At 47.7% G+C, this 72,089-nt stretch overlaps 1 protein-coding gene and 1 non-coding gene across 2 annotated transcripts; both read right to left on the bottom strand.

Moving 5' to 3' along the window:
- Nucleotides 1-24,544: 24,544 nt before the first annotated feature.
- On the bottom strand, nucleotides 24,545-71,142 carry CACNG1 (calcium voltage-gated channel auxiliary subunit gamma 1). The gene is made up of 4 exons (XM_073607142.1): nucleotides 70,766-71,142; nucleotides 34,321-34,395; nucleotides 27,318-27,455; nucleotides 24,545-25,457 (listed from the first exon to the last, which is right to left on the bottom strand). Exons 1-4 carry the CDS (start codon nucleotides 71,004-71,006, stop codon nucleotides 25,231-25,233), a joined length of 681 nt encoding a protein of 226 aa, XP_073463243.1. The 5' UTR covers nucleotides 71,007-71,142; the 3' UTR covers nucleotides 24,545-25,230.
- On the bottom strand, nucleotides 29,400-29,530 carry LOC141114734 (small nucleolar RNA ACA64). Its single transcript, XR_012237000.1, has one exon. It is a non-coding gene; the product is annotated as a small nucleolar RNA ACA64 (small nucleolar RNA).
- Nucleotides 71,143-72,089: the final 947 nt, after the last annotated feature.

The following is a 72,089-nucleotide window of genomic DNA, read 5'->3' as shown; positions in this document are numbered from 1 at the left end:
TGGTCACATGACAGGGGTAGGTGAGGTAAATCTCTCTCTGGTCACATGACAGGGGTAGGTGAGGTAAATCTCTCTCTCAGGTCACATGACGGGGGTAGGTGAGGTAAATCTCTCTCTCAGGTCACATGACGGGGGTAGGTGAGGTAAATCTCTCTCTCAGGTCACATGACGGGGGTAGGTGAGGTAAATCTCTCTCTCAGGTCACATGACGGGGGTAGGTGAGGTAAATCTCTCTCTAAGGTCACATGACAGGGGTAGGTGAGGTAAATCTCTCTCTCTGGTCACATGACAGGGGTAGGTGAGGTAAATATCTCTCTCAGGTCACATGACAGGGGTAGGTGAGGTAAATCTCTCTCTCAGGTCACATGACAGGGGTAGGAGAGGTAAATCTCTCTCTCTGGTCACATGACAGGGGTAGGTGAGGTAAATATCTCTCTCAGGTCACATGACAGGGGTAGGTGAGGTAAATATCTCTCTCAGGTCACATGACAGGGGTAGGTGAGGTAAATCTCTCTCTCAGGTCACATGACAGGGGTAGGTGAGGTAAATCTAAGGTCACATGACAGGGGTAGGTGAGGTAAATCTCTCTCTGGTCACATGACAGGGGTAGGTCAGGTACATTTCTCTCTGGTCACATGACAGGGGTAGGTCAGGTACATTTCTCTCTGGTCACATGACAGGGGTAGGTCAGGTAAATCTCTCTCTGGTCACATGTCAGGGGTAGGTGAGGTAAATCTCTCTCTGGTCACATGACAGGGGTAGGTGAGGTAAATCTCTCTCTCAGGTCACATGACGGGGGTAGGTGAGGTAAATCTCTCTCTCGGGTCACATGACGGGGGTAGGTGAGGTAAATCTCTCTCTCGGGTCACATGACGGGGGTAGGTGAGGTAAATCTCTCTCTAAGGTCACATGACAGGGGTAGGTGAGGTAAATCTCTCTCTCTGGTCACATGACAGGGGTAGGTGAGGTAAATATCTCTCTCAGGTCACATGACAGGGGTAGGTGAGGTAAATCTCTCTCTCAGGTCACATGACAGGGGTAGGAGAGGTAAATCTCTCTCAGGTCACATGACAGAGGTAGGTGAGGTAAATCTCTCTCTGGTCACATGACAGGGGTAGGTCAGGTAAATCTCTCTCTGGTCACATGACAGGGGTAGGTCAGGTAAATCTCTCTCTGGTCACATGACAGGGGTAGGTCAGGTAAATCTCTCTCTCTGGTCACATGACAGGGGTAGGTCAGGTAAATCTCTCTCTCTGGTCACATGACAGGGGTAGGTCAGGTAAATCTCTCTCTGGTGCCATGACAGGGGTAGGTCAGGTAAATCTCTCTCTGGTCACATGACAGGGGTAGGTCAGGTAAATCTCTCTCTCTGGTCACATGACAGGGGTAGGTCAGGTAAATCTCTCTCTGGTCACATGACAGGGGTAGGTCAGGTAAATCTCTCTCTCTGGTCACATGACAGTGGTAGGTGAGGTAAATCTCTCTCTGGTGACATGACAGGGGTAGGTCAGGTAAATATCTCTCTCTGGTCACATGTCAGGGGTAGGTCAGGTAAATCTCTCTCTCTGGTCACATGTCAGGGGTAGGTCAGGTAAATCTCTCTCTCTGGTCACATGACAGGGGTAGGTGAGGTAAATCTCTCTCTCTCTGCTCACATGACAGGGGTAGGTGAGGTAAATCTCTCTCTGCTCACATGACAGGGGTAGGTGAGGTAAGTCTCTCTCTCTCTGTTCACATGACAGGGGTAGGTGAGGTAAGTCTCTCTCTCTCTGGTCACATGACAGGGGTAGGTGAGGTAAGTCTCTCTCTCTCTGGTCACATGACAGGGGTAGACGAGGTAAATCTCTCTCTGGTCACATGACAGGGGTAGGTGAGGTAAATCTCTCTCTGGTGACATGACAGGGGTAGGTCAGGTAAATATCTCTCTCAGGTCACATGACAGGGGTAGGTCAGGTAAATATCTCTCTCAGGTCACATGACAGTGGTAGGTGAGGTAAATCTCTCTCTGGTGACATGACAGGGGTAGGTCAGGTAAATATCTCTCTCAGGTCACATGACAGGGGTAGGTCAGGTAAATATCTCTCTCAGGTCACATGACAGGGGTAGGTCAGGTAAATATCTCTCTCTGGTCACATGACAGGGGTAGGTGAGGTAAGTCTCTCTCTCTCTCAGGTCACATGACAGGGGTAGGTGAGGTAAATATCTCTCTCAGGTAACATGACAGGGGTAGGTGAGGTAAATCTCTCTCTCTGGGGTCACATGACAGGGGTAGGTGAGGTAAGTCTCTCTCTCTGGTCACCTGACAGGGGTAGGTGAGGTAAGTCTCTCTCTCTGGTCACATGACAGGGGTAGGTGAGGTAAATCTCTCTCTGGTCACATGACAGGGGTAGGTGAGGTAAATCTCTCTCAGGTCACATGACAGGGGTAGGAGAGGTAAATCTCTCTCTCAGGTCACATGACAGGGGTAGGTGAGGTAAATCTCTCAGGTCACATGACAGTGGTAGTTGAGGTAAATCTCTCTCTCTCTGGTGACATGACAGGGGTAGGTGAGGTAAATCTCTCTCTGGTCACATGACAGGGGTAGGTGAGGTAAATCTCTCTCAGGTCACATGACGGGTAGGTGAGGTAAATCTCTCTCTCTCTCTCAGGTCACATGACAGGGATAGGTGAGGTAAGTCTCTCTCTCTGGTCACATGACAGGGGTAGGTGAGGTAAGTCTCTCTCTCTGGTCACATGACAGGGGTAGGTGAGGTAAATATCTCTCTCAGGTCACATGACAGGGGTAGGTGAGGTAAATCTCTCTCTCAGGTCACATGACAGGGGTAGGTGAGGTAAATCTCCCTCTCAGGTCACATGACAGGGGTAGGTGAGGTAAATCTCTCTCGGGTCACATGACAGGGGTAGGTGAGGTAAGTCTCTCTCTCAGGTCACATGACAGGGGTAGGTGAGGTAAATCTCTCTCTCAGGACACATGACAGGGGTAGGTGAGGTAAATCTCTCTCTCTGGGGTCACATGACAGGGGTAGGTGAGGTAAGTCTCTCTCTCTCTGGTCACCTGACAGGGGTAGGTGAGGTAAGTCTCTCTGGTCACATGACAGGGGTAGGTGAGGTAAGTCTCTCTCTCTCTCTCTCTCTCTGGTCACATGACAGGGGTAGATGAGGTAAATCTCTCTCTGGTCACATGACAGGGGTAGGTGAGGTAAATCTCTCTCTCAGGTCACATGACAGGGGTAGGTGAGGTAAATCTCTCAGGTCACATGACAGTGGTAGGTGAGGTAAATCTCTCTCTCTGGTGACATGACAGGGGTAGGTGAGGTAAATCTCTCTCTGGTCACATGACAGGGGTAGGTGAGGTAAATATCTCTCTCAGGTCACATGACAGGGGTAGGTGAGGTAAATATCTCTCTCTGGTCACATGACAGGGGTAGGTCAGGTAAATATCTCTCTCAGGTCACATGACAGGGGTAGGTGAGGTAAATATCTCTCTCTGGTCACATGACAGGGGTAGGTGAGGTAAATCTCTCTCTCAGGTCACATGACAGGGGTAGGTGAGGTAAGTCTCTCTCTCTGGTCACATGACAGGGGTAGGTGAGGTAAGTCTTTCTCTCTCTGGTCACATGACAGGGGTAGGTGAGGTAGGTCTCTCTCTCTCAGGTCACATGACAGGGGTAGGTGAGGTAAATCTCTCTCTCAGGTCACATGACAGGGGTAGGTGAGGTAAATCTCTCTCTCTGGGGTCACATGACAGGGGTAGGTGAGGTAAGTCTCTCTGGTCACATGACAGGGGTAGGTGAGGTAAGTCTCTCTCTCAGGTCACATGACAGGGGTAGGTGAGGTAAATCTCTCTTTCTCTGGTCACATGACAGGTGTAGGTGAGGTAAATCTCTCTCTCTGGTCACATGACAGGGGTAGGTGAGGTAAATCTCTCTCAGGTCACATGACGGGTAGGTGAGGTAAGTCTCTCTCTCTCTGGTCACATGACAGGGGTAGGTGAGGTAAATCTCTCTCTGGTCAAATGACAGGGGTAGGTGAGGTAAATCTCTCTCTGGTCACATGACAGGGGTAGGTAAGGTAAATCTTTCTCTCAGGTCACATGACAGGGGTAGGTGAGGTAAATCTCTCTCTTTCTCTCAAGTCACATGACAGGGGTAGGTCAGGTAAATCTCTCTCTGGTCACATGACAGGGGTAGGTCAGGTAAATCTCTCTCTGGTCACATGACAGGGGTAGGTCAGGTAAATCTCTCTCTCAGGTCACATGACAGGGGTAGGTTAGGTAAATCTCTCTTTCTCAGGTCACATGACAGGGGTAGGTGAGGTAAGTCTCTCTCTCAGGTCACATGACAGGGGTAGGTGAGGTAAGTCTCTCCCTCAGGTCACATGACAGGGGTAAGTGAGGTAAATCTCTCTCTCTCTATGGTCACATGACAGGGGTAGGTGAGGTAAATCTCTCTCTGGTCACATGACAGGGGTAGGTGAGGTAAATCTCTCTCTCAGGTCACATGACAGGGGTAGGTCAGTTAAATCTCTCTCTGGTCACATGACAGGGGTAGGTCAGGTAAATCTCTCTCTCTGGTCACATGACAGGGGTAGGTGAGGTAAATCTCTCTCTGGTCACATGACAGGGGTAGGTGAGGTAAATCTCTCTCAGGTCACATGACAGGGGTAGGTGAGGTAAATCTCTCTCTCTCTCTCTCTCTCAGGTCACATGACAGGGGTAGGTGAGGTAAGTCTCTCTCTCTCTGGTCACATGACAGGGGTAGGTGAGGTAAGTCTCTCTCTCTCTCTCTGGTCACATGACAGGGGTAGGTGAGGTAAATCTCTCTCTGGTCACATGACAGGGGTAGGTGAGGTAAATCTCTCTCTGGTCACATGACAGGGGTAGGTCAGGTAAATCTCTCTCTGGTCACATGACAGGGGTAGGTTAGGTAAATCTCTCTTTCTCAGGTCACATGACAGGGGTAGGTGAGGTAAGTCTCTCTCTCAGGTCACATGACAGGGGTAGGTGAGGTAAGTCTCTCCCTCAGGTCACATGACAGGGGTAAGTGAGGTAAATCTCTCTCTCAGGTCACATGACAGGGGTAGGTGAGGTAAATCTCTTTCTCTGGTCACATGACAGGGGTAGGTGAGGTAAATCTCTCTCTCTATGGTCACATGACAGGGGTAGGTGAGGTAAATCTCTCTCTGGTCACATGACAGGGGTAGGTGAGGTAAATCTCTCTCTCAGGTCACATGACAGGGGTAGGTCAGTTAAATCTCTCTCTCTGGTCACATGACAGGGGTAGGTGAGGTAAATCTCTCTCTGGTCACATGACAGGGGTAGGTGAGGTAAATCTCTCTCTCTGGTCACATGACAGGGGTAGGTGAGGTAAATCTCTCTCTAAGGTCACATGACAGGGGTAGGTGACGTAAATCTCTCTCCGGTCACATGACAGGGGTAGGTGAGGTAAATCTCTCTCTCTCTCTCTCTCTCTCTGGTCACATGACAGGGGTAGGTGAGGTAAATATCTCTCTCTGGTCACATGACAGGGGTAGGTGAGGTAAATATCTCTCAGGTCACATGACAGGGGTAGGTGAGGTAAATCTCTCTCTCTGGTCACATGACAGGGGTAGGTGAGGTAAATCTCTCTCTCTCTCTGGTCACATGACAGGGGTAGGTGAGGTAAATCTCTCTCAGGTCACATGACAGGGGTAGGTGAGGTAAGTCTCTCTCTCTGGTCACCTGACAGGGGTAGGTGAGGTAAGTCTCTCTCTCTGGTCACATGACAGGGGTAGGTAAGGTAAGTCTCTCTCTCTCTGGTCACATGACAGTGGTAGGTGAGGTAAATCTCCTCTCTCTCTGGTGAAATGACAGGGGTAGGTCAGGTAAATATCTCTCTCAGGTCACATGACAGGGGTAGGTGAGGTAAATATCTCTCTGGTCACATGACAGGGGTAGGTGAGGTAACTATCTCTCTCTGGTCACATGACAGGGGTAGGTCAGGTAAATATCTCTCTCAGGTCACATGACAGGGGTAGGTGAGGTAAATATCTCTTTCTGGTCACATGACAGGGGTAGGTGAGGTAAATATCTCTCTCAGGTCACATGACAGGGGTAGGTGAGGTAAATATCTCTCTCTGGTCACATGACAGGGGTAGGTGAGGTAAATCTCTCTGTCAGGTCACATGACAGGGGTAGGTGAGGTAAATCTCTCTCTCTCAGGTCACATGACAGGGGTAGGTGAGGTAATTCTCTCTCTCTCTCTGGTCACATGACAGGGGTAGGTGAGGTAAGTCTTTCTCTCTCTGGTCACATGACAGGGGTAGGTGAGGTAGGTCTCTCTCTCAGGGCACATGACAGGGGTAGGTGAGGTAAATCTCTCTCTCAGGTCACATGACAGGGGTAGGTGAGGTAAATCTCTCTCTCTGGGGTCACATGACAGGGGTAGGTGAGGTAAATCTCTCTCAGGTCACATGACGGGTAGGTGAGGTAAGTCTCTGTCTCTCTCTGGTCACATGACAGGGGTAGGTGAGGTAAATCTCTCTCTGGTCAAATGACAGGGGTAGGTGAGGTAAATCTCTCTCTGGTCACATGACAGGGGTAGGTAAGGTAAATCTTTCTCTCAGGTCACATGACAGGGGTAGGTGAGGTAAATCTCTCTCTGGTCACATGACAGGGGTAGGTGAGGTAAATCTCTCTCTCAGGTCACATGACAGGGGTAGGTTAGGTAAATCTCTCTCTCAGGTCACATGACAGGGGTAGGTTAGGTAAATCTCTCTCTCTCAGGTCACATGACAGGGGTAGGTGAGGTAAGTCTCTCTCTCAGGTCACATGACAGGGGTAGGTGAGGTAAGTCTCTCCCTCAGGTCACATGACAAGGGTAAGTGAGGTAAATCTCTCTCTCAGGTCACATGACAGGGGTAGGTGAGGTAAATCTCTCTCTTAGGGCACATGACAGGGGTAGGTGAGGTAAATCTCTCTTTCTCTGGTCACATGACAGGGGTAGGTGAGGTAAATCTCTCTCTGGTCACATGACAGGGGTAGGTGAGGTAAATCTCTCTCTCAGGTCACATGACAGGGGTAGGTGAGGTAAATCTCTCTCTCAGGTCACATGACAGGGGTAGGTGAGGTAAATCTCTCTCTCGGGTCACATGACAGGGGTAGGTGAGGTAAGTCTCTCTCTCTGGTCACATGACAGGGGTAGGTGAGGTAAGTCTCTCTCTCAGGTCACATGACAGGGGTAGGTGAGGTAAATCTCTCTCTCTCTGGTCACATGACAGGTGTAGGTGAGGTAAGTCTCTCTCAGGTCACATGACAGGGGTAGGTGAGGTAAATCTCTCTCAGGTCACATGGCAGGGGTAGGTGAGGTAAATCTCTCTTAGGTCACATGACAGGGGTAGGTGAGGTAAATCTCTTTCTCTCTTGTCACATGACAGGGGTAGGTGAGGTAAATCTCTTTCTCTCATGTCACATGACAGGGGTAGGTGAGGTAAATCTCTCTCTCTGGTCACATGACAGGGGTAGGTGAGGTAAATCTCTCTCTCTGGTCACATGACAGGGGTAGGTGAGGTAAGTCTCTCTCTGGTCACATGACAGGGGTAGGTGAGGTAAATCTCTCTCTGGTCACATGACAGGGGTAGGTCAGGTAAATCTCTCTCTCTGGTCACATGACAGGGGTAGGTCAGGTAAATATCTCTCTCTGGTCACATGACAGGGGTAGGTGAGGTAAATCTCTCTCTCTCTCTCTCTCAGGTCACATGACAGGGGTAGGTGAGGTAAGTCTCTCTCTCTCTGGTCACATGACAGGGGTAGGTGAGGTAAGTCTCTCTCTCTCTCTCTCTCTGGTCACATGACAGGGGTAGGTGAGGTAAATCTCTCTCTGGTCACATGACAGGGGTAGGTCAGGTAAATCTCTCTCTGGTCACATGACAGGGGTAGGTCAGGTAAATCTCTCTCTCAGGTCACATGACAGGGGTAGGTTAGGTAAATCTCTCTTTCTCAGGTCACATGACAGGGGTAGGTGAGGTAAGTCTCTCTCTCTCAGGTCACATGACAGGGGTAGGTGAGGTAAGTCTCTCCCTCAGGTCACATGACAGGGGTAAGTGAGGTAAATCTCTCTCTCAGATCACATGACAGGGGTAGGTGAGGTAAATCTCTCTCTTAGGGCACATGACAGGGGTAGGTGAGGTAAATCTCTTTCTCTGGTCACATGACAGGGGTAGGTGAGGTAAATCTCTCTCTCTATGGTCACATGACAGGGGTAGGTGAGGTAAATCTCTCTCTGGTCACATGACAGGGGTAGGTGAGGTAAATCTCTCTCTCAGGTCACATGACAGGGGTAGGTCAGTTAAATCTCTCTCTGGTCACATGACAGGGGTAGGTCAGGTAAATCTCTCTCTCTGGTCACATGACAGGGTTAGGTGAGGTAAATCTCTCTCTCTGGTCACATGACAGGGGTAGGTGAGGTAAATCTCTCTCTAAGGTCACATGACAGGGGTAGGTGAGGTAAATCTCTCTCCGGTCACATGACAGGGGTAGGTGAGGTAAATCTCTCTCTCTGGTCACATGACAGGGGTAGGTGAGGTAAATCTCTCTCTCTCTCTGGTCACATGACAGGGGTAGGTGAGGTAAATCTCTCTCTGGTCACATGACAGGGGTAGGTGAGGTAAGTCTCTCTCTCTCTGGTCACCTGACAGGGGTAGGTGAGGTAAGTCTCTCTCTCTGGTCACATGACAGGGGTAGGTGAGGTAAGTCTCTCTCTCTCTGGTCACATGACAGGGGTAGGTGAGGTAAATCTCTCAGGTCACATGACAGTGGTAGGTGAGGTAAATCTCCTCTCTCTCTCTGGTGACATGACAGGGGTAGGTCAGGTAAATATATCTCTCAGGTCACATGACAGGGGTAGGTGAGGTAAATATCTCTCTGGTCACATGACAAGGGTAGGTGAGGTAAATATCTCTCTCTGGTCACATGACAGGGGTAGGTCAGGTAAATATCTCTCTCAGGTCACATGACAGGGGTAGGTGAGGTAAATCTCTCTCTGGTCACATGACAGGGGTAGGTGAGGTAAATATCTCTCTCTGGTCACATGACAGGGGTAGGTCAGGTAAATATCTCTCTCAGGTCACATGACAGGGGTAGGTGAGGTAAATATCTCTCTCTGGTCAAATGACAGGGGTAGGTGAGGTAAATCTCTCTCTCAGGTCACATGACAGGGGTAGGTGAGGTAAATCTCTCTCTCTCTCTCAGTTCACATGACAGGGGTAGGTGAGGTAATTCTCTCTCTGGTCACATGACAGGGGTAGGTGAGGTAAGTCTTTCTCTCTCTGGTCACATGACAGGGGTAGGTGAGGTAGGTCTCTCTCTCTCAGGTCACATGACAGGGGTAGGTGAGGTAAATCTCTCTCTCAGGTCACATGACAGGGGTAGGTGAGGTAAATCTCTCTCTCTGGGGTCACATGACAGGGGTAGGTGAGGTAAATCTCTCTCAGGTCACATGACGGGTAGGTGAGGTAAGTCTCTCTCTCTCTCTGGTCACATGACAGGGGTAGGTGAGGTAAATCTCTCTCTGGTCAAATGACAGGGGTAGGTGAGGTAAATCTCTCTCTGGTCACATGACAGGGGTAGGTAAGGTAAATCTTTCTCTCAGGTCACATGACAGGGGTAGGTGAGGTAAATCTCTCTCTTTCTCTCAAGTCACATGACAAGGGTAGGTGAGGTAAATCTCTCTCTGGTCACATGACAGGGGTAGGTCAGGTAAATCTCTCTCAGGTCACATGACAGGGGTAGGTTAGGTAAATCTCTCTCTCTCAGGTCACATGACAGGGGTAGGTGAGGTAAGTCTCTCTCTCAGGTCACATGACAGGGGTAAGTGAGGTAAATCTCTCTCTCAGGTCACATGACAGGGGTAGGTGAGGTAAATCTCTCTCTAAGGTCACATGACAGGGGTAGGTGAGGTAAATCTCTCGCTTAGGGCACATGACAGGGGTAGGTGAGGTAAATCTCTCTTTCTCTGGTCACATGACAGGGGTAGGTGAGGTAAATCTCTCTCTGGTCACATGACAGGGGTAGGTGAGGTAAATCTCTCTCTCAGGTCACATGACAGGGGTAGGTGAGGTAAATCTCTCTCTCAGGTCACATGACAGGGGTAGGTGAGGTAAATCTCTCTCTCGGGTCACATGACAGGGGTAGGTGAGGTAAGTCTCTCTCTCTGGTCACATGACAGGGGTAGGTGAGGTAAGTCTCTCTCTCTCTGGTCACATGACAGGTGTAGGTGAGGTAAGTCTCTCTCAGGTCACATGACAGGGGTAGGTGAGGTAAATCTCTCTCTGGTCACATGACAGAGGTAGGTGAGGTAAATCTCTCTCTTAGGGCACGTGACAGGGGTAGGTGAGGTAAATCTCTCTCTGGTCACATGACAGGGGTACGTGAGGTAAATCTCTCTCTCTGGTCACATGACAGAGGTAGGTGAGGTAAATCTTTCTCTTAGGGCACGTGACAGGGGTAGGTGAGGTAAATCTCTTTCTCAGGTCACATGACGGGGGTAGGTGAGGTAAATCTCTCTCTCAGGTCACATGACGGGGGTAGGTGAGGTAAATCTCTTTCTCAGGTCACATGACAGGGGTAGGTGAGGTAAATCTCTCTCTGGTCACATGACAGGGGTAGGTCAGGTAAATCTCTCTTTCTCAGGTCACATGACAGGGGTAGGTGAGGTAAATCTCTCTCTGGTCACATGACAGGGGTAGGTCAGGTAAGTCTCTCTCTCTGGTCACATGACAGGGGTAGGTGAGGTAAATCTCTCTGGTCACATGACAGGGGTAGGTGAGGTAAATCTCTCTCTCTCTCTGGTCACATGACAGGGGTAGGTGAGGTAAATCTCTCTCTCAGGTCACATGACAGGGGTAGGAGAGGTAAATCTCACTCAGGTCACATGACAGGGGTAGGAGAGGTAAATCTCTCTCTGAGGTCACATGACAGGGGTAGGTCAGGTAAATCTCTCTCTCAGGTCACATGACGGGGGTAGGTGAGGTAAATCTCTCTCTTTCTCTCTGGTCACATGACAGGGGTAGGTGAGGTAAATCTCTCTCTCTGATCACATGACGGGGGTAGGTCAGGTAAATCTCTCTCTCAGGTCACATGACGGGGGTAGGTCAGGTTAATCTCTCTCTCAGGTCACATGACAGGGGTAGGTGAGGTAAATCTCTCTCTCAGGTCACATGACAGGGGTAGGTCAGGTTAATCTCTCTCTCAGGTCACATGACAGGGGTAGGTGAGGTAAATCTCTCTCTGTCAGGTCACATGACAGGGGTAGGTGAGGTAAATCTCTCTCAGGTCACATGACAGGGGTAGGTGAGGTAAATCTCTCTCTTTTTGGTCACATGACAGGGGTAGGTGAGGTAAATCTCTCTCTCTGGTCACATGACAGGGGTAGGTGAGGTAAATCTCTCTCTCTGGTCACATGACAGGGGTAGGTGAGGTAAATCTCTCTCTCTTTGGTCACATGACAGGGGTAGGTGAGGTAAATCTCTTTCTCAGGTCACATGACAGGGGTAGGTGAGGTAAACCTCTCTCTGGTCACATGACAGGGGTAGGTGAGGTAAACCTCTCTCTGGTCACATGACAGGGGTAGGTGAGGTAAACCTCTCTCTGGTCACATGACAGGGGTAGGTGAGGTAAATCTCTCTCAGGTCACATGACAGGGGTAAGGGGGGTAAATTCCGCTCATAGAACATGTTAACTGAAAGCCACCAATAATCACTTGGCCCCTCCCCTTCTTTTAGTTTATATTTCACAATATGTTCCCTATCCTGTGCAGACCTCCCCATCCCATACAGACGTTCCCTATCCTGTGCAGATCTCCCCATCCCATACAGACGTTCCCTATTCTGTCCACACCTCCCCATCCCATACAGACGTTCCCTATCCTGTCCAGACCCCCCCATCCCATACAGACGTTCCCTATCCTGTCCAGACCTCCTCATCCCATACAGACGTTCCCTATCCTGTCCAGACCTCCCCATCCCATACAGACGTTCCCTATCCTGTCCAGACCTCCCCATCCCATACAGACGTTCCCTATCCTTTCCAGACCTCCCCATCCCATACAGACGTTCCCTGTCCTGTCCAGACCTCCCCATCCCATACAGACGTTCCCTATCCTGTCCAGACCTCCCCATCCCATACAGACGTTCCCTATCCTGTCCAGACCTCCCCATCCCATACAGGCGTTCCCTATCCTGTCCAGACCTCCCCATCCCATACAGACGTTCCCTATCCTGTCCAGACCTCCCCATCCCATACAGACATTCCCTATCCTGTGCAGACCTCCCCATCCCTTACAGACGTTCCCTATCCTGTGCAGATCTCCCCATCCCATACAGACGTTCCCTATCCTGTCCACACCTCCCCATCCCATACAGACGTTCCCTATCCTGTCCAGACCTCCTCATCCCATACAGACGTTCCCTATCCTGTCCAGACCCCCCCCCCCATCCCATACAGACGTTCCCTATCCTGTCCAGACCTTCCCATCCCATACAGACGTTCCCTATCCTGTCCAGACCTCCCCATCCCATACAGACGTTCCCTATCCTGTCCAGACCTCCTCATCCCATACAGGCGTTCCCTATCCTGTCCAGACCTCCCCATCCCATAAAGACGTTCCCTATCCTGTCCAGACCTCCCCATCCCATAAAGACGTTCCCTATCCTGTCCAGACCTCCCCATCCCATACAGACGTTCCCTATCCTTTCCAGACCTCCCCATCCCATACAGACGTTCCCTATCCTTTCCAGACCTCCCCATCCCATACAGACGTTCCCTATCCTTTCCAGACCTCCCCATCCCATACAGACGTTCCCTATCCTGTCCAGACCTCCCCATCCCATACAGACGTTCCCTATCCTGTCCAGACCTCCCCATCCCATACAGACGTTCCCTATCCTGTCCAGACCTCCCCATCCCATACAGACGTTCCCTATCCTGTCCAGACCCCCCCCATCCCATACAGACGTTCCCTATCCTGTCCAGACCCCCCCCATCCCATACAGACGTTCCCTATCCTGTGCAAACCCCCCCATCCCATACAGACGTTCCCTATCCTGTGCAGACCCCCCCATCCCATATAGACGTTCCCTATCCTGTGCAAACCCCCCCATCCCATACAGACGTTCCCTATCCTGTCCAGACCTCCCCATCCCATACAGACGTTCCCTATCCTGTCCAGACCTCCCCATCCCATACAGACGTTCCCTGTCCTGTCCAGACCTCCCCATCCTATACAGACGTTCCCTATCCTGTCCAGACCCCCCCCATCCCATACAGACGTTCCCTATCCTGTCCAGACCTCCCCATCCCATACAGACGTTCCCTATCCTGTCCAGACCTCCCCATCCTATACAGACGTTCCCTATCCTGTCCAGACCTCCCCATCCTATACAGACGTTCCCTGTCCTGTCCAGACCTCCCCATCCTATACAGACGTTCCCTATCCTGTCCAGACCCCCCCCATCCCATACAGACGTTCCCTATCCTGTCCAGACCTCCCCATCCCATACAGACGTTCCCTATCCTGTCCAGACCTCCCCATCCCATACAGACGTTCCCTATCCTGTCCAGACCTCCCCATCCCATACAGACGTTCCCTATCCTGTCCTGTACCTTGTCCTTTTCCTTCAAGAGCAAATTGATATTATTTTGATTCTTTGTTGCGGGGCCCTTCAGCGGCATGGAACCCATAGGCTGGTGCCTACTCTGCCTGTTTGGTAATCCGGCAGCCCGGACAGTACAAAGCTTTCTGTGCAGGAAAACATAATCCTTTCTGTCTCCTAAATTACGTAAAGATTAGTTTTCTATCACCCGAGGGCTTGTTCACACAACTCCGCACATAAAATACATGAATGTTAATGCACATTAGACTGACATGCGATTTTTAACACTTCGCACTTCATTATTTAAATATATATTTTCTGTACTGGAAACACCAAGGGCCATAATATTAATAGGTATTTTATTAGGCGTGTTGCAAACATTCATGATTTTTGTCAGTGCACTGGCATGACGTGAACAGGACAGATCGAGATCAATTGTTCTTTTCAGTTTCCTCGCAATGAGCCTGTTGTAGATCACCCCGCACGTTTTCAACCGCATCCGATTTGCATGACATGTGATATGACAGTAATTTCCATTGAAGCTGTTCACATACAGTATCTGACAAAAGTAAGTACACCCCTCAGTCACATTTGTGTAAATCTTTTCTTCTATCTTTTCATGTGACAACACTGAAGAAATGACACTTGTCTACAATGTAAAGTAGTGAGTGTACAGCTTGTATAACAGTGTAAATTTTGCTGTCCCCTCAAAATAACTCAACACACAGTGCAGCGCAAATGTAAAAAAGTAAAAAGAGTCCTGTGCATTTTCAGAGCACTGCGGTGCGGTTCAGGTGCAGTGGCGCTGGTGCTCAAAATTTTTTGTTGGGGGGGGGGGGGGGGGGGGCAAACAAACTGAAAAATTAAACTCTTAGTAATGTATGGCTTTAAAGGAGGGACAGATGATGTATACCTGCAATCAGTGATGATGGAGGTAGGTCTCTATATACAGGAAAGAAGGTGGGTGTATACAGCTATGTAGAATACAGCTATAGAATGCAGCCTCAAGGCTCGAGTTCACATATATGCGAATTGGGTGCATTTTGAACCGCATACGAATCACATGACATGTGAAATAATGATTTCCATTGAAGCTATTCACGTTGCATTCAAATGAATGGCATCTCTCATGTGCGTTCTGCGATTTGTCATTCACACCTCGCCGTTTTGAAATCACGGGCAGAATCGTGGGAAATCTGCCCACGATTCAAAACGCCAAGGTATGACTGCAGTCTAAAAGGCACCATTAAGCTGACTTGGCCACCAGTGAGCTCTGGGAACCCTGGTGGCTGAGTTCTGTGAACGTGCGGACCTGCAGATTTTAATCCTACCCAATGCGAACTCCATACTGTCTCCTTTTTGTCATCTACAGGAGTAAAGAAAAGCAGAACAGAGCAAAAGGTCCTGTGACCAGAAGCTGCAGTCCAAGCCCAACATCGCCTGTGAGGATCGCTCAGCTGAGCTACAAATCAGGTAATGTTTCTGACTTTAGCGTTGTTGCAGTAGCATCTCATTGATTTTTGAATGGACCTGGTAAATGGTATCTAAACCCAAAAACTGAGTGGGAGATGTCACCAGCACACCATGGATCTCCTGGAGATGTCACCAGCACACCATGGGTCTCCCTGGAGATGTCACCAGCACACCATGGGTCTCCCTGGAGATGTCACCAGCACACCATGGGTCTCCCTGGAGATGTCACCAGCACACCATGGGTCTCCCTGGAGATGTCACCAGCACACCATGGGTCTCCCTGGAGATGTCACCAGCACACCATGGGTCTCCCTGGAGATGTCACCAGCACACCATGGGTCTCCCTGGAGATGTCACCAGCACACCATGGGTCTCCCGGAGATGTCACCAGCACACCATGGGTCTCCCGGAGATGTCACCAGCACACCATGGGTCTCCCGGAGATGTCACCAGCACACCATGGGTCTCCCGGAGATGTCACCAGCACACCATGGGTCTCCCGGAGATGTCACCAGCACACCATGGGTCTCCCGGAGATGTCACCAGCACACCATGGGTCTCCCGGAGATGTCACCAGCACACCATGGGTCTCCCGGAGATGTCACCAGCACACCATGGGTCTCCCGGAGATGTCACCAGCACACCATGGGTCTCCCGGAGATGTCACCAGCACACCATGGGTCTCCCGGAGATGTCACCAGCACACCATGGGTCTCCCGGAGATGTCACCAGCACACCATGGGTCTCCCGGAGATGTCACCAGCACACCATGGGTCTCCCGGAGATGTCACCAGCACACCATGGATCTCCCGGAGATGTCACCAGCACACCATGGGTCTCCTGGAGATGTCACCAGCACACCATGGATCTCCTGGAGATGTCACCAGCACACCATGGATCTCCTGGAGATGTCACCAGCACACCATGGGTCTCCCTGGAGATGTCACCAGCACACCATGGGTCTCCCTGGAGATGTCACCAGCACACCATGGGTCTCCTGGAGATGTCACCAGCACACCATGGGTCTCCTGGAGATGTCACCAGCACACCATGGGTCTCCTGGAGATGTCACCAGCACACCATGGGTCTCCTGGAGATGTCACCAGCACACCATGGATCTCCTGGAGATGTCACCAGCACACCATGGGTCTCCCTGGAGATGTCACCAGCACACCATGGGTCTCCTGGAGATGTCACCAGCACACCATGGGTCTCCTGGAGATGTCACCAGCACACCATGGGTCTCCTGGAGATGTCCCCAGCACACCATGGGTCTCCCTGGAGATGTCCCCAGCACACCATGGGTCTTCCTGGAGATGTCCCCAGCACACCATGGGTCTTCCTGGAGATGTCCCCAGCACACCATGGGTCTCCTGGAGATGTCACCAGCACACCATGGGTCTCCCTGGAGATGTCACCAGCACACCATGGGTCTCCTGGAGATGTCACCAGCACACCATGGGTCTCCTGGAGATGTCACCAGCACACCATAGGTCTCCTGGAGATGTCACCAGCACACCATAGGTCTCCTGGAGATGTCACCAGCACACCATGGGTCTCCTGGAGATGTCACCAGCACACCATGGGTCTCCCTGGAGATGTCACCAGCACACCATGGGTCTCCCTGGAGATGTCGCCAGCACACCATGGGTCTCCCTGGAGATGTCGCCAGCACACCATGGGTCTCCCTGGAGATGTCGCCAGCACACCATGGGTCTCCCTGGAGATGTCGCCAGCACACCATGGGTCTCCCTGGAGATGTCGCCAGCACACCATGGGTCTCCCTGGAGATGTCGCCAGCACACCATGGGTCTCCCTGGAGATGTCGCCAGCACACCATGGGTCTCCCTGGAGATGTCGCCAGCACACCATGGGTCTCCCTGGAGATGTCGCCAGCACACCATGGGTCTCCCTGGAGATGTCGCCAGCACACCATGGGTCTCCCTGGAGATGTCGCCAGCACACCATGGGTCTCCCTGGAGATGTCGCCAGCACACCATGGGTCTCCCTGGAGATGTCGCCAGCACACCATGGGTCTCCCTGGAGATGTCGCCAGCACACCATGGGTCTCCAGAATGGGTCCAAAGCTTTATTTAGCGATCACATAGTTACTGCAAAAAGGAATCTTTCAGAGGCACGCAGGGCGGCAGGCATGGGTCACATGCCTGCTGAAGGGGTCCTGCATGGCTTCTAAACGTTGCTATTTGCAGTAACTATGTGATCGCTAAATAAAGCTTTGGACCCATTCTGGTGATCCATGGTGTGCAGTGACATCTCTGACTACTTGCGGTTCCAGCCTATGGTCACTTCAGCACCCACTTATACATAAACAACCATCTTTTCAGGAATGTGTACGTTAGGAATAGTGCGTTTGAACCCAAGAACTGACGCTCACTGAACGGCATGCGTTGATCTCAGAAGGACTTTCACAATGTTGTTTTCTGCTGTAAGGGTTGTGACAAGTACATGATGCCATCAGAGGGGGTGCATGTGCCCGCCAGTACACTTCCTTCCATAAAATAGGGTGCTATGTCTTTAATGCTGACATGGACGGTGTAAAAAGAAGTGCATAGACGTGTAATAAATGCGGGCGGTGGGAGCCGGGTATTTATAGGAGACCTGCCCACATAGCCGCTCCAACGGCTCCATTTTAAGAGCTCAGGGAGAAACTGTTTGGCCTCTTGCAAGGAGACACCTCGGCAGAATTTGTCGCCGGAGGATCGGGTTGTCTTGTCTATTTAAAGGGAATGAAATAACATTTTTGCAGCCTAGTCCTTGAGTGCAGGCCTGGATTCTGGAGAACGAGGGGGGGGGGGGGCATCAGGCGTGAAGGTTTACCAACAGGAAGTCAGAGAATGCCAGAGAGGAGTCTCAGCCGCCATTTTGCAGCAGTTCACAGGGTCACTTTACTGCTGCACTGTGGCCGCCCTACTCATTCTGAGAGGGGCACAAGCCACCAAACCTCGACACGGGTCATAAAAAATATTGGGTTTACCATTGTAAATGCTGACTTAATAAATGTTCAGTCCTCCCTAATATTTCAGATGTGGGTGGATTGCTGGCGGTCTGAATTATCCATGACTCCCTTATATCTGTCAGGAAGGCCGATGATGAGACCTGTGTGTCTGAGCCCTGGCTGGGGCAACATGTCTGCCTCGCCCAGTGCCGGGACAAGGTAATCCAGTGCCCAGGGCAAACATGCCAAACTGTGCCCCCAGTGTGGGGAGGAGGTGGCTGGGGGGGTGGTGTAAGATAACAGAAGAAACAGTCCCAAGTTGTTAGGGCACCTGCAGGCAGAAGCCACCAGGTGTGTTTTACATGCTACAGGAGCATTGCACTGACAGGAGGGAGGAGCTGGACGGAGAGAGAGCACAGTCCTGCCTCCTCCCGGTGTTCTGCCGAGAAAGTTCCCCTCGGCGGACAATGACCCACCTGTACTGCGCAGGCGCAGCGCTTGCGCAGTACGAACAACAATGGAGCCGCCGAAAACACTCGAAGCTGAACAGCTGTGAGTAAGCTGTACACCGCGCCTGCGCAAAGAGCAAGACATTGTGGCCGACGCTGCCGCGCGCTCCCGATGCTCGTGCTACTCTGCGAGGGGCGGGTGTATTACTGTGATAATGTGTTTATTATCCGCCCCTTGCAGAGTAGCACGAGCATTGGGAGTGTGCGGCATTGTCTGGTAGCATCGGGAGCATGTGGTAGAATGTGGTGTTAAATGTGTGCAGGCGCGGTGTACAGCTGACGCACAGCTGTGTATGTTCGGCTATTTTCGGCTCGGTAGTGCTTCGTACTGCGCAAACGCTGCGCCTGCGCAGTACATGGGGGTCATTATCCGCCGGGGGAACTTTTTCAGCAAGACACCGGCTCTCTTCTCCACTTATGGCTCTCTCCTGGAGACTTTTACGCTCAGCTGTAGACTGTGTTCTCTCTCCCCTGCTGCCTCCTGTCAGCGCAGAGCTCCTGTATGTCTATGATTTCCGCTGCCGGCTTTTGAATGCAGGAGCGCTGCACTGGCAGGAAGGAGAAGGAACACAGCCTGCACCACGTCCTGGCTTTCTCCTTCTCTCCTTGCCACTCCCAGCGCTGGGCTGACGGGAGCAGTGATGTTGCTGTCTCTACTCCTGCCTGCCTTGTGACAGAAGGAAGGATCCCCTATCCCTCCAGTAAACCATTGTGCCCAGGGCAGCCTCCCCTCCCGCCCACCCTTTGCTCCAGCCCTGGCCTCGCCCAACGGGTGGAGGCAGGGCTGTGGATAAGGCATAGCTGCCAACTGTTCCTGACTTGTAGGGACTGTCCCTGATTTGGAGGGACTGCCCCTGATTTGAAACAAAGTCCCTCTGTCCCTCTTTCCTCCTCATTTGTCCCTCATTTTGGTCTGATCCATATAGTTGTATATAATATGCACTTTTTATCTGAACCATTCATCCAATTTCTGTGCTGCCGCAAAAGGAATAGTAGGTTGTACTGATAGTAATTGGGTTTAACCAATCATTTTTAAGGGGCGTGGTTGGGGGAGGTGTCCCATGCCTACATACTTTTGCTAATAGGTGTTGGGAGGTATGGATAGGGGGTTACCACCGGTCCTTCTTTACAGGGCCCAGGCAGCTGGGTGAATCAGATTTGGGCAACAGGGCCAGGACAATGGGTGGGCAGGAGGGTTGGCTGCCCTGGGTACTGTGTGTGTGTGTGTGGGGGGGGGGGAGCACAAGGAGATTGGAGGGGGAGGATTTGTGTTGAGCAGGGGAATTTGGGGGGCGGGGGGGTATTTGTGCTAGTAGGAACAGTTGGGGGGTACTTGTGCTAGGAGCGGAAAATTTGGGGGGGGGGGGGGTGTTGTGCTAGGTTGGGGGATTGGGGAGGGGACTTTGTGCTGGAAGGGGGAATTTTTCCTTGGAGGGGAAATCTGTGGACGGGGGGGGGGCATTGTGATATGTTGGGTGATTGGGGGAGGGGTCATTGTTCTGGAAGGAGGGGAATTTGAGGGATAGAGGAAACACGCTAGGAATGAGGAATTTTTTTTTGGGGGGGTGGGGCGGGGGGATTTGTGCTGGGGGCATATGGGGAGAGAGAGAATTTGAGCTGAGGGAGGGGGCAGAAATTTGTGCTGAGAAGGGGGATTTCAGAAGCAGGGTAGATTTGTATTGGGAGGAGGGGGGATTTATGCTTAGGGGGCTAGCATGTAGATTAGTGCCCCCCTTTCTGACATATGCCCATACATCTTGGGGGTGGGGGGGGCACAATTTGGCATGTTTGCCCTGGGCTCTAGATGACCTTGCCCCCCCACTGGTGGGCAAGGAGGATGATCAGCACAGCAGGGGAGGGGGGGGGGGGGGGCAATTACTGGAACCGATCCCCTGTATGACTCTCTCTGCAGCAGCTGAAAGCTGGCTTCTCCTCCTCTCCCTCCCACCAGATCTCAGCTGCTGCAGAGAGAGCCATACAAGGGATCAGTTCCAGTAATTAATTGCTCTCCCCCCCCGTCACACTGAGCACCCTCCCTTTGCACCATACGATTCCCCCTGCCCAGACCCACCCGGGGTGACCCCTCTACCCCCTGCAGTGCTGCTGCCGGCTTCCCTCCTCTCCACCAGCAGCTACAAGCACACAATAGGATCCTTCAGGATGGAGAGTGGGGGAAGGGTCCAGCAAATATGCAACATTTACCAACCCCTTCCTTTCCTGAATAAACACAATGCATGATCGGTACTGATCCTCCACTGTGTTCAATCATGACCGAAGCATAGTAAACTGTGTTTATTTAGAGAGGAGGCTGTCAGGTTGGCTGTATAGGGCCCCGTGGTTTCTAACAGCAGCCCTGGGTTGAGGACTCGCTCTCAATGGTGGCATGAAGATCGAGTGATTGGTGAATGACTGCGCTCACCTGTCTCCACCCACAACGGAACATTCGCTTATCTGAACTTTTAAAAGTGAAACTCCGGGAAGATTTCAAATACAACTAATGGATACATTTAAAATGATAAAATATATATTTATAAATAACTAACATGCTGCTAAAATAAGTACTTTTTTGTGATCTGCAGTCTTTCCCCACACTGGGAGAGGGAGGGGCCAATCGGGTGTGATGTATGCAGACAGAAGGAGAGCAGAGAGCTGGACTTATCAGTCTTCTGCTGCTCCTTCCCTGTCCTGTCACAGCCTAGGGGTGGGGAGATGACCCAGCTGTGTTCTTTAGGTACAATAGCAGGTCAACAGCCTGGCTGCGATGTCTGGTAGAGGTGTGTAAATCACAGAACTGGATGGGCAGACATAGAAATATTTTGTTGGGTTAAAAAAGGAAAAAAAACCTCATATATAAGAATTTCAGTATTTAGCTGTTCAGCTTTAAAGTGAACAGACCTTTTTTTTAAAAAAAAATTGAGTATGGAATGGTTAATACCCCTGGCAGCTTTTTTTTTTCCTGTCTCCTCTTGGTGAGATTTTCCTTCACTTCCTTCCCCGGGGGATACGACCGGAAGTGAGAGGAAATCTCCCCAAAGCAAGGGGACGATGGTCCCTGGTACAGGTTTATCTACTGGAAGATTCCTCGTCTTGTAACTGTGACTACAATAAAGTAAAAAGCGGGGACTTCTAGGATGGCACCCGGGGATATAAATTCAAAACAAAGGTATATAAAGATACAAAAGATACAAAAGTCTAAAACATTCACATATGATGTTTCTTTTTTCTTACCAACTACAAAGACCATTTATATAGTGAGTGTCCCTTATATAGTGAGTGTGTTTTGTAGATGAGCGCCACTTCATCAGGACCAGCAGTGATTGGGTTACAAGACTGTCTGAGGTCATTCCTACTCCGAGGATCAGTTAGGGAGGTGATCCCCTCCAATATTACCACCTTATGACAGGACAGCATTGAGTCCTGGACACTGAACCCCTATGCCTCTTAGTCCCCCATACCAGCAGTCCCCAATTTTTTTGGCACTTTTGTGGCAACCAATCAATTTTCCCAGGGACGGGGGTGGTGTTACGGAGTAAGTCCTCAGCCACCCTTCACATCACAACCCCCCTTTTACAGCAACCTCCCCTTTATATTAGTGTCCACATTACAGAACCTCCTCTCACCCCCCCCCCGATTACTGTGCCCCTTGCAGTTATTGTACCTGCTTCAATCTCTTACTCTAAGCCCTGGTTCACACAGGGGCGACTTGACAAGTCGCGTCCTGTTCTGTACTACGGAACCGTTCTAATAGGAGCGACACAAGTCGCTCCCACTTAGAAAAAGGTTCCTGTACTATTTTTGAGGCGTTTTCAGGCGACTTGCATTGACTTCTATACAGAAGTCCTTTTGCAAGTCGCTGCTGAAGCTGTGTGCAGGTCGCCTCGGTGAGTCGGCCTGCAAGTCGTGTTGCCCCTGTGTGAACCGGCAGTCACTGTCCCCCTGCCAATCTCCACCTCCATTTATCAGCCTGTGTGTCCACTCATGTCATCCTATCAGCAGGGCCGGGGCAGGAGGAGCTGCAGACCTGGATGAAGGGTGGGAGTGTCAGGGTTGGGCTCCCTCTATTTACTAGCAGACCTTTTCTTTCAGTGCACAGAGGCTGCTCAGCTGTCGGTTAATTACCAACCACTCATTGTTTCCACAGTGATTTACCTGATTACCATTACCTGCCTCATTAGTCCAGCCTACAGTCAGCCCCTTTTGGCTATTTAAACAGCTTTGCTCATTCCCTCCTGGCCCTTGCGTGGTGTATGATCTCCAGTGCATTCCTTCCTGTGTTCCTGTGTATGACTTGGCCTAGCTGACTTCTCTTTTCTGATTCCTGCTCCTGATTTTTGGCACCTGACAACACTGACTTCTGGTTCTCTGATCCCGGCTCGTCTGATTACTCGCTCTGGCATCCAAAACCTGGCTTCTGTTTCTGACTACTTTCTTGAACTTTGTTATTTGCTATTTCATTACAGTTGTGATTTTAACTGCATTTTCTGTCTCCACCTGGCTTATGGTTCCTGACAGGAGGCTGCCCAACTCATCATGTTAATGAGTGGGTGATTACCCGGTTGTCGATACGAAAAGACACCCACTCTCTGTCCAGATCTCCAGCTCCGCCCGCCCCCTGCCCTGCTGTTAGGATGAGATGGGCAAGGAGGTGGGAGTCCCGGGAGAGGACACAGACTGCGGTCACCACTCACCTCTTCCTGTTGCTGGCCCAGTTACTAACGGGCTACGAACTGGTACTGGTCCGTGGCCTGGGGATTGTCGACTTCTGTCCTATAAGAGTACTCGCTAGCTAGATCCCCCTGTGGAGATGAGTGCGATTATATATTGATGTAACCATATTATCAATTGTGACCACTGTATTTTTACCCCTTTACTGCTGGTCCTGATGCAGTAAAGCTACCTACGAAATGCGTTAAACACAACCTGCTGTGAAATGGGACACACTATCTATCTATAAATCTATAAGCGGTCTTTTTAGTTGGTGGCAACAAAAAAAGAAAGTCTGTATTGATATCATACATGACTGTTAAACTTTTGTATAATGTGACTAATATATCCAGCAATGTTTGTCTATACCTTTTTTGTTTTAAATTTATATTCCCGAGTGTCATCCCAGAAGTCCCTGGTTTTTGCTTTTGTAGTCATTTGTTCCTTTGGGATGGTGACACTATAGGTCCTTTGTGTCACTCTACCTCCCTCTTTTCTCTTGTAAGGGTGAATTTGAAAATGTTGGATTTCTCCTCCCTGGAACCAGTGATAATGGTCACCAAGACAAAAAGAGAGGAGGGATCTCACAGACGGAAATAAAAACCTCGGGGTCCATGCATAAGGCCGGCCAAGGTTCGAATCTCGGCTGGTTCAGCAGGAACTGGCTGAGATTCGAAACTGTGTATAGGCAGGCATAATGTACCAAGTTGATCGATCAACTTGGGTACAACCAGCCTGCCAGATTTTACTTGCAATTATCGCTATGGGCTGCTAGCAATAATCACTGTCTTCATCCTGCGGAGGTGGACAGTGTCTCGGTAGGAGGGATTTTCCTCTTGGCGGTGACTGTGTTGATGGGGGAATCATGCGAATTTCGTTCCTGAAACCCGTGGTTGCAGGACAGAAATTTGCACCGTCTGTGCCTCATGTCTTGGTCACTCTACAGCAGAGGGTCTCAAACTGGCGGTCCTCCAGATATTGCGAAACTACAGGTCCCATGAAGCATTGCAAGGCTGACAGTTACAAGCATGACTCCCACAGGCAGAGGCATGATGGGACTTGTAGTTTCGCAAACAGCTGAAGGGACCCCAGTTTGAGACCCCCCTGCTCTATGGGCTGCCTAAGAGGCACCAGATCACCTATTTGTAATATCCAGTGCTGTAAATGACTGTTTATCAAATGTATCGGAGTACCCCCATCAAAAGGTGGTGGGGGGGTCATCGAGAGGAAAGTCCAAATTTGTAAAAATCAGTAAGGGCACCACGCCAGTGGATCATAGATTCCAGAAAAGTTTTTAATTGAATAATTGGTAGAAAAAGAAAGGCAACGCGTTTCGGAGGTTCAGACACACCCCCGCCCTTCATCAGCACTTATATAATATGTAACCTCAGGATTGTCTAGACTCATTAGAATATTGATGATATTTGTATACACAGAATCATGTAACATCCCCAGCAATAAAAACCTGACAGGGGTTCTAACCCTCCCACACTCCATCCAAAAAAAAAAAAAGAAAAAAAAGAAAAAAGTTTTGAGCAGAAGAACAGAATTTTGCATGCAGAAAACAAAAGAGGGATCTTCATTCTATAGTTCGTCGTTTTTTTGAACACCTTGGATGTTTCCGGAGCTCAATCTTCAGGCCCCGGGACAGTCAGACTAGTACCGGGTCAGAACGCTGTCATTGGCTCGTCCAGGCAGACGAGGGGGGCGGTGGGTGAGAGACGCACCGGGGTGAAATGTTACAACCAACCATGAACTCTATGATCCTCCTTGTAGCTATATACAGTAAGGAACCTTCTCCATCCTGCTGACATGGAGACGGAATTGTACAGATCAGCAGATAAGAGATATGAATTTAAGGAGCTGCGGTCTTCATTGGTCTGAAGGCTTTTTGGGGGCCCCCGGAGACCATCAACATTTTAAAATCTGCCATCTGGAGTGCAACGGTGACATGGGGGCCCTTCAGATCTCGGGCTCAGCGTCCATACATGTCTCCCATGGGTTCCTGGGCATCCGGGGTAAGGAGATGAGCACCAGGGCGATGCCACAAATGAAGAGCAGAGCGAAGGAGGCACAGGCGCAACCGAAAGACCAGGAGTAGTAATACTCAATCCAAACGGTCTCCTTGCTGTCAATCATCCGGTGCACAGACTGCCTGATGACCTCCGCTGAGATGATCATACACAAACCTGGAAAACAGAAATGACACAATGTCAGTGGCCTGATCTTCAGAATTCATATCTACAAGTACTCCTGCGTTAAGGCAGCCAGATACCTGACCACCGATGTAAGGGACATTCAGGGGCGGACTGATAACTCATGAGGCCCAATACAATCACACAGTATACACAAACAGATGTAAAAAAAACCACAGATTTATACATACTGTCCCTGGTTTTACTGAGGCTGGCAACCCTGATGGGGCCCCCTAGTGGCTCAGGGCCCTCGGGCAGTGCCCGAGTGGTTCAATGGTCATTTCGCCCCTGGGGACATTCTTTCCACTGACCTCCAATGTAAGGAACATTCTACCCACTGACCTCCAATGTAAGGAACATTCTACCCACTGATCACCAATGTAAGGAACATTCTCCTCACTGATCACCAATGTAAGGAACATTCTTCTCACTGACCACCAATGTAAGGGACATTCTTCTCACTGATCACCAATGTAAGGAACATTCTTCTCACTGATCACCAATGTAAGGAACATTCTTCCCACTGATCACCAATGTAAGGAACATTCTTCTCACTGATCACCAATGTAAGGAACATTCTTCTCACTGATCACCAATGTAAGGGACATTCTTCCCACTGATCACCAATGTAAGGAACATTCTTCTCACTGATCACCAATGTAAGGAACATTCTTCTCACTGATCACCAATGTAAGGAACATTCTTCTCACTGATCACCAATGTAAGGAACATTCTTCCCACTGATCACCAATGTAAGGGACATTCTTCTCACTGATCACCAATGTAAGGAACATTCTTCTCACTGATCACCAATGTAAGGAACATTCTTCTCACTGATCACCAATGTAAGGAACATTCTTCTCACTGATCACCAATGTAAGGAACATTCTTCTCACTGATCACCAATGTAAGGAACATTCTTCTCACTGATCACCAATGTAAGGAACATTCTTCTCACTGATCACCAATGTAAGGAACATTCTTCTCACTGATCACCAATGTAAGGAACATTCTTCTCACTGATCACCAATGTAAGGAGCATTCTTCTCACTGATCACCAATGTAAGGGACATTCTTGAGTGCAAGAAAAGCAAAAGAGGGTGTTTCACCACTCAGGTGGACACAAACTCAGGTGTATAGTTGATGTGAAGCTTTCAGAGTTTGAAGAGTTCCAGGTGCTGGCTAAATGCTGAGTGGAACAAGGCTTTAGACAAGAAGATCTGGATGCCGCACACTGGGTAAAGTGCGGCATCCAGATCTTCTTGTCTAAAGCCTTGTAAGGGACATTCTTCTCACTGATCACCAATGTAAGGAACATTCTTCTCACTGACCACCAATGTAAGGGACATTCTTCTCACTGATCACCAATGTAAGGAACATTCTTCTCACTGATCACCAATGTAAGGATCATTCTTCTCACTGATCACCAATGTAAGGAACATTCTTCTCACTGATCACCAATGTAAGGAACATTCTTCTCACTGATCACCAATGTAAGGAACATTCTTCTCACTGATCACCAATGTAAGGAACATTCTTCTCACTGATCACCAATGTAAGGAGCATTCTTCTCACTGATCACCAATGTAAGGAACATTCTTTTCACTGATCACCAATGTAAGGAACATTCTTCTCACTGATCACCAATGTAAGGAACATTCTTCTCACTGATCACCAATGTAAGGAGCATTCTTCCCACTGATCACCAATGTAAGGAACATTCTTCCCACTGACCACCAAAGAATTTCCTTTATCAGGGCATCCCCGAAGCCTGCAAATGTTTTCAATGGTTCCTCTGGGATGAGAAGGTTGGGAATGGCTGTAATACATACATAAATAGAAATGTGCACTTACCTGCGAAGACGTAGAAGAGGCCAGCCGGTTTGAGCAGGTAGTCCAGCTTCTCCCTGAAGGACAGCAGGGTGCAGATGGTGCCCATGGTCATGAAGCCGACCCCAATGATGGCGATGGCTGCAGCCGAGATGCTGTACTCTGCAGAGACAGGAATGAATGTAAGGAGGAAAATTCCCAACCCTGACTCCTCCACCCACAACCATGTGGTGTGCTTTGGGTGGAGGGTGAGGATCGATTGATAAATAGAAAATGTGAAGATCAGACAAGGATGGAGGTCCCTGCAATTCTTCTGTCCACTTTTTTACAGGTCAGACTCCTTATTTCAGGAATAATTGCAGCACAAATACAATGTATCCATCTTCTATATCTATAATATAACCACTTCAGCTAAGGAAGGTTTCACCCCCCTTTATGACCAGGCCATTTTTATGCTATTTGGCACTAACTGACAATTGCGCGGTCATGCAACACTGTATCAAAACAAAATTTGTATCATTTTGTTTTTTTGTTTTTTTACACAAATAGAGCATTCTTTTGATGGTGTTTGATCACCTCTGTGGTTTTTATTTAAATTTGAATTATTTACTGTTCGGGTAATACAAATCTTTTATAACTGACACTATACAATATGCTCTATACAGCTCAGTCCTTGAATTTTGCAAGCCAAGCCACCCCCAGGCTCACATTTAACTGCTTCCGGAGCACCCCGCGCATACGTACTGCGGCAGGGCGGCCCTTCAGCGCGAAATCACATACCTATATGTGATTTTGATTTCACGGTCTGGCAACCACCAGGCAACCAGCTACCACTGTGATTGGACACAGCAGGAGCCAATCAGCGGGTCCCTGGCTGACCCAATGCCCGCCGGGACCCGCTGAGGTAGACAGAACGGTGGTCTGCCTATGTAATAAACAGAGACAGGGGAAGACAGATATATTGTGTTTCTGCAGGAACACAGATCTCTGTCTTCTTACATTACAAGCACCTCCCCCCACACAGTTAGAAAGCACCCCCTAGGGGCACATTTAACAATTTGATTGCCCCTGATGTTAACCCCTTCCCTGCCAGTGTCAGTACAGTGACGTCGATCTGACAGGGAAGAAGATCAAGATCTTGTGTTCCTGCCAAGCAGAAACACCGATCTCTGTCTTCATCCAGTCAGAGCATTACCCCCACACAGTTAGAAAGCACCCCCTAGGGACACACTTAACCCTTTGGTCGCCCCATGATGTTAACCCCTTCTCTGCCAGTGTCATTAGTACAGTGACAGTGCATATTTTTAGCACAGATCACTGTATTAGTGTCACTGGTCCCCCAAAAAAAGTGTCAAAAGTGACACTTGGTGTCCGATTTGTCCACCACAATATTACAGTCCACTATAAGTCACCGATCCCCACCATTACTAGTAAATAAAATAAAACAAACGTTTCATAAAAACATCCCCTAGTCCAGGGGATAACCTGAGGCCCTCCAGCTGTTGTGGAACTACATTTCCCATGAGGCATTGCAAGGCTGACAGTTACAATTACTCCCAGAAGCATGATGGGACTTGTAGTTCTGCAACAGCTGGAGGGCCCCAGGTTGCCTACCCCTGCCCTATAACACTAAATTGAGGAAGAAATTTGATTTTTTTTTTTTTTTTTTTTTAGTGTTTTATAGCAGAAAGTAAAATGATGTTGTTTTTTTTTTCAAAATTGTTGCTCTTTTTTTGTTAATAGCGCAGAAAATAAAAACCACAGAGGTGATCAAATACCACCAAAAGAAAGCTCTATTTGTGGGGAAAAAAAGGACATCAATTTTATTTTGGTACAGCATCGCACGACCGCGCAATTGTCAGTTAAAGTAACGCAGTGCCGTATCGCAAAAAATGGCCTGGTCATGAAAGAAGGAGGGGGTAAACTTTCCAGGGCTGAAGAGGATAAAGTAGAACTAAAAGTAAAATGAGTTCCATTGGAGAGATTTCCCTTCACTTCCTGTCCCATAGCCAAAACAGGAAGGGTGTAAATCGCTGGTTGTCACCAAACTGGTGTCCCAATTTCAAGATTTCCCCTTTTTATTTGGGAGTATTGTAAGGCGTGACGAAGTGTTGGAGTACGGGTCTCATTACGCACACACAAGGTTATGGGTAATAAGCTTTGATACTCCAATATTTATATAGGCACAATGATCTTACCAATGGCTACAGCACAGACCAATGGCAATTTCCCTCTGTGCCACAAAAAAGAAAATAAAAAAATAATTAAAAAAGATATATATATATATTTATACTTTCTGTTATAAAACATATCCAATAAAAAAGAAAAAAATAACATTTGTTAACCACTTAGAGAAAACCGCCATCATTCTACGTCGGTACTTTTCGGCAGTTAGCTACCATAACCCCGGTATTTTCAACAACGGCAAGCGGCTGGATTTTAGAAAAAAGATTGGATCTCAGATCTCATATTTAAGAGGACCTGTCATGCTTTTTTTCTATTACATGGGATGTTTACATTCCTTGTCATAGGAATAAAAGTGATCCAATTTTTTTTTTTTTTTTAAAGGACAGTGTAAAAATTAAAAAGTAAAATGAATAAGAAGATTTATTTTTTTTTTTCCTAAGCGCCCCCTCCCATCGCGGGCAGAAGCGAACGCATACGTAAGTCGCGCCCGCATATGAAAACGGTGTTCAAACCACACATGTGAGCTATCGCCATGATCGTTAGAGCGAGAGCAATAATTCTAGCCCTAGACCTGCTCTGTAACTCTAAACAGGTACCCTGTAGAAATTTTTAAATGTCGCCTATGGAGATTTTTAAAGGTCAAAGTTTGTCACCATTCCACGAGTGGGCGAAATTTTGAAGCGTGACATGTTGGGAAACCATTTACTCGGCGTGACATTATCTTTCACAATATATTAAAAAAAATTGGGCTCACTTTACTGTTGTCTGATTTTTTTAAGTCAAAAAAGTGTATTTTTTTTCTCCCCAAAAAATTGCGCTTGTAAGACCGCTGCGCAAATACGGTGTGACATAAAGTATTGCAACGACCGCCATTTTATTCTCTAGTGGTGTCTAAAAAATATATAAATATATAATGTTTGGGGGATTCTAAGTAATTTTTCTAGCAAAAAAACCCCAGTTTTTAACTTGTAAACAAGTGCCAAAAAGAGGCTCGGTCCTTAAGTGGTTAATAAATGTTGGCCAAATTGTATTTGGCTACATGTCTTTGGAAAAATAAAATCCCAATAAGTGTATATTGATTGGTTTGTGTGAAAGTTATAACGTCTACAAACTATGGGATATATACTAGAATTTCTTTTTTTTTTTTTTTTGTAATACTAGTAATGGCGGTGATCATCGACTTATAGTGGGACTGCGATAGTGTGGAAGGCAATTTGACACTAAATGATGCTGGGGGGCAAGTGGTTTAGCTGGCTGCCAGTAGATGTCACTGGTATCACTGGTCATAGTATGAGATCTCAGAAACAAAACTAAGTTCTGAATATTTTATAATTTCTTTAGCCAATTAGGTAGGAGGCTTATGCCACTGGTGCATGCTGGGGGCGGATATAAATATTAGGGACAGGCCATGAGCTTGCTCTCTTCCTCTGGGATGATGCCTAGGGAGGTGCTGTAGGATGGAGCTTTGATGTTAGGCCCAATAGCCTGTTTTGGTGCCTAATGTGTCCTGAAGTGGTCCTGAAGCTGTCCTGCCTGGTCTGGAGGAAGCTGTGCCACGGGGGGGTTTGACGCAGGGGAGGCCCCCGGCTAGAGAGAGCTGAGAAGAAGAAAGGGCCTGGTGCTTACAGTGTTGCCGGGTCGACTTAAAGTGGAAGTAAACCCTCCTATCGTTTTCAGCCAAGGAAGCTGCCATCTTGGCCTCTGTTTAATCTTCAACTGCCATGATGCTGCACATGTGATCAGTTATGACACCAGCCATTGGATGGTTTGACAGTTTGGTTGAGAGCACAACCAAAGTGACAGTTATATTCCTGGCATGCCAAAAATGTAACTGTTGTTTTGAAACTGTTAAATTGATGGGTTTACTTCCGCTTTAAAGGTTCTGACACTGTGAAGCTGGACATCTGAAAAACTGCTATGGCATCAGGGACCCGGTGGCAGCTGGTGGTATATTTTCTGTGGGGTGGGCGGCAAACAATCCGGTCGGTCACCAGTCTAGATGTCACGCTTACCCCATCTAGGTCGCAGGCATAGGAATCCATGCGTACGGTATCCTGCATGTAGATTAGGGGGCAGGACACATGGATTAGGTGGGGGGGCCTGCATTACAGGCCACTGCTGCTGGGACCCCTAATTCTCGCCTCCTTCACAGTTCTGCAATAAACCTTTTAAAATGTCAAAAGTGACTGACGCCCAATATAATTTCCCGGTCCCCCTATTTTAGCCACGGACTCGCATAGATGAAATGCTAACCCACTACTGGCCTCTGGGGGTGCTATCCTGCCTTCGGGGGTTTCAGAGGGGTGCTACAAATGTGTTGTAAAGGTCAGGAGAGAGACACGTCTCACCCTATAGCAGGAAGTGCCTGAACAGGGACCTTACTGGCAGGATCAACAGTTATTATTTAGAAGAAAGCTTCATTTTCAAAAAAGTTTAAAAATATTTGTGTTTGTGTGTGTGTGTGTGTGTGTGTGTGTGTGTATGTATGTATATGTGTGTGTATATATATATATATATATATAAAATATACCCTGTTTCCCCGAAAATAAGACCTAGCGTGATTGCCGGTGATGGCTGCACTATAAGCCCTAGTTAAAGTCCTTGTAGGTCTTATTTTCAGGGTAGGGCTTATTTTTGGGGAAACAGGGTAGGGCTTATTTGGGGGGTAGGGCTTATATTGCAGCCATCACCGACAATCACGCTAGGTCTTATTTTTGGGGAAACAAGGTATACACGTTGCAGCTTTGAAGTGATATACCGGGGTTATGGCAGAACCATGAAGGAGGCGAGGATTAGGGGTCCCAGCAGTGTCGGCCTGTAATGCAGGGCGCAAGGGCACCGCCCCCCCCTAATCTATGGTATTTTTCCTTTCAGCTACCGATTTCTGTTTCTCATAAAATCAATCCGAGCAGCTGATTAGCTGCTCGATCGCTTTTAGAAGCAACGGGAGGGGACGTCCCCTTCCGCTGCTTGCCTGGGAAACGATTCGCTGGGCTGGCCGTAGAGGTGAACAGAGACCAGATCGTCTATGATCTAGGAGGACCATCGCGACATTGTGACTTCACTACCGGTCTAGGGCGGAAGTAAGCATTTTTTTTTTTTACAGCTAAAAAACAAACTTCGTTTTCTTTTTTTTTTCTTTTTTTTTAACTTTTGCTTTTTAAGGTAGAGGTGAGACCCCAGATCTCTCCATAAAGAGGACATGATCCTTATTTCTATTACAAGGGATGTTTTACATTCCTTGTAATAGGAATAAAAGTGATCAAACAAAATTTAAAAAAAAGAAATTAAAAAAAAAAAAAAGATTTTTTTTTTTTTTTAAACCACCCCCATCTCTCTCTGTGCTCATGTGCAGAAGCGAACCAATACACAAGTCACGCATGCATATGTAACGGTATTCGCACCACGCATGTGAGGTATTGCTGCGAACGTTTGAGCGAGAGCAATAGTTATAGGGCCAGACCTCCTCTGCAACTCTAAACTGGTAACCTGTAAAAAATGTTTAAAGCGTCGCCTATGGAGATTTTTAAGTATTGTAGTTTGTTGCCATTCCACGAGTGTCTGCAATTTTAAAGCGTGACATGTTTGGTATCTATTTACTCGGCGTAACATCATCTTTCATGATTTGGATGCCCCCCCCCCATCTACTGGACATATCCATCAGCTGACCATCCATAGTGAAATTTACAAGCAAGTCGTTGGGGAATACCACATCCACGCATCTCTAATATACTTCATTGTTGAAAGCACTTTGTCACATGTCATGATTTTGCGATTTTTGGAAAATGATGTACTGTTTTTTTTTATATTACATTTTTAAGCTACTTAATAAAATATGTATTTTTTTTTTAATACAAAATAATGTTTGAATTGCCTTAAAAAAAGCCCAAGTATGAGGACGTGTTTTGTGATGATCTAAAAGAGATGATGGCAATCACATCCACAGGAGTTTGTCTGTTTAACATCATCTTTTTTATCTTACCAAAAATTGGGTTATATATTGTGTTTTTTGGGGTTGTCTTTGCATAAACATTAAATAAAGTGTATTTTTTCCCCCCAAAAAATAGCGTTTTGAAAAACCGCTGTGCAAATACCGTGTGACGAAAATTGCAACGCTCGCCCCCTTTTTTTTCCCACTAAAAACGATATATACGGTACATTGTTTAGGGGTCCTAAGTAATTTTCTAGCAAAAAAAATACAGATTTTTTACTTGTAAACAGAAAATCTGCGATGTGAGCGATCGGCTTCACATCTACTTCTAACCATGTGAGGCACAGAGGGGTAAACGTGGGGCTGCGACCCGCCGTATGAGGAGCAGTGGGAGGATTTTTGGATGACCTATGAGTAAGATTTGGGATAATGGCTTCAGCTATAAAGTTACAAGATATCACCATGATCCTCTTCATCAGAGAATACCCATCATGCAGCCATGAGATTTTATATTTCTGAACCCCAAAGTTATGTGACTCTGAATTATTCTTCTACTAGAAGAGGAAATATGACTCCACCATGTTATTACCGACAGGTGGAGCAATGATTCCCCCTCCATCATCATTACAGAAGGCTAACCACTTTGTTTTGCTTTCTAAGCTCCGCTGAGCTGTTTTTGATTATTTCAAATGTATCTTATTATTAGCTGTGATTACAGAGCCGGCATTGTGTCCTCGGGATGATTAGACACACGGGGTCAAGGAGGAATGATATTTCGGAGGCCTCAAAGACCAGAACTGAGGGGCTCAGGTGTGAGGACCCTAATGTGTCTATAAACGAGCAATGTTCAGTGATGTGTCCACCACCACAAATATATCAGATTTAGAGGCTCAGCATACGTCTACCTACCTCTCTGAGTGGTGACCTGTAATATCTCCGCGTTTTCTCCAGAGGTGAAATGCTTGAAGTAAGAGCAGTTTGTCTCTGAAAGAGATCAGAATGACATAACTCAAATTAATGTTATGACAGTTAATTTATATATCTCTGACGTATACCACAGTGCTGTGCAGAGAACACTGAGTCACGTCAGTTTCTACAGTAGCTCTCCTAATGGATCGGACTACACGGACCAGCCTTCCCTCCCACGTCCATCAATGAGCCTTCTCTTTCCACCTCCATCAATGAGCCTTCTCTCTCCACCCCTGTCAATGAGCCTTCCCTCCCCACCTCTGTCAATAAGCCTTCCCTTTCCACCTTCAACAATGAGCCTTCCCTCCCCACCTCCATGAATGAGCCTTCTCTCCCCACTTCCACCAATAAGCCTTCCCTCCCCACCTCCATCAATGAGCCTTTCCTTTCCATCTCCATCAATGAGCCTTCCCTCCCCACCTCCATCAATGAGCCTTCCCTCTCCATCAATGAGCCTTCCCTCCCCACCTCCATCAATGAGCCTTCCTTCTCCACCTCCATCAATGAGCCTTCCTTCTCCACCTCTGTCAATGAGCCTTCTCTCCCCACCTACATCAATGAGCCTTCCCTCCCCACCTCCATCAATGAGCCTTCCCTCCCTACCTCCATCAATGAGCCTTCCCTCTCCATCAATGATCCTTCCCTCCCCACCTCCATCAATGAGCCTTCCTTCTCCACCTCCATCAATGAGCCTTCCTTCTCCACCTCTGTCAATGAGCCTTCTCTCCCCACCTACATCAATGAGCCTTCCCTCCCCACCTCCATCAATGAGCCTTCCCTCCCTACCTCCATCAATGAGCCTTCCCTCTCCATCAATGAGCCTTCCCTCCCCACCTCCATCAATGAGCCTTCCTTCTCCACCTCCATCAATGAGCCTTCCTTCTCCACCTCTGTCAATGAGCCTTCTCTCCCCACCTACATCAATGAGCCTTCCCTCCCCACCTCCATCAATGAGCCTTCCCTCCCCACCTCCTTCAATGAGTCTTCCCTCCCCACCTCCTTCAATGAGCCTTCCCTCCCCACCTCCATCAATGAGCCTTCCCTCCCCACCTCCATCAATGAGCCTTCCCTCCCCGCCTCCATCAATGAGCCTTCCCTCCCCGCCTCCATCAATGAGCCTTCCCTCTCCACCTCCGTCAATGAGCCTTCCTTCTCCACCTCTGTCAATGAGCCTTCTCTCCCCACCTACATCAATGAGCCTTCCCTCCCCACCTCCATCAATGAGCCTTCCCTCCCTACCTCCATCAATGAGCCTTCCCTCTCCATCAATGAGCCTTCCCTCCCCACCTCCATCAATGAGCCTTCCTTCTCCACCTCCATCAATGAGCCTTCCTTCTTCACCTCTGTCAATGAGCCTTCTCTCCCCACCTACATCAATGAGCCTTCCCTCCCCACCTCCATCAATGAGCCTTCCCTCTCCACCTCCATCAATGAGCCTTCCCTCCCCACCTCCTTCAATGAGTCTTCCCTCCCCACCTCCTTCAATGAGCCTTCCCTCCCCACCTCCATCAATGAGCCTTCCCTCCCCGCCTCCATCAATGAGCCTTCCCTCCCCGCCTCCATCAATGAGCCTTCCCTCCCCACCTCCATCAATGAGCCTTCCCTCTCCACCTCCGTCAATGAGCCTTCCTTCTCCACCTCTGTCAATGAGCCTTCTCTCCCCACCTACATCAATGAGCCTTCCCTCCCCACCTCCATCAATGAGCCTTCCCTCCCCACCTCCATCAATAAGCCTTCCTTCTCCACCTCTGTCAATGAGCTTGCTCTCCCCTCACCTCCATCAATGAGCCTTCCCTTATGAAGCAAGGTCCATAAAGAAATGGGTGAATTTGGGATGGAGGAACTTGACTGGCCTGCACAGAGTCCTGACCTCAACCATATAGAACAGCTTTGGGATGAATTAAAGTGGAGACTGCGAGCCAGGTCTTCTCGTCCAACATAAGTGCCTGACCTCACAAATGTTCTTCTGGAAGAATGGTCAAACATTCCCATAGACACCCTCCTAAACCTTGTAGACGGCCTTCCCAGAAGAATTAAAGCTGTTATAGCTGCAAAGGGTGGGCCATTAAAGTTCATGTGTGTGTAAAGGCAGGCGTCCCAATACTTTTGGCAATATAGTGTATATACAGTATCTCACAAAAGTGAGTACACCCCTCACTCACATTTGTGTAAATCTTTTCTTCTATCTTTTCATGTGACAACACTGAAGAAATGACACTTTGCTACAATGTAAAGTAGTGAGTGTACAGCTTGTATAACAGTGTAAATTTGCTGTCCCCTCAAAATAACTCAACACACAGCCATTAATGTCTAAACCGCTGGCAACAAAAGTGAGTACACCCCTAAGTGAAAATCTCCAAATTGGGTCCAATTAGCCATTTTCCCTCCCCCGATGTCATGTGACTCGTTAGTGTTACAAGGTCTCAGGTGCGAATGGGGAGCAGGTGTGTTAAATTTGGTGTTATCTCTCTCACTCTCTCATACTGGTCACTGGAAGTACAACATGGCACCTCATGGCAAAGAACTCTGAGGATCTGAATAAAAGAATTGTTGTTCTACATAAAGATGGCCTAGGCTATAAGAAGATTGCCAAGACCCTGAAACTGAGCTGCAGCACGGTGGACAAGACCATACAGCGGTATAACAGGACAGGTTCCACTCAAAACAGGCCTCGCCATGGTCCACCAAAGAAGTTGAGGTCACGTGCTCAGCGTCATATCCAGAGGTTGTCTTTGGGAAATAGACGTATGAGTGCTGCCAGCATTGCTGCAGAGGTTGTAGGGGTGGGGGTCAGCCTGTCAGTGCTCAGACCATACGCCGCACACTGCATCAAACTGGTCTGCATGGCTGTCATCCCAGAAGGAAGCCTCTTCTAAAGATGATGCACAAGAAAGTCCGCAAACAGTTTGCTGAAGACAAGCAGACTAAGGACATGGATTACTGGAACCATGTCCTGTGGTCTGATGAGACCAAGATAAACGTATTTGGTTCAGATGGTGACAAGCGTGTGTGGGGGCAACCAGGTGAGGAGGACAAAGACAAGTGTGTCTTGTCTACAGTCAAGCATGGTGGTGGGAGTGTCATGGTCTGGGGCTGCATGAGTGCTGCCAGCACTGGGGAGCTACAGATCATTGAGGGAACCATGAATGCCAACATGTACTGTGATATACTGAAGCAGAGCATGATCCCCTCCCTTCAGAGACTGGGCCGCAGGGCAGTATTCCAACATTCCAAACACACCTCCAAGACCACCACCGCCTTGCTAAAGAAGCTGAGGGTAAAGGTGATGGACTGGCCAAGCATGTCTCCAGACCTAAACCCTATTGATCATCTGTGGGACATCCTCAAACGAAAGGTGGAGGAGCGCAAGGTCTCTAACATCCACCAGCTCCGTGATGTCATCATGGAGGAGGGGAAGAGGACTCCAGTGATAACCTGTGAAGCTCTGGTGACCTCCATGCCCAAGAGGGTTAAGGCAGTGCTGGGAAAATAATGGTGGCCACACAAAATATTGACACCACGGACACCAGAACAGGAAGTGAGGAAAAAATGCCTCTGGAGTAGACACAGCCAGAGGTTCCAGCCCTACCAACGTTTATCCACAGCGACACAGAAAGTTTTCGATGAGACGAATCACTTCTGACTTTTTGCATTCATGATGTCATTACCAAGTAATCAGCAGCTTTGTCTTTGTTCCCCGAGCCGTAGAAGCTCCTTGGAATCCCATCATCGTCATCAGACCCCACACCGAGCCTGGACGCCACTGAAAATGATTCAATGTGAGCGTTCCCACAGCCAAATTATTGTCACGTTAATCCCCACATTCTTAGACAGGCGGAAACATCTGATCTGACCTAATTAGTGAACTATTGTGCGTGCCGCATTTTGTTTTACATGACAGGTTCTCTTTAGGAACGTTAGAATCTATTGACCAACAAATCACTGATCATGACATCAAACAAAATTTGTGACACAGCAGGTTGGGCCCCCCCCCCAAGTTGCCTTACCCCCCCCCATCCTCCTGTGACTACCACTAACACAATAAAAATAGTCTCTTTATAAGACTCCGGAGGTTTTGAGCCGGACCGGAGCGTAGCCTCCAACGCTCGCCGTATCCTCCGCTCCCAGCAGCTGTCTGATCCCAACGCGTTTCCTGCAGCTTTTCTGCTTCATTATTGCGATTGGAGCTCCATGGGCAGCAGAAAACATACCCTGTCTCATCACATCATGTCACCCTCCACCGCCCGCTTTCCGCTCTCTTCTCTGTCTTCTCCTCACAATATTTTTAGATTTTCCAGGATGGACGGAAGGGAATCGTACAGAAAGATCACATTGAGATGAATGTAGGTTATGGTGTTTGGAAGGTGCAAGTGGCAGTTCATGGAGAGGGGAGAAGTGTCAGTTCAGGGAGAGGGGAGAAGTGTCAGTTCAGGGAGAGGGGAGAAGTGTCAGTGCAGGGAGAGGGGAGAAGTGTCAGTGCAGGGAGAGGGGAGAAGTGACAGTTCAGGGAGAGGGGAGAAGTGACAGTTCAGGGAGAGGGGAGAAGTGACAGTTCAGGGAGAGGGGAGAAGTGACAGTTCAGGGAGAGGGGAGAAGTGACAGCAGGGAGAGGGGAGAAGTGACAGTTTAGGGAGAGGGGAGAAGTGACAGTTCAGGGAGAGGGGAGAAGTGACAGTTCAAGGAGAGGGGAGAAGTGTCAGTTCAGGGAGAGGAGAGAAGTGACAGTTTAGGGAGAGGGGACAAGTGACAGTTTAGGGAGAGGGGACAAGTGTCAGTTTAGGGAGCGGGGAGAAGTATCAGTTTAGGGAGAGGAGAGAAGTGTCAGTTCAGGGAGAGGGGACAAATGACCTGAAGATCTGCTTTGGAAGTATAAAGTCCCCTATAAAAATGCCCCCCATCTGTGATCACCAGGAGGTGATATCTATATCTAGGTTTCTGAGAAGCTGAATAAAACCACTCACAGTTTCTTTGGGGTCTCAGGACCATACTTGGCAAATATCTTTTATATTTCATTGCATGTTCATTTCCTGGCAGGCCAAAATTTAAGGGTTCTGAACACTGACACTTGGAGGTCCAGAACAATGACACACTGACACCCGGGGATCCAGAACAATGACACACTGACACTTGGGGGTCCAGAACAATGACACGCTGACACTCGGGGGTCCAGAACAATGACACTCTGACACTTGGGGATCCAGAACAATGACACACTGACACTTGGGGATCCAGAACAATGACACACTGACACTTGGGGGTCCAGAACAATGACACACTGACACTTGGGGGATCCAGAACAATGACACACTGACACTTGGGGATCCAGAACAATGACACACTGACACTTGGGGGTCCAGAACAATGACACACTGACACTTGGGGGTCCAGAACAATGACACCCTGACACTTGGGGGTCCCAGAACAATGACACCCTGACACTTGGGGGTCCAGAACAATGACACCCTGACACTTGGGGTTCCAGAACAATGACACACTGACACTTGGGGGTCCAGAACAATGACACACTGACACTTGGGGATCCAGAACAATGACACACTGACACTTGGGGGTCCAGAACAATGACACACTAACACTTGGGGGTCCAGAACAATGACACACTGACACTTGGGGGTCCAGAACAATGACACACTGACACTCGGGGGTCCCAGAACAATGACACGCTAACACTTGGGGGTCCAGAACAATGACACACTGACACTTGGGGATCCAGAACAATGACACACTGACACTTGGGGGGCCAGAACAATGACACGCTGACACTTGGGGGTCCAGAACAATGACACACTGACACTTGGGGGTCCAGAACAATGACACACTGACACTCGGGGGTCCAGAACAATGACACACTGACACTTGCGGATCCAGAACAATGACACACTGACACTTGGGGGTCCAGAACAATGATACACTGACACTTGGGGGTCCAGAACAATGACACACTGACACTCGGGGGTCCCAGAACAATGACACGCTAACACTTGGGGGTCCAGAACAATGACACACTGACACTCGGGGGTCCCAGAACAATGACACGCTAACACTTGGGGTCCAGAACAATGACACACTGACACTTCGGGATCCAGAACAATGACACACTGATACTTGGGGGGCCAGAACAATGACACACTGACACTTGGGGGTCCAGAACAATGACACACTGACACTCGGGGGTCCAGAACAATGACACACTGACACTTGCGGATCCAGAACAATGACACACTGACACTTGGGGGTCCAGAACAATGACACACTGACACTTGGGGGTCCAGAACAATGACACACTGACACTCGGGGGTCCAGAACAATTACACACTGACACTTGGGGGTCCAGAACAATGACACACTGACACTTGGGGATCCAGAACAATGACACGCTAACACTTGGGGGTCCAGAACAATGACACGCTGACACTCGGGGGTCCAGAACAATGACACACTGACACTCGGGGATCCAGAACAATGACACACTGACACTTGGGGGTCCAGAACAATGACACACTGACACTTGGGGGTCCAGAACAATGACACGCTGACACTTGGGGGTCCAGAACAATGACACCCTGACACTTGGGGGTCCAGAACAATGACACACTGACACTTGGGGGTCCAGAACAATGACACACTGACACTTGGGGATCCAGAACAATGACACGCTAACACTTGGGGGTCCAGAACAATGACACGCTGACACTCGGGGGTCCAGAACAATGACACACTGACACTCGGGGATCCAGAACAATGACACACTGACACTTGGGGGTCCAGAACAATGACACACTGACACTTGGGGGTCCAGAACAATGACACGCTGACACTTGGGGGTCCAGAACAATGACACCCTGACACTTGGGGGTCCAGAACAATGACACACTGACACTTGGGGGTCCAGAACAATGACACACTGACACTTGAGGGTCAAAGAACAATGACACACTGACACTTGGGGGTCCAGAACAGTGACACACTGACACTTGGAGGTCTTACTCTGTATACAATTTTGCTAAACACCTTTTAAAAGTTCACTCTCTGCATTATATTTTATGTGACTGCGGATCAGTATGAAGTGGAGAAGGTAGTATTGGCTGAGCTGGTTCTGGATGGACAACGAGGTCTTCTCCGGTCTCCACAGAGTGCCATCGTATTATCAGCAAATAGCTCATGTTCATTAGCAGACTATCACCTTACACTCGGCAGCCACCCCCACCAGGCCCCCACCCCCCCCCTTTTTAGGAACACCAGCTGCTGAACCTGGGGAATGCTGCTATCCATAGGATGCCCAGACTCACCCAGATTAACCCTTGTGAAGCCAGGATAACTAAATACACAACATGGAGTGTTGGTCAGCTAAGGTTACCTCTCTGATCACAAAGCTGGTCACCCAAATATACCAACACATTAATTTCCCACATTTTTTCATGTTACAACCAAAAACGTAAATGTATTTTATTGGGATTTTATTTGTCTTGGCACAGATTCTCAATGGGTTTTAGGTCTGGACTGTGACTGGGCCATTCTAACACATGAATATGCTTTGTTGTAAACCATTCCATTGTAGCTCCGGCTGTATGTTTCGGGTCGTTGTCCTGCTGGAAGGTGAACCTCCCCCCCAGTCTCAAGTCTTTTGTAGACTCTAACAGGTTTTCTTCTAAGATTGTCCTGTATTTGTCTCCATCCATCTTCCCATCAACTCTGACCAGCTTCCCTGTCCCTGCTGAAGAAAATCATCCCCACCACATGATGCTGCCACCACCATGTTTCACGGTGGGGATGGTGTGTTCAGGGTGATGTGCAGTGCTAGTTTTTCCCCACACAGATCACCTTCTTCCACATGTTTGCTGTGTCCTCCACATGGCTTCTCACAAACTACAAACAGGACTTCTTATGACTTTCTTTCACCAATGTCTTTCTTCTTGTCACTCTTCCATAAAGGTCAGATTTGTGGAGAACACGACTAATAGTTGTCCTGTGGACAGATTCTCCCACCTGAGCTGTGGATCTCTGCAGCTCCTCCAGAGTTACCATGGACCTCTTGGCTCTTCTCTGATGAATGCTCTCCTTGCCCGGCCGGTCAGTTTAGGTGGACGGCCATGTCTTGGTAGGTTTGCAGTTGTGCCATACTCTTTCCATTTTCCGATGATGGATTGAACAGAGCTCCGTGAGATGTTCAAAGCTTGGGAGATTTTTTTATAACCTAACCCTGCTTTATACTTCTCCACAACTTTATCCCTGACCTGTCTGGTGTGTTCCTTGGCCTTCATGATGCTGTTTGTTCACTAAGGTTCTCTAACAAACCTCTGAGGGCTCCACAGAACAGCTGTATTTATACTGAGATTAAATGACACACAGGTGGACTCTATTTACTAATTAGGTGACTGCTGAAAGCAATTGGTTCTACTAGATTTTAGTTAGGAGTATCAGAGTAAAGGGGGCTGAATACAAATGCCCCTCCCCCCCACACTTTTCACATATTTATTTGTATCATTTATCATTTTCCTTCCACTTCACAATTATGTGTTATTTTTGTGTTGGTCTATCACATAAAATCCCAATAAAATACATTTACGTTTTTGGTTGTAACATGAAATGTGGGAAATTTCAAGGGGTGTGAATACTTTTTCAAGGCACTGTAAATACCTGACATGTCGCAACAAGATCAATTTTCAGAAAAGATCCATCATATTTTATAATTTTACCCCCCTTCATGACCAGGCCATTTTTTGCTATTCGGCACTGCGCTACTTTAACTGGTAATTTTGCAGTCCTGCAACACTGTACCCAAACGTTTATATACATTTTTTCCCACAAATAAAGCTTTCTTTATTTGTGGTAATTGATCACCTCTATGTTTTTTTATATATTGCGATATATAAATGAAAAAGAATTTTGATTATCATTACTGCCACATGCGTTTTATTGTCCTGCCACATGCGTTTATGTTTGTACGTGCGTATATGTGGGTGTAAAGGGCCTCAATTTTATTTGCGCGCAGGGGGGGGGGTATTTTATGTGCTTGGGTGTAACTTTAATTTTTTTTTTAAATGTTAAAAAAAAATTCTCCATCACATAGGGGACAAAACGTGATTTTTTTTTTTTTTTTTTGGGGTGACAGGTTCTTTTTAATGAGACATCCGGGGTCTTCCCTGAATGTAATTTAAATCACAGCCAATGAGTAGAGAGCCGGGGGGGGGGGTCAAGCCGCAGCTCTGTGTCTAATGACTTTTTTGGCTTAACCAAGTGGACCTACATTTTTGCCTTAACCCCTTCCCGCTGACCACACACACATACACTATCATAACTTTAATGACATCTCAGTCTTAGTCCGGAGGGTTCAATATTGAGTTGGCTCCGCCCTTTACAGCTATAACAGCTTCAACTCTTCTGGGAAGGCCATCCACAAGGTTTAGGAGTGTGGTCTGCACAGAGTCCTGACGTCAACCCCACAGAACACCTTTGGGATGAATTACAGTGGAGACTGCGAGCCAGGGCTTCTCATCCAACATCAGTGCCTGACCTCACAAATGCTCTTCTGGAAGAATGGTCAAACATTCCCATAGACACCCTCCTAAACCTTGTGGACGGCCTTCCCAGAAGAGTTGAAGCTGTTATAGCTGTAAAGGGCGGAGCCAACTCAATATTGAACCCTCCGGACTAAGACTGGGATGCCATTAAAGTTCATGTGCGTGTAAAGGCAGGCGTCCCAATACTTTTTATATATAGTGAATATCATATTTACCTGTTTTAAGCTTTTTAAAAAAAATTTCTTCAAATCACTTACTGATTTCCATGCCGAGGCAAATTATGTAATACATTACATTGGTGTTATCGCTCTCACTCTCTCATACTGGTCACTGGAAGTTCAACATGGCACCTCATGGCAAAGAACTCTCTGAGAATCTGAAAAAAAGAATTGTTGCTCTACATAAAGATGGCCTAGGCTATAAGAAGATTGCCAAGACCCTGAGACTGATCTGCAGCACGGTGGCCAAGACCATACAGCGGTATAACAGGACAGGTTCCACTCAGAACAGGCCTCACCATGGTCCACCAAAGAAGTTGAGGTCACGTGCTCAGCGTCATATCCAGAGGTTGTCTTTGGGAAATAGACGTATGAGTGCTGCCAACATTGCTGCAGAGGTTGTAGAGGTGGGGGGGTCAGCCTGTCAGTGCTCAGACCATACGCCGCACACTGCATCAAATTGGTCTGCATGGCTGTCATCCCAGAAGGAAGCCTCTTCTAAAGATGATGCACAAGAAAGACCGCAAACAGTTTGCTGAAGACAAGCAGACTAAGGACATGGATTACTGGAACCATGTCCTGTGGTCTGATGAGACCAAGATAAACGTATTTGGTTCAGATGGTGACAAGCGTGTGTGGGGGCAACCAGGTGAGGAGAACAAAGACAAGTGTGTCTTGTCTACAGTCAAGCATGGTGGTGGGAGTGTCATGGTCTGGGGCTGCATGAGTGCTGCTGGCACTGGGGGGCTACAGATCATTGAGGGAACCATGAATGCCAACATGTACTGTGACATACTGAAGCAGAGCATGATCCCCTCCCTTCAGAGACTGGGCCGCAGGGCAGTATTCCAACATGATAACCACCCCAAACACACCTCCAAGACCACCTGCCTTGCTAAAGAAGCTGAGGGTAAAGGTGATGGACTGGCCAAGCATGTCTCCAGACCTAAACCCTATTGATCATCTGTGGGACATCCTCAAATGGAAGATGGAGGAGCGCAAGGTCTCTAACATCCACCAGCTCCGTGATGTCATCATGGAGGAGGGGAAGAGGACTCCAGTGACAACCTGTGAAGCTCTGGTGACCTCCATGCCCAAGAGGGTTAAGGCAGTGCTGGAAAATAATGGTGGCCACACAAAATATTGACACGTTGGGCCCAGTTTGGAGATTTTCACTTAGGGGTGTACTGACTTTTGTTGCCAGCGGTTTAGACAAATTTACACTGTTATACAAGCTGTACACTCACTACTTTACATTGTAGACAAGTGTCATTTCTTCAGTGTTGTCACATGAAAAGATAGAAGAAAAGATTTACATAAATGTGAGGGGTGTACTTACTTTTGTCAGATACTGTAAATAGATTTATTGTGATTCTTCCTTCCCATTTTGTCAAAACTGACAGTAAACGCAGTGAAGCTGAGCAGGTTCATCATTATTCCTCAACTAATATGCTGCCCAGTGATCGGAGAACAAGCAGCTTCTATCAGGGGCTTTTCACACATCTTATTCCTTTACAAGCTTCCAATGACTACCGGTGGTGATAAGTCATGGTGAGGGGCGGGGCCCTCGGCTGGGCGCAGTGTCAGGTGATTGATTGCAATGAATGGGAAGCATGTTCGGAGCTCTATATAAAAATGTATTTATACACAAGGACATTGCAGGGCCCATTCTATATTTGTCTTCCACCATATAATCACCTGTGGCTCCTTCTGTGCGCCCCCCCGGGGTGGGGCTGCCTTCGCTCTGTGTAGCCTGCAGTTCGCACGCTGGGCGCTGCCCTCCTGTCTCTGTCAATCACATGACACGGGCAAGTGACCCCCGGGCCCAGCAATGCGGAGACAGCTGGACATTTACGACCCAGCGCACCAAAAACGTGCTGCAAACCTGAACTCTTTTATTTCATCTGTTGAATTGAGACATTTGCTGCAGGGCAGCTATAAATACCCCAGACACCATTTGCTCTGGTGGGGGTGAGGGGGGTGGGCATCTTGCAGGAGGTACTAGAAGGGTGTGCAGGAGAGACACACTGAGACCTTCTATGTATAAGAGTCATGTGTGTTCCTCCTAAAATCTTTGCACTCTGACATTAGCATATAAGCACTTAACATCACATTTTATCCATTAATAACATAGATAACAATTATTTTCCTTTATCGGTGATCTTTGTGTATTTTTTCCAGATCTGTGCAGTAATCCAGTGTGAGACTTCCTGTAATAATGACCGCCCACTGCTGCTCTCTCTCCTTGTGCAGGGGGACTGGTCTTGTCTCCGCCCCCTCCTCTAGTTTTCTGAAGTGGGTGGAGCCTGCTTGGCCTCTCCCACAGCTCTGCTCTCTCTCCTTGTGCAGGGTGACTGGTCTTGTCTCCGCCCCCCTTTGTAGTTTTCTGTAGTGGGTGGAGCCTGTCTGGCCCCTCCCACAGCTCTCTCTCCTTGTGCAGGGGGACTGGTCTTGTCTCTGCCCCCTCCTCTAGTTTTCTGTAGTGGGTGGAGCCTGCTGGGACCTTCCCACAGCTCTGCTCTCTGCTTGGACTGAGTACAGCACAGTGATGATGTCACTGCTACGTTTACAAAGTAATATTCGGGTTTATAAAGGCATTTGGTGCACATAAAAGTGGACTTATATACTTTGTGGCTGTGGAGGAATATATTTAAATCGTAACTCCACTTTTCGTAGAGAACCCCCCCCCCCCGGTGATCTCTGTACATTGCAGGGATTGTAACAAACTTTGTAGCATATTGCTACCTTTTCATTATTCTGAAGAAATATTTGTTTGTTTCTCTGTGTCCATGTGCCAAGTGAATGGGAATGATTGTATCGTTATCAAACAGATGCTGCACTTGCAGGGATCTAATGAGGAAAGTGGCAGGGTCTGCATTCCTTGTAGATGTGATTTTCCTTAACTACTTGCCGACCTGCCGCCGTTGTTATACGGTGTCAGGTTGGCTCCCCTGCGCGAATCGCCGCAGCTGTACGGCAGCCGGTTTAAGGGCTACAGGGGGCGCGTGGCCGGCAGGCATCATGTCCACCAGGGACCTGCGATCGCTCCTCAGAAAGCCAGAGCGGAGATCTGTCAATGTACACAGGCAGATCCCCGTTCTGAGGGGGGAGGAGAGATAGAGATCTGCTGTTCCTAGTGATCAGGAACAGCGATCTCTCTCTCCACTCCCAGTCAGTCCCCCCCAGTTAGAAACACCTCCCAGGGAACACATTCAACCCCTTGATCGCCCCCCTAGTGTTAACCCCTTCCCTGCCAGTGACATTTATACAGTAATCGGTGGCTATTTATAGCTCTGATTGCTGTATAACTGTCACTGGTTCTAAAAAAGGGTCAAAAGTGTCGAAAATGTCCGCCTCAATGTCGCAGTCCCGCTAAAAATCACTGAACACTGCCATTACTAGTAAAAAATAAATAATAAAAACGCCATAAATCTATCCCCTATTTTGTAGACTCTATAACTTTTGAGCAAACCAATCAATATACGCTTATTGCGTTTTTTTTTTTTTTTTTTTTTTTTTACCAAAAATATGTAGAAAAATACATATCGGCCTAAGCTGAGGAAGAAATTTTGTTTTTTTAATTTTTTTTTATTGGATATTTATTATAGCAAAAAGTAAAAATATATATATTTTTTTCAAAATTGTAGCTCTTTTTTTGTTTTTAGCGCAAAAAATAAAAACCGCAGAGGTGATCAAATACCACCAAAAGAAAGCTCTATTTGTGGGGAAAAAAAGGACATCAATTTTGGTACAGCGTCGCACGACCGCGCAATTTTCAGTTAAAGCGACGCAGTACCGTATCGCAAAAAATGGCCTGGTCATTAAGGGAGCAAATACCTCTGGTCCTTAAAGCGGAGTTCCAATTAAAAAAAAAATAAAAAATTAAAAGTCAGCACCTAAAGATACTGCTGCTACTGACTTTTAATAATCGGACTCTTACCTGTTCCAGGGATCCAGCGATGCGGGGGGAACGAAGCCCCGCTCATCTCCCCCTCCTCTCTGCAGCGCCGGCATTGTCACTGTGGCTTCACAACCGGGCACGCACTGCGCGAATGCGTGAGCCGCGCTGTGCGCTGTGACTGACCGGGCAATCATCTGGGACCTGTGATGTGTCCCAGATGATTGCCGAGAGGGAGGGGGAGAGAGGTGATCTTCTTTCCGGCGCCGCGGGTGCGCCAGGAGAAAGTGAGAGCTGGAACCCCCTAAAAAGAGGGTTTTCGCTCCCCCATGTCAGGGGGTCACCTTCCCTTAAAGCGGAAGTTCCATTTTTGGGTGGAACTCCGCTTTAAGTGGTTAAAATGACATTTGTGTTGCAGGGGATGCCCAAAATCAGACTTTTATCTTAGTGCAGACTTCTGGGAAAATCAGTGAGCCAATCACACAAGCAGGAAATTACATATCTGGGGGGGGGCGTTCCTTATACCATACGTGTACAGAGTACCTCCAGGCGGCCATATTGCATTTTACAGAAAATGACAGCGGCTGCAGATTGGGAAGGAAATGTCGTTTTTAATAACCTTCAAATACAATATGACTTGTGTAGCAATTGTAGAGTATTTTTTTTTCCTCCCTCACGAAAGTAGAGTTACCCTTTAAATGAAATTTGTGTTTGGAGTTGAAGCTATGACTAAGCACCATATCTGGTGTGAAACGCGTCAGCAGCCGCGCAGTTATTCTGTATTGCCCTGTGGAGCTTTGATATCCATTTTTTAATAAAGGTGAACTCTTTTGGAGTGCGGCTATCCAGCGTTCCATTTCTTCCATTATCTCTGTTGCAAACGGAGTCAGCACCCTGCCTGATTGCATTGACAGCTGTTCTTAGGAGAGGTGATTACTTTGGAGCGGTGCTCTCCCTTGTGTTCGGAGCTGAGTTTTCATTTCTGGTGAGAAGTAGGCAGCCATGCCCACTGGCAGCGCAGATCGCAAGGCGTGGGAGGAAAGCCTGGAATTTCCATGTAATCGATCCGTGTTGCGCTCCTTGGGAAGACGACACTGATATGGATCCGGCCGCACAGGATCCAGCCAGGAGCCCGGGCAGATATCCCTCCCGGAGCCACATGAAGTGGGCGCAGCTGCCGGACCACCTGTATCAGAAGGCATGTGGGAATGTGATCTGAAGTTTTAGGGATCAGGTTATTGATCAGGTTTATCGGGAACGGTCACATGACACGTAGCGTGAGCGGAAAGATGGAAAGTGAACAGCTGTTGGTCTGAGGTTTGCTTATACTGCATTACAACAGAAATGACCAACTAATAAAAACCAAAATACTTTTTATAGATTACCCAGCTGGCATTGATGAAGACGATCAATCATGGAAGATTCATGAAGGAAGGGGAAGTGAGGACATGACTGATACCTTTCAGGCTGAGTTCACACAGACGGCACAGTTGATCTACATTGTAGAGCGCTGCGTAAACTGTTGGCGCTATATAAATCGTGAATAATAATAATAATAATACTGTAGTAAGCATACGTACCTTGAAATACTGGATGTATTGAGATGTGCAGCTTTTCAACCATGAACTCCTTCAGCATATGAAATAAATGCTGGGAGTGCTGGTATGTCAGGGCATCAAACCAATCACAATGTTAATTATGATGGCCGTCAGCTGGCCACAGTGGATGGGCGGAGAAGCACAGCCGAGATTGCCGCCAGACTCCGCCCATAAGTCTCCCGGCGTGATGACGCCCCTACTATTGGGTATAAGGGCACTACTATTAGGTATAAGGGCAGACACTACTATTGGGTGTAAGGACACTACCATTGGGTATAACGGCACTACTATTGGGTATAAGGGCATTACTTTTAGGTATAAGGGCATTACTATTGGGTATAAGGGCACTGCTATTAGGTATAAGGGCACTACTATTGGGTATAAGGGCATTACTATTAGGTATAAGGGCATTACTATTAGGTATAAGGGCACTACTATTAGGTATAAGGGCACTACTATTAGGTATAAGGGCATTACTATTGGGTATAAGGGCACTGCTATTAGGTATAAGGACACTGCTATTGAGTATAAGGGCATTGCTATTAGGTATAAGGGCATTACTATTGGTTATAAGGGCACTACTATTGGGTATAAGGGCATTACTATTGGGTATAAGGGCACTGCTATTGGGTATAAGGGCAGACACTACTATTGGGTGTAAGGACACTACCATTGGGTATAACGGCACTACTATTGGGTATAAGGGCATTACTTTTAGGTATAAGGGCATTACTATTGGGTATAAGGGCACTGCTATTAGGTATAAGGACACTACTATTGGGTATAAGGGCATTACTATTAGGTATAAGGGCATTACTATTGGTTATAAGGGCATTACTATTGGTTATAAGGGCATTACTATTGGGTATAAGGGCATTACTATTGGGTATAAGGGCACTGCTATTAGGTATAAGGACACTGCTATTGAGTATAAGGGCATTGCTATTAGGTATAAGGGCATTACTATTGGTTATAAGGGCACTACTATTGGGTATAAGGGCATTACTATTGGGTATAAGGGCACTGCTATTGGGTATAAGGGCACTGCTACTGGGTATAAGGGCACTACTATTGGGTAAAATAGCACTACTATTGCGTATAAGGGCACTGCTATTGGATATAAGGGCAGACACTACCATTGGGTATAAGAGCACTACTATTGAGTATAAGGGCAGACACTACCATTGGGTATAAGGGCACTACCATTAGGTAAAAGGGCATTACTATTGGGTATAAGGGCACTACTATTGGGTATAAGGGCAGTACTTTGGGGTATAAGGGCACTACTATTAGGCATAAGGGCATTGCTATTGGGTATAAGGGCACTACTATTACACTACTATTAGGTATAAGGGCATTGCTATTGGGTATAAGGGCACTGCTACTGGGTATAAGGGCACTACTATTGGGTAAAATAGCACTACTATTGCGTATAAGGGCACTACTATTGAGTATAAGGGCAGACACTACCATTGGGTATAAGGGCACTACCATTAGGTAAAAGGGCATTACTATTGGGTATAAGGGCACTACTATTGGGTATAAGGGCAGTACTTTGGGGTATAAGGGCACTACTATTAGGTATAAGGGCATTGCTATTGGGTATAAGGGCACTACTATTAGGTATAAGGACATTGCTATTGGGTATAAGGGCACTACTATTGGGTATAAGGAATTACTATCAGTGTTTCATTGTGTTCGCTTGCTGTTCTACACTCAACCCGATGTGTCAGAGGGGACAGAAGCCCCATCTTATACACTGGCTCTTGCTGGAGTAGTGATGATACCTAACCTTAACCTATAACCTAACCGAACGTTTTGCACCACATCACTGAAAGAGTGAATGATGCCTGGAACAGACGTCCAGCAGAGGTGGTGATTCAGCAGCGAGCAGGTTGAAAGGTGCCTGGGACAAATGTAAATCTACGCTGAGAGAAATAGGTGAAAGCTGAACTCCAACCATAAACAATTTTTGGCCGCAATTTGTGCTGTAAAAAGAAAAGATCAATAATGAAGTGTGTGCAGCCGCGGATCTCATCATTCTCCTGTACAGTACAGTCAGCACCGGTAACTGACTTTTCCATCACAGATCACAACACGTGCTCTGCAGATCGCCCGTTCCAAAAAATGCTGCAAGCTTTTTCAGTGAATACAAGGCTCTCTGTGATTGGAGGAAGGGAGGTTGTAATGTTCATTCACACCTCCTCCAATCAGAGTATTTTGTATTCTTTGAAAAAAAAAAATTCAAAAATTTTTTTTTGGAATGGAAAAGCTACAAAATTCAAATGGCTAAAATTGGTTTATTAAAATAAAACAAAACAACAACAAAAAAAAAAGAGTCAGTCTCGATAGACCGCGTGGCTTTCCCTGAATCCCCTCTTCTGTATTTCTGTGTCTTCTAGGAATCTTAGCCTGGCAGGTGCCATCTTGGCTCCTGGAGGAGTGGAATGCATGGGGGGGATAGTAAGTGGTGGCGGACCCTTGTCCTGCGACCGTCCTTCTTTGGTTACACACGGGGTTAATGAGCGGGGAATACGGAGGGAACAGATGTCACTGGAGGTATTTTCATGCTGATTATATGATGAGTATTTCCTCATACCTCCCTCAGCCCCATCTGCCCTCCAGATCAGCTGATTACTTATTGCTCATGTTCTAGAGATCCCTAAGAATAACACCCCGGATCACTTTCCTCACCTGTCTGCAGCCCCCCCCGTCCCCGGGAATCTCCCTGATTTCCATTCGCTCACTAATTGTATCACAAAGTATTGCTTAACCCCAATCACAATGTATTAGCAAACCAAATCTCATCCATTTAGGGCTTACACCTACTTTGGTGATCACAGGGTAGTAAACTGCAACCCCCCCCCCCCAAAAAAATAGATAATGTGATAATGTGCTAGTATGCACTGCATGCTAGCACATTCAGGACTGTTCACCAAGGTGATCTGAGGGCATGTAGTTACATGTGGGAAATAGAAGCCATGGCAAAGTAATATATTCAAGTCTACCGGTTGATGGATTTTGTGTTCTTTTTCAGCAGGGCTCCGCCCCCTATAGAATGTTACCCCCCCATATGTATATCTTAATTCCAGCTTTATAAATCTCACATTTCAATATTTGATGATTGGGGATTTATCCCCGCCATCATGTGAACTGTTGCCTGGGTTACGCTCTATGCAGTGATAATTTGTTGCAAAGAATTATTTTATAAAACATGTGAAGGATGAGCCGCCCAGAACTGTATGGTGGAGTGCTGAACCCTCTGACAGTTTCTGCTTTCAATGCTGAGTTCAACAATACAAACACTATTATCTATACAGGAAATGGCAGTTTTCTGTGAGCGGGAGAGTGTCAGTAGTTTTCTATGGGCGGGGGAGTGTCAGTAGTTTTCTATGGGCGGGGGGAGTGTCAGTAGTTTTCTATGGGCGGGGGAGTGTCAGTAGTTTTCTATGGGTGGGGGAGTGTCAGTGGTTTTCTATGGGCGGGGGAGTGTCAGTAGTTTTCTATGGGCGGGGGAGTGTCAGTAGTTTTCTATGGGCGGGGTAGTGTCAGTAGTTTTCTATGGGCGGGGGAGTGTCAGTAGTTTTCTATAAGTGGGGGAGTGTCAGTAGTTTTCTATGAGCGGGGAAGTGTCAGTAGTTTTCTATGAGCGGGGTAGTGTCGGCAGTTTTCTATGTGCGGGGGAGTGTCAGTAGTTTTCTATGGGCGGGGGAGTGTCAGTAGTTTTCTATGGGCGGGGGAGTGTCAGTAGTTTTCTATGAGCGGGGGAGTGTCAGTAGTTTTCTATGAGTGGGGGAGTGTCAGTAGTTTTCTATGAGCGGGGGAGTGTCAGTAGTTTTCTATGGGCGGGGGAGTGTCAGTGGTTTTCTATGGGCGGGGGAGTGTCAGTAGTTTTCTATGGGCGGGGTAGTGTCAGTAGTTTTCTATGAGTGGGGGAGTGTCAGTAGTTTTCTATGAGCGGGGGAGTGTCAGTAGTTTTCTATGAGCGGGGTAGTGTCGGCAGTTTTCTATATGCGGGGGAGTGTCAGTAGTTTTCTATGGGCGGGGGAGTGTCAGTAGTTTTCTATGAGCGGGGGAGTGTCAGTAGTTTTCTATGAGCGGGGGAGTGTCAGTAGTTTTCTATGAGCGGGGGAGTGTCAGTAGTTTTCTATGAGCGGGGTAGTGTCGGCAGTTTTCTATGTGCGGGGGAGTGTCAGTAGTTTTCTATGGGCGGGGGAGTGTCAGTAGTTTTCTATGTGCGGGGGAGTGTCAGTAGTTTTCTATGAGCGGGGGAGTGTCAGTAGTTTTCTATGAGCGGGAGAGTGTCAGTAGTTTTCTATGAGCGGGGGAGTGTCAGTAGTTTTCTATGAGCGGGGGAGTGTCAGTAGTTTTCTATGAGCGGGGGAGTGTCAGTAGTTTTCTATGAGCGGGGGAGTGTCAGTAGTTTTCTATGAGCGGGGGGAGTGTCGACAGTTTTCTATGTGCGGGGGAGTGTCGACAGTTTTCTATGAGCGGGGAGTGTCAGTAGTTTTCTATGAGCGGGGGAGTGTCAGTAGTTTTCTATGAGCGGGGGAGTGTCGACAGTTTTCTATGTGCGGGGGAGTGTCAACAGTTTTCTTTGTGCGGGGGAGTGTCAACAGTTTTCTTTGTGCGGGGGAGTGTCAACAGTTTTCTATGTGCGGGGGAGTGTCAGCAGTTTTCTATGGTGGTCAGAAATTAAGGGGGGATACATTGTTGGTGGTCAGAGAGTGAGGACAGGATACATTGTTGGTGGTCAGAGAGTGAGGACAGGATACATTGCTGGTGGTCAGAGAGTGAGGACAGGCTACATTGTTGGTGATCAGAGAGTGAGGACAGGATACATTGTTGGTGGTCAGAGAGTGAGCACAGGATACATTGTTGGCGGTCAGAGAGTGAGGACAGGATACATTGTTGGTGGTCAGAGAGTGAGGATAGGATACATTGTTGGTGGTCAGAGAGTGAGGACAGGATACATTGTTGGTGGTCAGAGAGTGAGCACAGGATACATTGTTGGTGGTCAGAGAGTGAAGACCGGATACATTGTTGGTGGTCAGAGAGTGAGCACAGGATACATTGTTGGTGATCAGAGAGTGAGGATAGGATACATTGTTGGTGGTCAGAGAGTGAGCACAGGATACATTGTTGGTGATCAGAGAGTGAGGATAGGATACATTGTTGGTGGTCAGAGAGTGAGGACAGGATACATTGTTGGCGGTCAGAGAGTGAGGACAGGCTACATTGTTGGTGATCAGAGAGTGAGGACAGGATACATTGTTGGTGGTCAGAGAGTGAGCACAGGATACATTGTTGGCGGTCAGAGAGTGAGGACAGGATACATTGTTGGTGGTCAGAGAGTGAGGATAGGATACATTGTTGGTGGTCAGAGAGTGAGGACAGGATACATTGTTGGTGGTCAGAGAGTGAGGACAGGATACATTGTTGGCGGTCAGAGAGTGAGGACAGGCTACATTGTTGGTGATCAGAGAGTGAGGACAGGATACATTGTTGGTGGTCAGAGAGTGAGCACAGGATACATTGTTGGCGGTCAGAGAGTGAGGACAGGATACATTGTTGGTGGTCAGAGAGTGAGGATAGGATACATTGTTGGTGGTCAGAGAGTGAGGACAGGATACATTGTTGGTGGTCAGAGAGTGAGCACAGGATACATTGTTGGTGGTCAGAGAGTGAAGACCGGATACATTGTTGGTGGTCAGAGAGTGAGCACAGGATACATTGTTGGTGATCAGAGAGTGAGGATAGGATACATTGTTGGTGGTCAGAGAGTGAGCACAGGATACATTGTTGGTGATCAGAGAGTGAGGATAGGATACATTGTTGGTGGTCAGAGAGTGAGGACAGGATACATTGTTGGTGGTCAGAGAGTGAGCACAGGATACATTGTTGGTGGTCAGAGAGTGAAGTCCGGATACATTGTTGGTGGTCAGAGAGTGAGCACAGGATACATTGTTGGTGATCAGAGAGTGAGGATAGGATACATTGTTGGTGGTCAGAGAGTGAGGACAGGATACATTGTTGGTGGTCAGAGAGTGAGCACAGGATACATTGTTGGTGGTCAGAGAGTGAGGACAGGATACATTGTTGGTGGTCAGAGAGTGAGCACAGGATACATTGTTGGTGGTCCGAGAGTGAGGACATCAGTGCTCATCAATGCCGCCTATTAGTGCCCATCAATGCTGCCTATCAGTGCTGCATTTCAGTGCCCCCTATTAGTGCCCATTAATTCTACCTATCAGTGCCCATCAATTCCACCATTAGTGCTCATCAAAGCTGCCTACCAGTGCCACCTATCAGTGCTCAATGCCCATCAGTGCCACTTATCAGTGCTCATCAATGCCACCTATCAGTGCTCATCAATGCCACCTATCAGTGCCACCTATCAGTGCTCATCAATGCTGCCTATCAGTGCCACCTATCAGTGCTCATCAATGCTGCCTATCAGTGCCACCTATTAGTGCTCATCAATGCCACCTATCAGTGCCACCTATCAGTGCTCATCAATGCCACCTATCAGTGCCACCTATCAGTGCTCATCAATGCCACCTATCAGTGCCACCTATCAGTGCTGCCTATCAGTGCTCCTCAATGCCACCTATCAGTGCCACCTATCAGTGCTGCCTATCAGTGCTCCTCAATGCCACCTATCAGTGCCACCTATCAGTGCTCATCAATGCCCCCTATCAGTGCTCATCAATGCTGCCTATCAGTGACACCTATCAGTGCTCATGAATGCTGCCTATCAGTGCCACTTATCAGTGCTCATCAATGCCACCTATCAGTGCTCATCAATGCCACCTATCAGTGCCACCTATCAGTGCTCAACGCCTATCAGTGCGCATCAATGCCACCTATCAGTGCTCATCAATGCTGCCTATCAGTGACACCTATCAGTGCTCATGAATGCTGCCTATCAGTGCCACCTATCAGTGCTCATCAATGCCACCTATCAGTGCTCATCAATGCCATCTATCAGTGCCACCTATCAGTGCTGCCTATCAGTGCTCAACGCCTATCAGTGCTCATCAGTGCCACCTATCAGTGCTGCCTATCAGTGCTCAATGCCTATCAGTGCTCATCAATGCCACCTATCAGTGCCACCTATCAGTGCTCATCAATGCCCCCTATCAGTGCCACTGCTCATCAATGCCACCTATCAGTGCTCAACGCCTATCAGTGCTCATCAATGCCACCTATCAGTGCTCATCAATGCTGCCTATCAGTGACACCTATCAGTGCTCATGAATGCTGCCTATCAGTGCCACCTATCAGTGCTCATCAATGCCACCTATCAGTGCTCATCAATGCCACCTATCAGTGCCACCTATCAGTGCTGCCTATCAGTGCTCAACGCCTATCAGTGCCACCTATCAGTGCTGCCTATCAGTGCTCAATGCCTATCAGTGCTCCTCAATGCCACCTATCAGTGCCACCTATCAGTGCTCATCAATGCCCCCTATCAGTGCCACTGCTCATCAATGCCACCTATCAGTGCTCATCAATGCTGCCTATCAGTGCCACCTATCAGTGCTCATGAATGCTGCCTATCAGTGCCACTTATCAGTGCTCATCAATGCCGCCTATCAGTGCAGCCTAACCTTGCTTATCAATCCACCTATCAGTGCTCATCGATCAGTGCCACCTGCCCCCTCAGCAGGTCTCTGAGTGGAGGGCGTGTCTCTCATAGAGCTCAGAGCCGTCATTGACAGTTCTCCCTCTCCCCTCTCTCACATGGGATGAGAGAGGAAACAGACAATCTGCTTCATCTCTCCCCCCTCCCCCTCTCCTGTGTGTGTGTTCTGCGGGAGGTATGATCTCGTTAGCCTCATACTTGACTTCCCGCAGTGCACACACGGGGGGGGGGGGAGAGAGATGGAACGAGACAGGGGAGAGGGAGAACTGTCAATGACGGCTCTGAACTGTATGAGGGACACGCTCTCCACTCAGAGACCTGTGAGTAGCAATCCCGCTGGGGCCCCCTGACAGTGGCGGAATGCCAGGGCCCAGTCGCAAGCTTGACTGCTGCGACCCTAATAGTTCCACCACTGATATGAGCACCTACTGTAGCCAGTCTGTGGGGGGCAGAATTATTGTTGGTTGCTTGGGGATCAAATACTTATTTTACTCACTGAACTGCAACTCCATTTATAACATTTGTATCATTATTTTCCCCACTGTAGAAGGAAAGCCAATGCGTTTTGAGGGTCCAGATATTCCCCTTTCATCAGCTTGTGTATTAGTGTATATGACTGCAGATAAGGGCTACACTCACCGATAGAGCTACACTCACCGGAGCTGCAGTGATAGTCGTCTACACGAGGAAAGTCATTGTGCAAACGTTGGATGAAGGACTATTGCCTCTTTGTATGTACTTAGGCTTTGTTTGCTGTCTGTGTCCTCTGTTGGGTAGATAAACCCCACTATTTGTCCTGGTGACCACTGTCAGTGAGAAAGAAAATCCAACATTTTACAGTTGTCACCAGAACAGGAAATGAGGAGAAAGCTTCTAATGGGGGACACCTGTTCTGGCGACATCTGTCTAGGAAGGGAACCCCCCCTCCCCCGTTTTGTAAGAAATTTCCTTTCACTTCCTGTTGTGTCTCCAGGACAGGAAATTAAGGGACAATCTTCTCCAATGGAACACAGAGATCTCAGAAACAAGCTTTCCTGCTATATCCAAATCAAACATTTTGACTTTTGATCGACTTAAGTCAGAAGTTAAGAATTCACCACTCTAGACGTCTCACTTCACCATCCAGAACGCAGGGAGCAGAAAAAGTTTGTCTTTTTATTAATTTTGTATGCGTGGCCGTGATTGGTTCGTTTCATGACAGGACCGCGATCTGCTTCCAGCTGTTTTGCTCGGAGGCGAGTTTGGTGACAGACGAATTAATAATGGAATTAGCGAGAGCTTTGTCCCGGCCGATACAAAGTCTGGGGTCAACGACTGCATGAGGAGAGGGAGCGGACACTACTGAGATCTGAAATATATGTACAGATACTGAGAATTACACCTGACATACCAGAGAAGTGGTACTGTGCAGAGCCCATACATACAGAATAAGAACAGATACCGAGAATTACACCCGACATACAGGACAAGAGAAGTGGTACTGCGCAGAGTCCATACATACAGAATAAGAACAGATACCGAGAATTACACCCGACATACAGGACAAGAGAAGTAGTACTGTGCAGAGGGTGTGGCTGCTTGTGGATCAGCTGAAGTCTGTGTGGTGCTGAGCTGCTCTGATGTCTGGTACAAGCCCAGGGTTGGGCTCCCCTGGGCGGGGATCTCTCTCAGGAGAGTCCCAGGCTTTCCGGCCTACACAAGGACTGTCTGGTGAAGCTGTGGTTGGTGGTGAATAGGGATGAGCTCCGGCGTGTTCGCATGCTGCACGTGCCGATCCCGCCAGGAAGTCGGCACGGCGCAGCGCTAATCACAGGCAGTGAGACATTTCCCGAGCTCTGCAGCCACACATCGGGAAATGTCTCACTGCCTGTGATTAGCGCTGCGCCGTGCCGACTTCCTGGCGGGATCGGCACGTGCAGCATGCGAACACGCCGGAGCTCATCCTTAGTGGTGAAGCTGGAGGACAGAGTTCTGGGAATGGGAAGCAATCTGCAGAGACTGTAAGTAGACATGGAAATGTTTGTATGAAAAGTACCGATAATACTGATAAGAGGAAGTCTGGTGATGTTATTCAGCAAAAGAGTTCTCAGTCTAGCCAGTCATTGCAGGCCCAGCAAGCCCAGCACAGTGCAGCTCAGTCTGTTCAGAGACATGTTATTATCGCTCAGCACAATCCAAACACTGGAAGTGCAACTCAATCCAGCCAGACATTACAGTCAATGCAAACCCCTCAGAGTGGGGCTCATTCAGTCCAGCAACTTACTAATACCACCCAGTGCAGTCCAAGTTCTGGAAGCGTGATCCAATCCAGTCAGCCATTACAACCACAGCAAGCTCAGCAGAGTGCAGCTCATAGAGCTCAGAGTGGAGCAGAGACATCGGTTTCTCCCAGTACTCCTCGTAAATACACCAGAACTTCCTTAGAACAGAAAACCATTAAAGAGAACTTACAACAGTGTGTAATGGTGGGCAGCAGCCAGGGACGTTCATCGCGCTCTAAGCTGCAGCAGAATAAAGAAGAGGGTGGTAATAATTTTCCACAATCTGGCCCAGTGAAACCAGCTACACCCAGCAGAGACCCTCAGACCAGCACTGGTAATAGGAAGGTGGATCAGGATTTCAAGCGTCCTGCAGCCGCGAAGCAGAAAGTGTTAAAGTCTGAACCTGCGCTGCACCTGGCTGACAAAATTCCTTTCCTGGTAAAAAGAATGGAGTCCCTGAGAAAAGCCAAGACTAGAATACAGAAGCAGATTGAATGTGTTTATAGACTTAAAGCTGCCAACCCCAAGAAGGAAATTTTATATGACAGCAAACTGAACTCCCTGGGCATTGAACTGGCCGGTGTGTCAAAGGACATTGATACTGTTCTGGAAGAACTGGGACCAGTGGCGGAGGTGTACCACAATTGTGATCGATTTGAGGCGGGATTGAGTGGAAGGATTGAGTCTTCTACAGAGTCAGACTCTGGGGATTCGGTCCAACGCATGCAGCCACCACATGTGTCTCCTGAAGGGAAGACTGTGCAGCCTCTGGAGGACAGTGAGGTTGGAGCAGATCCTCCTGCTGGACTTCCAGCTCTGGAGGGTGGTGGGAACATCAGTATAACCCAGCAGATATTCACAGTACAGGAGACTCAGAGGAGTGACATGGTGGACTCCCAGCACATGGATTGTGAGAACAGTGCTGCTGCCACTAGTACTCCTGGTGGGAGCCATGCTGGGGTGACTGGTGTTCATGGGGGGAGCCATGCTGGGGTGACTGGTGTCCATGGTGGGAGCCATGCTGGGGTGACTGGTGTTCATGGTGGGAGCCATGCTGGGGGGACTGGTGTTCATGGGGGGACTGGTGTTCATGGTGGGAGCCATGCTGGGGGGACTGGTGTTCATGGTGGGAGCCATGCTGGGGGGACTGGTGTTCATGGTGGGAGCCATGCTGGGGGGACTGGTGTTCATGGTGGGAGCCATGCTGGGGGGACTGGTGTTCATGTGGGGAGTCATGCTGGGGTGACTGGTATTCATGGTGGGAGCCATGCTGGGGGGACTGGTGTTCATGGGGGGAGTATCACTGGAGTAACTAGTAATGATGCTGCTAGTAATGATGATATGAGGTGCAGTGATGATGTCACTAATATTGATGTGGTGAATAATTCTGATGTTATCAATGCTGGTATATCTGAATGGGGTCATCAGCAGTCTGAGGGCTCTGAGAATGTAGCGATGGAGGAGTCAGTTCAGAATAACCCTCAGGACTTCCCCCCTTTGGTGGATCCACCACCTGCTCCACAAGGGAATGCTGGTCCATCTGGTCATATCCCTCCTCGGAATGCCTGGAGCCGTGGGGCCCCTTCTTTTTCTACCAGTAACCGTTATACTGGTCAGGCCTTTAAGAGAAGGAATGTGGTCAGATTGAAGCATAGGGGTTCCAGAGAGGAGCTCCCTGATAGGAGGTTTGTAGTAAGGGAGTTGCTGTGTCATCAGATGGGGTTTGCTCCTGCAGACATACTGGCAGTCATCAATCTCCCTGACAGACAAGGTTATGATGTCAGCTTTAAGCTCATGTCTGACTTAGACCGGTTCTGGGCCAGTTTTAGTGGTTTGCGGGACAAGGAGGGTTGGAGGAATTTCATCTTTATTCCCATCTCCAAACCTGAAACAGCAAATGTTACCATCATGTTCTGGAATGAGTCTGTGCCCCCCCAGGATGTTGTCATCTGGCTTAGAAGACATTGTGAAATGGTTTCTGAGTTGACAAAAACTAAAGACAGTGATGGGATCTGGACAGGTGGTTGGAGGGTTCTTGTTAAGTTGAGGCAAAGTAACAATGTTACCCATCACCTACCAAACTCTTTTTTCATTGGGCGGGAGAGAGGAGTTTGCTTCTATGCAGGTCAGCCCAGGTTATGTTATAAATGTGGTAAATCTGGCCATGTGGCGAATGTTTGTACGATCCTGAAGTGTAATCTTTGTGGGGAGGTTGGCCACATCAGTTCTACCTGTGAGAAGGTTAAGTGCAATCTATGTGGTGGGCTTGGCCATTTCCATAGGGATTGCCCGGAGGCCTTCCATAATAAGGATGGGGAATCTGCAGACAATGAATTGTTGGCTGCAGCAGAACAACTAGAGGAGGAAGCTTTAATAAATGGAGCTGTATTGACTAGGGAGGAGGTGGTCCCGGAGGTCCAGGAGATTACTCCCGGGCGGACTGACAGTGTTCAGCAGGCTAAGGAGCAGCCGGCCCCACATTCCTCTTCTGTTCCAGTTCCTGTCTCTGTAAAGATCACTGGTCAGAAGAGGAGGAATAGGAAAAAAGATAAATCTACCCGTAAACCCAAAAGTGACTGGACATTAGTGCAGAAGCCAGCTAAAAAAGTGAAAGGGGCACCAGAAGTGGGTACGGCACTTTCCACCAATAGGTATGAAGCGTTATCAGATTCAGATGCTGACTTCTATTCTCTGGAGGCCCAGGAACTGGAGCAGGAATTAAAAAGAGTGGAAAAGGAGTATGTGATTGGCTCAGAGGATGACCCGCCCACTAAAAGGCGTCCGCCCCCTGATCCTGGATCCGCAGAATCTGATATGGAAACTGGTAGTGGGCAGAGTGACTCCGATTCTGACTTATAACGGAGATTTATGGAAAGGAGTCTAATTGTCACATTTATTCCTATTGATGCCCTTTAACTGCTAAGTTTTTGACCTAAACAACATGTCAGTAATTGTTGTATTTATGTTCTTTTCAGTCAGTTAGTTTGTTATTATGTATCTTGTTTGTTTTTTACAAATAAAAATCTCCATACATACAGAATAAGAACAGATACCGAGAATTACACCCGACATACAGGACAAGAGAAGTTGTATACGTATACCGCCATACGTACAGAATAAGTGAATAAGAACAGATACTGAGAATTACACCTGACCCATAAATATTGGGACATCGACACAATTCTAATCTTTTTGGCTCTATACACCACCACAATGGATTTGAAATGAAACGAACAAGATGTGCTTTAACTGCAGACTTTCAGCTTTAATTTGAGGGTATTTACTAGGGATGAGCTTCGAGTTCGAGTCGAACTCAGGTTCGACTCGAACATCGGCTGTTCGCAAGTTCGCTGAACAGTGAACAATTTGGGGTGTTCGCGGCAAATTCGAATGCTGCGGAACACCTTTTAAAAGTCTATGGGAGAAATCAAAAGTGCTAATTTTAAAGGCTTATATGCAAGTTATTGTCATAAAAAGTGTTTGGGGACCCAGGTCCTGCCCCAGGAGAAATGGATCAATGCAAAAAAAAGTTTTAAAAACGGCCGTTTTTTCGGGAGCAGTGTTTTTAATAATGCTTAAAGTCAAACAATAAAAGTGTAATATTCCTTTAAATTTCGTAGCTGGGGGGTGTCTATAGTATGCCTGTAAAGGGGCGCATGTTTCCCGTGTTTAGAACAGTCTGACAGCAAAATGACATTTTAAAGGAAAAAAGTCTTTAAAGTACTCGCGGCTATTGCATTGCCGGTCCGACAATACACATAAAAGTTCATTGATAAAAACGGCATGGGAATTCCCCACAGGGGAACCCCAAGCCAAATTTTTTTTTTTAAAATGACGTGGGGGGATCCCCTAAATTCCATACCAGGCCCTTCAGGTCTGGTATGGATATTAAGGGGAACCCCGGCCAAAATAAAAAAAAAATGGCGTGGGGTCCCCCTCAAAATATATACCAGACCCTTCAGGTCTGGTATGGATTTTAAGGGGAACCCCGCGCCAAAATTAAAAAAAAAACGGCGTGGGTTCCCCCAAGAATCCATACCAGACCCTTATCTGAGCATGCAACCTGGCAGGCTGCAGGAAAAGGGGGGTGGGACGAGAGAGTGCCCCCCCTCCTGAACCGGACCAGGCCACACATGCCCTCAACATTGGGAGGGTGCTTTGTGGTAGCCCCCCAAAACACCTTGTCCCCATGTTGATGAGGACAAGGGCCTCATCCCCACAACCCTGGCCGGTGGTTGTGGGGGTCTGCGGGCGGGGGGCTTATCGGAATCTGGAAGCCCCCTTTAACAAGGGGACCCCCAGATCCCGGCCCTCCCCCTGTGTGAAATGGTAAGGGTACCCCTACCATTTCACTAAAAAACTGTCAAAAATGTTAAAAATGACAAGAGACAGTTTTTGACAATTCCTTTATTTAAATGCTTCTTCTTTCTTCTATCTTCCTTCGGTTTCTTCCTTCATCTTCTGGTTCTTCCTCCGGTGTTCTTGTCCGGCATCTTCCTCCACGGCGCCGGCGTCTTCTTCCCTTCTTCTCCTCGGGCCGCTCCACATCCATGATGGCATGGAGGGAGGCTCCCGCTCTTCTCTTCATCTTCTTCTCTTCATCTTCTTGTCTTCATCTTCTTTTCGGGCCGCTTCGCATCCATGATGGCATGGCGGGAGCCTCCCGCCATGCCATCATGGATGCGGAGCGGCCCGATTAGAAGAAGGGAAGAAGATGTCGGCGCCGCGGAGAAAGATGCCGGACGAGAACACCGGAGGAAGAACCAGAAGAAGAAGAAGATGGAGGAAGAAACTGAAGGAGGGTAGAAGAAAGAAGAAGCATTTAAATAAAGGAATTGTCAAAAACTGTCTCTTGTCATTTTTAACATTTTTGACAGTTTTTTTGTGAAATGGTAGGGGTACTTTTGTACCCCCTTACCATTTCACACAGGGGGGAGGGCCGGGATCTGGGGGTCCCCTTGTTAAAGGGGGCTTCCAGATTCCGATAAGCCCCCCCGCCCGCAGACCCCCACAACCACCGGCCAGGGTTGTGGAGATGAGGCCCTTGTCCTCATCAACATGGGGACAAGGTGTTTTGGGGGGCTACCCCAAAGCACCCTCCCAATGTTGAGGGCATCTGGCCTAGTACAGTTCAGGAGGGAGGGGCGCTCTCTCGTCCCCCCCTCTTTTCCTGCAGCCTGCCAGGTTGCGTGCTCGGATAAGGGTCTGGTATGGATTTTTGGGGGGACCCCACGCCGTTTTTTTTTTTTTATTTTTGCGCGGGGTTCCCCTTAAAATCCATACCAGACCTGAAGGGTCTGGTATAGATTTTGAGGGGGACCCCACGCCTTTTTTTTTTTTAATTTTGGCCGGGGTTCCCCTTAATATCCATACCAGACCTGAAGGGCCTGGTATGGAATTTAGGGGGACCCCCCACGTCATTTTTTTTTTAAATTTTGGTTCGGGGTTCCCCTGTGGGGAATTCCCATGCCGTTTTTATCAATGAACTTTTATGTGTACTGTCGGACCGGCAATTCATTAATAGCCGCGAGTAGTTTTAAATGACTTTTTTTCCTTTGAAATGTCATTTTGCTGTCAGACTGTTCTAAACATGGGAAACATGCGCCCCTTTACAGGCATACTATAGACACCCCCCAGGTACGAAATTTAAAGCGATATTACACTTTTATTGTTTCACTTTTAGCATTAATAAAATCATTGTTCCCAAAAAAACGGCCTTTTTAAAACTTTTTTTTGCATTGATCCATGTCCCCTGGGGCAGGACCAGGGTCCCCAAACACTTTTTATGACAATAACTTGCATATAAGCCTTTAAAATTAGCACTTTTGATTATTCATGTTCGTGTCCCATAGACTTTAACGGTGTTTGCGTGTTCGAATGAATTTTTTGCCTGTTCGCATGTTCTGGTGCGAACCGAACAGGGGGGGTGTTCGGCTCATCCCTAGTATTTACATCCAAATCAGGTGAACGGTGTAGGAATTACAACAGTTTGTATATGTGTCTCCCACTTTTTAGGGGACCAAAAGTGATGGGACAATTGGCTGCTCAGCTGTTCCATGGCCAGGTGTGTGTTATTCCCCCGTTATCCCAAGGAGCAGATAAAAGGTCCAGAGTTCATTTCAAGTGTGCTATTTGCATTTGGAATCTGTTGCTGTCAACTCTCAATATGAGATCCAAAGAGCTGTCACTATCAGTGAAGCAAGTCATCATTAGACTGAAAAAACAAAACAAACCCATCAGAGAGATAGCAAAAACATTTGGTGTGGCGAAATCAACTGTTTGGAACATCCATAAAAAGAAAGAACGCACCGGGGAGCTCAGCAACACCAAAAGACCCGGAAGACCACGGAAAACAACTGTGGTGGATGACCAAAGAATTCTTTCCCTGGTGAAGAAAACACCCTTCACAACAGTTGGCCACATGAAGAACACTCTCCAGGAGGTAGGTGTATGTGTGTCAAAGTCAACAATCAAGAGAAGACTTCACCAGAGTGAATACAGAGGGTTCACCACAAGATGTAAACCATTGGTGAGCCTCAAAAACAGGAAGGCCAGATTAGAGTTTGCCAAACAACATCCAAAAAAGCCTTCACAGTTCTGGAACAACATCCTATGGACAGATGAGACCAAGATCAACTTGTACCAGAGTGATGGGAAGAGAAGAGTATGGAGAAGGAAAGGAACTGCTCATGATCCAAAGCATACCACCCCACCAGTGAAGCATGGTGGTGGTAGTGTCATGGCGTGGGCATGTATGTCTGCCAATGGAACTGGTTCTCTTGTATTTATTGATGATGTGACTGCTGACAAAAGCAGCAGGATGAATTCTGAAGTGTTTCGGGCAATATTATCGGCTCATATTCAGCAAAATGCTTCAGAACTCATTGGATGGCGCTTCGCAGTGCAGATGGACAATGACCCGAAGCATACAACGAAAGCAACCAAAGAGTTTAAGGGAAAGAAGTGGAATGTTATGCAATGGCCAAGTCAATCACCGGACCTGAATCCGATTGAGCATGCATTTCACTTGCTGAAGACAAAACTGAAGGGAAAATGCCCCAAGAACAAGCAGGAACTGAAGACAGTTGCAGTAGAGGCCTGGCAGAGCATCACCAGGGATGAAACCCAGCGTCTGGTGATGTCTATGCGTTCCAGACTTCAGACTGTCATTGACTGCAAAGGATTTGCAACCAAGTATTAAAAAGTGAAAGTTTGATGTATGATTGTTAATCTGTCCCATTACTTTTGATCCCTTAAAAAGTGGGAGGCACATATACAAACTGTTGTAATTCCTACACCGTTCACCTGATTTGGATGTAAATACCCTCAAATTAAAGCTGAAAGTCTGCAGTTAAAGCACATCTTGTTCATTGTTCATTTAATATCCATTGTGGTGGTGTATAGAGCCAAAAAGATTAGAATTGTGTCCATGTCCCAATATTTATGGACCTGACTGTATATGGACTGGTCTCCTCCTAGTTGTTGTTATACGATGACAGATGACACGCAGACTATATTCTTGGGGTGTATTTGGACCCTTTTGAGGGGGAGGGGGATAGTTGGGACACACTTGTTTTCCTGACTCTGGAATGTCTCTTGTGAAATGGAGATCTGTCTAAAAAAATTGGTCTCATTCCGGCGGTGGAGTGGGGGGGGGGGATTGAGTTTCATCCACAAGACGTTTAATTTTTGCGGTTGCCGGACATGTGTTGATCACAGCTATAAATGTTCCTCCTTTGGGCTCTGCACTCATCTCAATGGCTGAACATGCGTCCTGTGTCTGGGATTTTCTCTGACTGTCAGAAGAAGGAAAACTCCACAGATTGCAGCACTTCCCCCTCCGTCATCTTTATATCAGAGCTGCTCAACCCTGTATCAGACCGACCACCTGATATATCAATGGTCATCCTCTGCTGCAACCTCCCACCTTGTGACTGACTACAAAGTTACAATGTACAGTCTGATCACGGGGGGAGGGGAGACTGAGGAAATTACTCCTCCTCCTTCTACAAAGTTATAATGTACAGCCTGATCACTGGGGGGAGGGGATACTTAGGAAATGCTTCCTCCTTCTACAAAGTTGTAATGTACAGTCTGATCACTGGGGGGTGGGGAGACTTAGGAAATGCTTCCTCCTTCTACAAAGTTACAATGTGCACTCTGATCACTGGGGGAGGGGAGACTGAGAAAATGCTTCCTCCTGCCTGCAGCAGACTGACAACATCATCTTGGCCTAGGCAAAGCCACTGACTGGATGGCTTTTTAATGATAAAAGGTGGAGCTTTTCCACTAAATGATTGTGTTGCTGTATATTGTGGCGTGTCATTCACATAATACAGAAGTATAAAGTTCCTGACAGGCCCACTTTAATGTGCACTGTTCAGTCTGTTTCGGTTCCCTGTTCTGCTTCTCTGGCACCCAACGTTAAGCCTGGTTTCACACATGTGCGGTGCGAATTGAAGCTCAGGTTTCACTGGGGAGATAACAATCTCCTGTTCAACGGATTCATTGCGTTTTGGCTCAGGATTAGAGAGCAGGGAGAGGGGGAGGGAGGGGGAGGTGTAGTGAGGAGAAAGAGAAAATCCTTGTTCAGAACGCAATGCATCTGCGAATCAGATGCGTTCCCATAGGAGATAATAGGCTTGTAGTTCGCACCGCAATGCCCAAAAAACGCACACGTTTTTTGTGCAATGCGCAGTGCGAATGCAACGCACATATGTGAACCAGATACATTCATATGAATGTATTTTAAAATGTCCTGCGAATTAGATGCGGTGTAAGCCGCATCTAATTCGCATAGGTGTGAACCCGGGCTAAATGTTTTCATAGCATTTTTCATACAACGGCGTGCAAAAGTGATCCCCTTGATTAACCAGAAAGCTGGTCTTGGGCCCCCTGTATAGAGTATGTGCCACAGTTTATGCTTGGCTAATAATAGGTAATCATATAGTGAATAATCCTAAAATTGGATCTCAGGGCCCCAATCTTGGGTGACCCCGCAGGGAGTGGGCATCATGGGTAGGTACACTGATAGACCCGAGACAGGTCCAAACTCATCACCTCCAGGACTGCGTGTTCTACAATGTGGGGACAGGGGGTGTGGCCAGAGAAAATCCTTCAATGTATAACACCCTATGAGAAATACTGAGGACATTTGAAACTACTCAAATTCTAAAGCCATTATATTCTGCAATACAATCTGGAATGACTGGTCAGGGGCCCCGCCCCTTTCTGCTTTGTCCCTTTTAATCTTGTCTTTAGCACCCTAACTTGTAGTATTTTATCCGGTTATCTATACATCAGAGACATATGCAGCCTCATTTACCGCTTGCCTGCAGTATGAACTGTTTGTGTTACTTCACTGCCAACAGATTCACACATGCACTTGGCAGATGGGAAACAAAGAAGCTTGAATTTGATTGGCTGTGGGGGATACAGAACAGTTCCCAGTTCACATAAGCGTTCTTTCTGCTTTGAAGAGCTAGCACTCCTGATAATAGGATGTTACAGTGATACCAACCATCGGATGTTGATATCATGAACACAGACGAACGACTAACGCATTCCAACATGATAACGTCCCCAAACACACTTCCAAGACCACCACTGCCTTGCTAAAGAAGCTGAGGGTAAAGGTGATGGACTGGCCAAGCATGTCTCCAGACCTAAACCCTATTGATCATCTGTGGGACATCCTCAAACGGAAGGTGGAGCACAAGGTCTCCAACATCCACCAGCTCCGTGATGTCGTCATGGAGGAGGTGGAAGAGGACTCCAGTGACAACCTGTGAAGCTCTGGTGACCTCCATGCCCAAGAGGGTTAAGGCAGTGCTGGAAAATAATGGTGGTCACACACAATATTGACACTTTGGGCCCAATTTGGAGATTTTCACTTAGGGGTGTACTGACTTTTGTTGCCAGCGGTTTAGACATTAATGGCTGTGTGTTGAGTTATTTTGAGGGGACAGCAAATTTACACTGTTATACAAGCTGTACACTCACTACTTTACATTGTAGCAAAGTGTCATTTCTTCAGTGTTGTCACATGAAAAGAAAGAATGAGAATATGAGGGGTGTACTCACTTTTGTGAGATACTGTGTATTATTCTATGTTTGGTTTGTTTATTTTGCATCTCATGGACTTCAGTGTGTTACTGTAGGTATAGCTTGGTGGACACATATACTATTTATAATGTTTGGTGGATACATGTAGATATGTAGACGGGGAGGGGGTTGAGTCACCAAGCTGGAAATCTATGAAATGTTTTCTGCATTTGATTTCTCAACAAATAGGTAGCGTTAGTCCGACTTAAACCCTCTTGTCAGGATATCCAATCAGGTGGGTTCACACTGCTGATTTATTGCTATCAAAAGAAGTTTATACAACTGGACTGTAACATGCGTGGCCAGGTTTAGTCATTTGTGTTTGCACTGGAAAGGTTTACCAGCCACGTTGTAAATCACTCCGAAAGGTCAAGTTGTCGGAAATTTGGTGTTGCAAGAATAGTGTACTTGTTTATACTCCATTCACTCTGTAGTGGTCCAACCCAATTTCCAGTGCTCCCAGTCTGAGAGGACTCTGGAGTATCCTTTACACCTCTCAATGTATCCATATTTTTAAAAAGAGAACCCACCACCAGGAAGACTGAGTGGGCCGCACAGGGTGCTCACCACATCTAACTCAACGACTAATGGTCCACCCCAGTGGTTCCAGTCTGAGAAGACTCAGGAATATCTTCTACACCTCTCAATGTATCCATATTGTAAATAAAGAGAACCTACCTCCAGGAAGACTGCATGGACCACACAGGGTGCTCACTCACCACATCTAGCCCAATGACCAGTGGCCCAACCCAATGCCCCTTGCTCCAGTCCGAGAGGACCCAGGAATATCCTATAGACATTTCAATGTATCCATATTGTAAATAAAGAGAACCTACCTCCGGGAAGACTAAGTGGGCCTCACATGGTGCTTATCACATCTAACCCAATGCCCAGTGCTCACAGTCTGAGAAGACTCAGGGTGATATTATAGATGTCTCAATGTATCCATATTGTAAATAAAGGGAAACTACCTCGAGAAAGAATGAATAGGCCACAAAGGGTGCTCACCACATCAAACTCAATGACTAGTGGTCCAACCCAGTTCTCCCAGTCTGAGAAGACTCAGGAATATCTTATAGACATCGCAATGTATCCATATTGTAAATAAAGAGAACCTACCTCCAGGAAGACTGAGTGGGCCACACAGGGTGCTCACCACATCGTTGCCCTCCACCGTGATCCTCTTGGTGCACAGTTTCCACAGGCCGAAGTGGGCCACCTCGCAGGGTTGGGTGAAATCGTCCACCTTCGGGCTCATGACCGCCCAGTGGTTACCCATGATGGCGGCCAGCATCAGAGACACCCCAATCAGGGTGATAAAGAAGGCGATCCGGATCTTCAAGGCTTTAAGTTCCTGCATGGTGGTGGTGGTGGTGGTGGGATCCCGGGGTCTGTGAGTCTTCAGGGGGTCTGAGACTTGTCCTGCTCTTGGTAGGGATCTCTCATCTACTGGAGTGTGTGTCTGTGAGGGATTTTTGGCTGGGGTCGGGGAAGGGGCTGGGCGAGCCTCGCAGTCCACAGCTGTTGGGATCTGTCATCACATTTTATAGGCAGGCTCAGTGCTATGGGGGGCTTCTATATACTTCGACAAGACGCTTAGTCTCCCTAATCCTTCTTTTTGTCATATCGGGAATTCTCCTAGTTCTGATGATGAAGTGTTTAGTTTTCTCTAATAAATAATTACATTGTTGCATCCTGCAATACAAACAAATACTTCCCAGGGAAATAAACATTTACTTTGTTGTTTTTAGGCAAATAAAAGTAGATGGAAACCCAATCACTGTAATCTCCTATGAGATTTAACATGTAAGTCTAAGTTTACACGATCGTTCAAAGTGGGCGTTTCCTGACGAACACCTGTCAGCGCTCTGTGTAAGTTATATGCATTGCAGTGGACAGTGTAGTTCACATGGTCATGTTGGTGTCACTTTGTGTCCATCTCACCAAAATGTATCTGACATGTAGTGTTCGGCTGACTGTACCGCTCCCCGAATGCATTTATTCACATCAATGTAGATGCACTGCAAATGTGCCACAAACGCATCAACAAACACACCTATTGTGTTTACAGCATGCGTTTAGAAAGCGTTACTATCCAAGATGATAATAGAAGAAGCCATACAATAGAAAACCAACACAGAGGGCACTATTCCTTCCACTGATATCAACAGTGGGGAACCATTCCTTCCACTGACACCAACAGTGGGGAACCATTCCTTTCACTGACACCAACAGTGGGGAACCATTCCTTCCACTGACACCAACAGTGGGGCATTATTCCTTCCACTGACACCAACAGTGGGGAACCATTCCTTTCACTGACACCAACAGTGGGGAACCATTCCTTTCACTGACACCAACAGTGGGGAACCATTCCTTCCACTGACACCAACAGTGGGGAACCATTCCTTCCACTGACACCAACAGTGGGGAACCATTCCTT

Source organism: Aquarana catesbeiana, linkage group LG12 (genome assembly GCF_042186555.1).
Source record: "Aquarana catesbeiana isolate 2022-GZ linkage group LG12, ASM4218655v1, whole genome shotgun sequence".
NCBI classification, from domain to species: Eukaryota; Metazoa; Chordata; class Amphibia; order Anura; family Ranidae; genus Aquarana; species Aquarana catesbeiana.
This window is presented reverse-complemented; position numbering and strand designations above follow the sequence as displayed.

Coding starts and splice junctions, on each gene's coding strand:
- CACNG1 (XM_073607142.1), bottom strand. CDS start 71,006: ATGCAGGAACTTAAAGCCTTGAAGATCCGGATCGCCTTCTTTATCACC. Junction 34,396..70,765: donor CCCACTCAGTCTTCCTGGAG/GTAGGTTCTCTT, acceptor GATCTCTTTCAG/AGACAAACTGCTCTTACTTC. Junction 25,458..27,317: donor CCTCTTCTACGTCTTCGCAG/GTAAGTGCACAT, acceptor TCTGTTTTCCAG/GTTTGTGTATGATCATCTCA.